Raw genomic sequence first — 71,208 nt, forward strand, 5'->3', positions numbered from 1 at the left:
TTTGTAATCTGTTTTAAAAAAAATTCAAACCTAAAGAAATTTTTCAAGACTGTTCCAATAAATTCTCTTATTATCTATTGTCTTCACGCATTAGAATTTTCTTACATTTGTTTATCTGTGTGTCTTTCCTATTAGCTTAACCATTTGAGAACAAATTGTAAATGTCATGACCTAGTATTTCTGATACTAGGTCATCTCCTAGGAATAAGGACATTCTCTTGCCCGTCCACTATACATACTGGTGGAGAAATAGATACATAGATCGATGGAATGGAACAGAGAACCCCCAAAATGACACACAAATAAGTTTTTTTTACAAAACTGTAAAAGCAAATTCAATGCAGGATGGATAAATTTTTCAACAAATGGTGCTGTACCACATGGATACTCATAGGCCAAAAAGAAAATAAAAAAGAACTTCAGCCTAAATACCATCGTTTATACAAAAATTAACTCTATACAGAGTATAGATTTAAATGTAAAGCATACAATTTGGTGGGTATAGTGGTGCATGCCTGTAATGCCAGCTACTTAGGAGTCTGAAGCAGAAGGACCACAAGTTCAAGGCCAGCCTCAGCAATTTAGCAAGATCTTGACCCAATATAAAATAAAAATGGCTAGGGATATAGCTCAACAGTGGTGCCCTCCTAGACAATGCCCAGTGCCAAAAAAACAGTAAAGCAAACTATTTACAACTTTTAGAGGAAAATAATAGGAAAAAATTAGTAGGACATAAGGCTAGGTGAAGAGTTCGTACACACGACACCAAAAGTATAATCTATAAAAGAAAAAAAATTAATAAATTGGACTTCATCAAAATTAAAAACATCCCTCTGTGGAAAAAAAATCAGAACAGTGAGGAAAACTATAGCTAGGAAGAAAATATCTGCAAACAAAATACCTGACAAAGTACTTGGATGTAGCATATATGAAGAATATCTAAACTCAAGAGGAGAAAAATAAATAATCCAATTAAAATATGGGCAAAGGATATGAACAAACATTTCATTGAAGATAATATACAACATGTTAAATAAACATGTTAAAACATATTCAACATCATTAGACATTAAAGAAATACAAATTAAAACTACAATGAGATATCAATATATGCCTATTTAAACAGCTATAATTAAAAAGCTCATAATTCCAAATGCTGGCAAAGGTATGGAAAAACTGGAACTCATACATTGCTGGAAGAACTGGTATAGCCAATCTAAAAAATAGTTTGGCAGTTTGTTATAAAACTACATATACATACCTACAATATAACTACTAAATTCAAGAAATTTTACAGTTTTGTCACACTATTATCTAATATCAATTGGCATTTGAATTTAACAGTTGTCTCAATTAATGTCCTTTTAAAGATAATCTTCCCCCATGAATTCATATGTTCTTAGCCAGTTAGAAACAAGTTGTTTTTATCATGTACACAGGGTTAATTTTAAATTGTATTTTGTTTTAGATACCTTAGTAATTTAATAATACAAAGATGACTAATAAGTAAGGTTTTTTTACAAAAGCTGAAAGAAGTAATGAGACCTGGCTTTCTGATTTTCAAGGGGAAAAGAAATAAAAGTAGATTGGAAATGACTGAAAGAGTGCTTGTTACATATTCATATTGTCTTAATTTATGAGGAAGGACATATCTATCTTCATTTTTTTTTTTTTTTGGTACCAAGTATTGAACCTAGGGCCACTTAACCACTGAGCCACATCCCCAGTCCTTTTTTTATTTTGAGACAGGATCTTGCTAAATTGCTTAGGACTTGACTAAGTTGCTGAGGCTGACTTTGAACTTGCAATCCTCTACCTCAGCCTCTGGAGCTGCTGGGATTATAGGAATGTGCCATCATTCCTGGCTCTATCTTCATTTTGTAAATAAAGAAATCTGGACTGTATTATAGAGATTAAATGACTTAGCCAAACCAACAGTAAATGGTGGAAGCTGGTTTCAAACCCAAGATCAAATGATTTAGAGCTTATGTTCAACTATTCTGCCTTTCAAAAATTCCATGAACTTACATTTTATGTTACTTTTGGAGGAACCTGAATCCCTTCAGTTAAGTTTTTTTTTTTTTTTTTTTTTTTTTCTGTTTAGAATGCTTTTCTAGCAGGCTTGGTTGTTTGCTTTCCAGATTAGTGGCTAGGTAGATAATAAGAGCAAGATCAATATAGAACCATTACAGACACATAATTCAAGAATTGAAAGCAATCAAAATGTGTAGTTAGACCAGTAGTACATCCATACATTGGAATGTATGAAACTAGCTGGGCATGGTGGTGCACACCTGCAATTCCAGCTACTGGTGAAACAGGCAGGAGAATCAAAAGTCCCAAGCCAGCCTGGGCAATTTAGCAGGTTCCTATCTCAAAATAAAATTTTAAAAGGGTGGGGGGTGTAGTTCAGTGGTAAAATTCCCCTTGGTTCAATCCCTAATACCACCACCACCAATAAATAAATAAATTAATTAATTAATTAAAGAATGCATAAAAAACTTAAAAGTATCACTGCCCATATACTGTGGGAAGTGGTGCATGCCTGTAATCCCAACTACTTAGGAGGCTGAGGCAGAAGGATCCCAAATTCAAGGCTAACCTGGACAACTTAGTGAGACTGTCTCAAAATAAAATAAAATAAAGGAGTAGAGGAAAATGGCGAACTAGAGGAACCCACTTGATAGGAGCAGTTCTCTGAAACTGAATCAAAACAACAGTCCCGGTGTTACATTGAAGTAGAAAGGCTGTGGGAAAGCACCTGGAGGCAAACAACCAGATGAAAAACAGAAATATTGATTTTTAGGGGCTGGGGATGTAGCTCAGTGATAAGGCGCTTGCCCAGCTTGCATGAGACCATGGGATCAATCCCCAGTAACACACACACACACACACACACACACACACACACACACAAATGTTGGTTCTTGGAATAGAAAAAACACTGAGATTGTTGGGACTGGCCCCAAATGGCAGTTAGACTCCCTCTCCGAAGCCTCTGTGTTATGTTTTATGTGTGTGACCAAGGCCATGAATCAGATGTTATGGTAGTGTGTAGTCAAGGTCAGAAACACTCTGATTCAGTGCATATACTCAAGGTCATTAACATTTGCTTGTGGGGATGCATCTGCTCATGTAACCTATTGGCAGTGGGCCTTCTTTGTTTGGCCTGCATGTAAAGAAGGCCTATATAAATGGCTTGGGGGGCTGGCTAGGGGCTTTTGACACCTCCAAATAAAGGATGACTAATATTCCCACCATGCCTCACATCTTCTTTCAACTGCTAGATATTGTTTCTAGGGGCTGGGATGTAGCTCAGTGAAGTAGACCTGCTTCTCGGGTCTGACAGATACTATCAAGAGAGCCAGCACATGAGAGTCAGCACTCCTCTGCAGTGTTAATTTAAGAGGGGAAGCAGGACCAATTCAAAAAGACTCTGGTTGGACTTTCTAGTTGAGATTAGAAATCCTTTCAATTTTCCATTTTTCTGTCCCTGTTTCTTATTCCTTTTTTTTTTTTTTTATCTTGTTCGTGGTATTTGTTCTTTTTGATGCAGGATCCAACAGCCACTTGTGCTTTGCTTTTCACTGGATAGGTACGTGCCCAAGCCATAATTCCATCTGGACACAGAAGTGAAACTATGGCATGGACTTAGGGGAAGTTCTGGGGAGCAACAGGGGAAATGGCTGTCAGTCTTCAGAATGGAGAATGAAGGATACTTTCATTTCAATCTGACAGTCTGAACTCTAATGATAAAGGAGTGAGGCTGACAGGCTGTAGAACTGGGATGGATCAAGGTCAGGTGAAAAGAAGTGACCTGCTATATCTTAATATGGACCCCACCACTTCCTCTTATGCCCAGAAGGATCTAGAGGATCTGCTGATGCAACCTGAACACTCTCCACCCACCTCCCCCAAGCATATGGATAGAGATTCAGAATGAGGGGTATGGTACAATTGAGATTGGCCCACAGACTGGTGCAATCCAAATTGCTTCACAGGCTTTCTAGGTGACGAGGATGGCTAGAAGTGCCCACCAGAGCTGCACTCCCATCTCTGGTTGAAATAATAGCCATTTGAAAGCAAATTCTTCTCTGAAACAGTCTACATTCCCCCAATACTTGCTGCCAAGCAAAGAGGGGATGGAGGTAAGGATATGGACTTTCTTAAATTTGATGGGTTTGGGTCAGAGCTGTACCAATAGTACAAAAATTGTGTCACACCTCATCCCATAGCTGAAGGATTCTAAAATCAAAACCTCTAGAAAGGGTTAGGGTTGTGGCTCAGTGGAAAAGTGATCACCTAGCAAGTGTCTCACACTGGATTCAATCCTCAATACCAGATAAAATTAAATAAAGGTATTGTGTTCCATCTACAACTAAAAAAATGTATTTTTAAAAAAACCCCCTAGAAAGATGTCAACCTTTTTATGATCGTTGTTGTATTAGCTGCTTTATGTAAAGTGATTTCAAGTGGCTTCTGGTTATTTTTGTTTTTTTCAGACTTCTACCTAATTTTATCTACTTGGTCTATTAAATGGTTCCTTTTCAATACCTCTTTTCTTCTTTCTCATCTTCTTTCCTTTCTCCTTTTTCTTTTCTTATTTTATCTTGTCTCCCTTCTCTTCACTACCCTTTATCCCTCCCTCTATTTTTTTCCATTCTTCCAGTACAATTTAGTATCAATAAGTATATTACTATATTTAATGCTTAACTTTTCAGTCTATTCTATATTATTTATCATTCAATTTTCTCATTGGTTAATAGATTGTAGAAGACATTAGTAGAAAGTTTATAAATATATATTGATATATGGTTTAATAGTAAGTTACCACTGTTACTGGCAATTACTCTGTCCTTAAAAGTGGTACTAGTGGTTGAATTAAGCACCTTGATTATAACTACTGGATGTTTTGAAGCTCAGATATATCCCCCAGCTCAGGAAAGATTTAAAAACTGCTCACTAAAAGACCCTCACATAATAGAAGAGGAATCCAACACAACAGATGCTCAAACAATGTGGAATTACTGAAAATATGAAGAAACAAGCCAACAAAATGTCTCCAAATGTTGAAAACAACCAATATCTGAATCCACAGATATAAAAATGAATGAAATCCCAACAAATTCAAAAACTTGACTGTGAAAATGATTAATGAATTTAAAGAAGGTCTAAGGAATGAACTAAAGAAGAAATACAAGATATGAAAGAACATCTCAATAAAGAGAGAGATTCAGAAAAACAAACAGCTTAGAAATGAAAGACTTAACAAATCAAATAAAAATTCAGTTGAAAAATCTCTCCAATAGTTTGTATCAAGTAGAAGACAGACTATCAGAGATAGATGACAAGGTAGCTGAAGGCTCACCTTGAACATTCAGATAGTATTAAAAAAAAAAAAGAAAGAAAAATAATGATTATTGGCATATGCAATATATTCTGGGACATTAAGGGACCAAAATTAAGACTCACAGGGATTCAGGAAGGAGCAGAAATACAAGTTAATGCATTGATAATCTATGCAGTGAAATAATAACATAGAATTTTTCAAACCTTGGGAATGAGTTGGACATTCAAATGCTGATGAGCCAAAAATAGGTAGGAGAAGAAAAGAACCTCTCCATGACACAAGCACAAAATGAAGATCAAACAAAGAATTTTCAAGGCTACAAGAGATGGCAGGTCACATTTAGAGGAAAGCCAATCATAATAACATCAAATTTCCAAATAGAAACTCTGAAGTCTAGGACTTGGAACAATGTATTACAATCCCTGAAAGAAACTAACTGCCGACCATGATTGGTATATTCAGCAAACCAATCCTTCAGAATTGAAGAAATTAACCTCTACTAAAGGAATTCATTGACTAATCAGAATTGCAGAAGATATTCAAGGGAAGCTCCCGCCGCGCGCCAAGCCATCCGGAACTAGGAAGGCTCCCACTGCGCGCCAAACCAGACCGGAGGAGGAAGTCTGGCCCTGCCCTGTGTGCTGGTGTAGAGGAAGCCCATCAACCCTTAAAGCCCATCAAAGGGGGTGTGGCTTCCAACACCGTTCTGCGGATGATCCAGGTACCCGGTTTCCAACTCCCCCACCCTTAGCTGCGATAACTCAAAATATTTCCCACAAGCTTTTGGGGGTTGTAGCTATCAACGCAAAACAACAGCTGTACAGGCACCTGGTTTCTACCTCAGAGACTAGAGTAGGGAAGATACAGGTGGAAGCTCATGTCCTTTCACACTGGCTATACCCACCACCCGGAATACAGAGGCTCAAGCTAGGAATAGACAACGTCATCTACTGGAAGCAAGGAAAACAGAGTTCTGAGAGACTTTCTTTTTTCTTTTTTTTTTCATCTTTCTTTCTCTCTTTTCTTCTCTCTCTTCCACAACTTCAACATATGTGAAACCAAGAACTGTGCATGAACAACCGAATTACGAAGTAATATAATATAGAGGAAATTCATATACCCCACCTTCCCCCCGTTTTTTTTCTTTATTTCTATCTTACTTTCCTTTTCCTTCTCTTATTTCTCTTTTCTTCCTTGTTATTTTTTTTTCTCGTCTCTTTCGTATTCTCTCTATCCCACTTTCAATCTCCTAACTTTTGCTATCTATACGTAGGGTAACTATCTAAATACAGATAGGAGGTTGAATCTATAAATTCTTCCATAAATTACCAGCCTATTGGTTAGAATGCTCCAAAGATGCTAAGTTAGTTTAACCTCATACCCTCACTCCTTTCCCTCTAAGTATAACATCCTTCATCTGAAATTAAGTTTTCTATATGCCACCAGATATGGTACGCCTTTTATGAAACTAATGAATATATACTTAAGTAATAATTAAAACCAATATCTATAGACTTAGAATCTAACTATAAATGTATTAAGAATGAAAATTTGTGCTTAGATAATGTGCTGTTGATATTGGGAACTGTTAATATTGTCTTTCTCCGCAAAAGAGGGATTTTGGAGCTATACAAGAACAATACAAATATATAAGGGGAAAAACATTAACACAACAGTTTCACAAAACTAGAAAGAATCATGAGCAGTATGAAAAGACAAGGAAAGAAAGGACCACAAACAATACAGGTCAATTCAACAATAGACGAGGTAATATTTGCAGCAGATGGAATGTCAGACAAAGAGTTCAGAAAATACATGCTTCAGATGATCTGGAATTTCAAGGAAGACATTATACAGCAAATTCAGACAATGAAAAATCACTTTGACAATGAACTACATAAACAAATCCAAGAAGCAAAAGATCAACTCTATAGGGAGATAGAGGATATAAAAAACAAACAAACAGAAATCCTGGAAATGCAGGAAACAATAAACCAAATTAAAAACTCAAACGAGAGTATTACCAGCAGAGTAGAACACTTACAAGATAGAACTTCAGACAACGAAGACAAAGTTTTTCAACTTGAAAAGAACATAGACAGCTCAGCGAGAATGTTAAGAAATCATGAGCAGAACATCCAAGAATTATGGGATAACATCAAGAAACCAAACCTAAGAGTTATTGGGATACAAGAGGGTATAGAGGTCCAAACCAAGGGAATGAGCAATCTATTCAATGAAATAATACTAGAAAACTTTCCAGACTTAAAGAATGAAAAAGAAATCCAAATACCAGAAGCCTACAGGACAACGAATGTACAAAATCATAAGAGATCCACACCAAGACATATAATAATGAAGATGCCCAACATACAGAATAAGGAGAGAATCTTAAAAGCCACAAGAGAGAGGAAGCAGATTACATTTGGGGGTAAACCAATCAGGATAACTACTGATCTTTCAACACAAACTCTGAAAGCTAGAAGATCCTGGAACAACATATTTCAAACGCTGAAAGAAAATGGGTTCCAACCAAGAATCATGTATCCAGCGAAATTAAGCTTCAGGATTGAAGATGAAATAAAAATCTTCCACGATAAACAAAAGTTAAAAGAATTTGCAGCTAGAAAACCAGCTCTTCAAAACATCCTTGGCAAAACATTACAGGAAGAGGAAATGAAAAATAACAAACAAAACCAACAGCGGGAGGTAGTACAGTAAAGGAAAAACTTAGCATAGAGGAAAAACAAATCATGTTAAACAACTTACATAATCAAATATGGCTGGAAATACAAACCATATCTCAATAGTAACCCTAAATGTTAATGGCTTAAATGCACCAATCAAAAGACATAGGCTAGTAGAATGGATTAAAAAAAAAAAAGATCCAACAATATGCTGCCTACAGGAGACTCATCTGATAGGAAAAGACATACACAGACTGAAGGTGAAAGGTTGGGAAAAATCATATCACGCATACGGACCATGGAAGCAGGCAGGGGTGTCCATACTTGTATCAAATAAAATAGACTTCAAGCCAAAGTTAACCAAAAGGGATGAACAAGGACACTACATACTGCTCAAGGGAACCATACACCAACAAGACTTGACGATCATTAATATATATGCCCCAAACAATAGTGCAGCTACGTTCATCAAACTCTTCTCAAGTTCAAGAGTCAAATAGACCACAACACAATAATCATGGGAGATTGTAACACACCTCTCTCACCACTGGACAGATCTTCTAAACAAAAGTTGAATAAAGAAACCATAGAGCTCAATAATACAATTAATAATTTAGACTTCATTGATATATACAGAATATACCACCCAACATCAAGTGGATATACTTTCTTCTCAGCAGCACATGGATCCTTCTCAAAAATAGACCATATATTATGTCACAGGGCAAATCTTAGCAACTACAAAGGAGTTGAGATACTACCATGCACTTTATCTGATCATAATGGAATGAAATTGGAAATCAATAATAAAATGAAAAAGGACAAATCCTACATCACATGGAGATTAAACAATATGCTACTAAATGAACAAAGGGTTACAGAAGACATAAAGGAGGAGATAAAAAAATTCTTAGAGGTAAATGAAAACTCAGACACAACATATCGAAATCTCTGGGACACTATGAAAACAGTACTAAGAAGAAAATTCATTTCATGGAGTTCATTCCTTAAAAGAAGGAAAAGACAACAAATAAATGACCTCACACTACACCTCAAAGCCTTAAAAAAAGAACAAATAAGCAGCAAATACAGTAGAAGGCAAGAAATAATTAAAATTAGAGCTGAAATCAATGAAATCGAAACAAAAGAAACAATCGAAAAAATTGACAAAACTAAAAGCTGGTTCTTTGAAAAAATAAATAAGATTGATAGACCACTAGCCATGCTAACAAAGAGAAGAAGAGAGAGAACCCAAATTACTAGCTTACGGGATGAAAAAGGCAACATCACAACAGACAATTCAGAAATACAGAAGATAATTAGAAATTATTTTGAAACCCTATACTCTAATAAAATAGAAGATAGTGAAGGCATCGATAAATTCATTAAGACATATGAACTACCCAGATTGAGTCAGGAAGATATAAACAACCTAAATAGACCAATATCAAATGAGGAAATAGAAGAAGCCATCAAAACACTACCAACCAAGAAAAGCCCAGGACCTGATGGATATACAGCAGAGTTTTACAAGAACTTTAAAGAAGAACTAATACCAATACTCCACAATCTATTTCGGGAGATAGAAAAAGAGGGAGAACTTCCAAATTCATTCTATGAGGCCAATATCACCCTGATTCTCAAACCAGATAAAGACAACTCAAAGAAAGAAAACTACAGACCAATATCCCTAATGAATTTAGATGCAAAAATCCTCAATAAAATTCTGGCAAATCAGATATAAAAATATATCAAAAAGATCGTGCACCATGGTCAAGTAGGATTCATCCCTGGGATGCAAGGATGGTTCAATATACGGAAATCAATAAACGTTATTCACCACATCAATAGACTTAAAGATAAGAATCATATGATCATCTCGATAGACGCAGAAAAAGCATTCGACAAAGTACAGCATCCCTTTATGTTCAAAACACTAGAAAAACTAGGGATAACAGGAACTTACCTCAACATTGTAAAAGCTATATATGCTAAGCCTCAGCCTAGCATCATTCTAAATGGAGAAAAACTGAAGGCATTCCCTCTAAAATCTGGAACAAGACAGGGATGCCCTCTCTCACCACTTCTATTCAATATAGTTCTCAAAATACTGGCCAGAGCAATTAGACAGACAAAAGAAATTAAAGGCATAAAAATAGGAAAAGAAGAACTTAAATTATCACTATTTGCTGATGACATGATTCTATACCTAGCAGACCCAAAAGGCTCTACAAAGAAACTATTAGAGCTAATAAATGAATTCAGCAAAGTGGCAGGATATAAAATCAACACGCATAAATCAAAGGCATTCCTGTATATCAGCGACAAATCTTCTGAACTGGAAATGAGGAAAACCACCCATTCACAATATCCAAAAAAATAAATAAATAAAATACTTGGGAATCAACCTAACAAAAGAGGTGAAAGATTTATACAATGAAAACTACAGAACCCTAAAGAGAGAAATAGAAGAAGATCTTAGAAGATGGAAAAATATACCCTGTTCATGGATAGGCAGAACTAACATCATCAAAATGGCGATATTACCAAAAGTTCTCTATAGGTTTAATGCAATGCCAATCAAAATCCCAACGGCATTTCTTGTAGAAATAGAGAAAGCAATCATGAAATTCATATGGAAGAATAAAAGACCTAGAATAGCAAAAGCAATTATAAGCAGGAAGTGGGATTCAGGAGGTATAGCGATACCAGATTTCAAACTGTACTACAAAGCAATAGTAACAAAAACAGCATGGTACTGGTACCAAAATAGGCAGGTGGACCAATGGTATAGAATAGAGGACACAGAAACCAATCCACAAAATTACAACTATCTTATATTCGATAAAGGGGCTAAAAGCATGCAATGAAGGAAGGATAGCATCTTCAACAAATGGTGCTGGGAAAACTGGAAATCCATATGCAACAAAATGAAACTGAGTCCCTTTCTCTCACCATGCACAAAAGTTAACTCAAAATGGATCAAGGAGCTTGATATCAAATCAGAGACTCTGCGTCAGATAGAAGAAAAAGTTGGCTCCGATCTACATATTGTGGGGTCGGGCTCCAAATTCCTTAATAGGACGCCCATAGCACAAGAGTTAAAAACAAGAATCAACAAATGGGACTTACTCAAACTAAAAAGTTTTTTCTCAGCAAGAGAAACAATAAGAGAGATAAATAGGGAGCCGACATCCTGGGAACAAATCTTTACTCCTCACACTTCAGATAGAGCCCTAATATCCAGAGTACACAAAGAACTCAAAAATTAAGCAATAAGAAAACAAATAACCCAATCAACAAATGGGCCAAGGACCTGAACAGACACTTCTCAGAGGAGGATATACAATCAATCAACAAGTACATGAAAAAATGCTCACCATCTCTAGCAGTCAGAGAAATGCAAATCAAAACCACCCTAAGATACCATCTCACTCCAGTAAGATTGGCAGCCATTATGAAGTCAAACAACAACAAATGCTGGCCAGGATGTGGGGAAAAGGGTACACTTGTACATTGCTGGTGGGACTGCAAATTGGTGCGGCCAATTTGGAAAGCAGTATGGAGATTCCTTGGAAAGCTGGGAATGGAACCACCATTTAACCCAGCTATTGCCCTTCTCGGACTATTCCCTGAAGTCCTTAAAAGAGCGTACTATAGGGATACTGCTACATCGATGTTCATAGCAGCACAATTCACAATAGCTAGACTGTGGAACCAACTTAGATGCCCTTCAATAGATGAATGGATTAAAAAATGTGGCATTTATACACAATGGAGTATTACTCAGCACTAAAAAACGACAAAATCATGGAATTTGCAGGGAAATGGATGGCATTAGAGCAGATTATGCTAAGTGAAGCTAGCCAATCCCTAAAAAACAAATGCCAAATGTCTTCTTTGATATAAGGAGAGCAACTAAAAACAGAGCAGGGAGGAAGAGCATGAGAAAAAGACTAACATTAAACAGGGATGAGAGGTGGGAGGGAAAGGGAGAGAGAAGGGAAATTGCATGGAAATGGAAGGTGACCCTCATTGTTATACAAAATTACATATAAGAGGATGTGAGGGGAAAGGGGAAAAAATATCAAGGGAGAGAAATGAATTACAGTAGAAGGGGTAGAGATAGAAGATGGGAGGGGAGGGGAGGGGGGATAGTAGAGAATAGGAAAGATAGCAGAATACAACAGTCACTAGTATGGCAAGATGTAAAAACGTGGATGTGTAACCGATGTGATTCTGCAATCTGTATACGGGGTAAAAATGGGAGTTCATAACCCACTTGAATCAAATGTATGAAATATGATATGTCAAGAGCTTTGTAATGTTTTGAACAACCAATAAATATATATATAAAAAAAGAACATATTCAAGGAACTCATACACACAGAAATAGAAGATAACAGCAACGAGAGAGGCTGGGAAAGAAAGGAATAAAGTTCATTAAGAGTAAACAAGCAAATAAGAATCAGGATCAAATTAAACATTAGAATAAATCAAAATGGCAGGAAACAATAAAAACCTCTATAATAACACTGAATATAAATGGTCTCAATTCTCCAATTAAAATACAGACTGACAGATTGGATTAAAAAATAAAGCTCAACTATATCTTGCCTACAAGAAACACACTTCACAGAAAAGACATCCACAGACTGAAGTATCAGGATGGAAATTTATATTCCATGCAAATGAAACCTGAAAGCAAGCATCAGTAGTTACTCTCATATCTAATAAAGCACACTAGAATTAGAACCAGAATTAGTCTGAAGAGACCATAAAGGCCACTACATTCTGGTAAAGGGAATAGTCCATCAAGATTTCAATCCTAATTATATAAAATAAAGATTTCAAGAAAATGATCCTTCTTATATAAAACAAACACAACTCCACTTAAGGCTCAGATGGATCCTAATACAATAACACTAAGTGACTTCCATACACCTCTCTCACAAATATAGGACATCTAGACATAAAATCAGCAAAGATGTTTTAGACTTAAAACATGCTATAAATCAAAACAGACTTAACAGACAACTACAGAATATTTCATCTGACAGGTGAATACACTTTCTTCTCAACTGCTACATGAAACTTTTTTCCAAAATAGTTCATGGTTTAGTCCACAAAGTAAACAAAATATTTTAAAAATGTAATTCCTTGCATCTTACCACGTTCTAATGAAATAAAATTAGAAATCAAAAGCATCAAAAACTAGAAAATAATTTAAACACATGGAATTAAACAATATATTTTTTAAGGTGTCACTGAAATAATCAGGAAAGAAACTTAAAGATTCTTAGAATTAAATGAGAATAGAGATGCCAAGATAACAATCTCTGGAACACCTACAAAAGCGGTTTTGAAAGGAAAGTTTATAGCTTTGAGTGCCTACATAAGAAAATGAGTCTTAAGCAACTTACTGAGACCCTGTCTCAAAATAAAATATTAAAAAAGGGCTGGGGATATTGGCTCAGTGGTTGAGCAGCCCCTTGGGTCAATCCCTGGTACAAAAAAAAGAAGAAAGAGAAAGAAAGAAAATCAGAAAACAAAATAAACAACCTAAATTGAGTTGGAAAAATAACAGTAAACCAATTCCAAAACTAATAGAAGAAAGGAAATAATAAAGATCAGAGCCAAAATTAATGAAATAAAGAATAAAAATTATAAAGATCAATTGAACAAAGATTTGGTTCTTTTAAACACTAAACAAGATTGATACACCCTTAACCAAACTCACCGAGAGAGAGAAAAGAAAAATCAATAAAAATAGAGATAAAACAAAGATATCACAACAGACATCACTGAAATCCAGTTGAGCACGAGGGACTATTTTGAAAATGTGTATCTCAATAAATTAGAAAATCTAGAAGAAATGAACAAATTTCTAGACACGTATAAACCTTCTAAAATCAGCCCAAGAAGATATAGAAAACTCAGGCCAATAATAATAATATTGAAGGAATAATAAAAAGCTTCCCAACAAAGAAAAGCCTAGGACCTGATGGGTTTTCAGCTGAAATCTACCAGACCTAATGCCAATGTTTCTCAAAATATTCCATAAAACATAAAGAAAGGGAACACTTCCAAATTTTCTTTCCATGAAGCTAATATCACACTGATATCGAAACCAGAGGCTATGTCAAAGAAAGAAAACTAGACAAATATCCCGGATGAACACAGATGTAAAAATCCTTAATAAAGTATTAGCAAATAGAATATAATACCACATTACTATGATCAAGAGTTTCATTTAAGGAATGCAAGAATAGTTCAATATACACAAATTAATAAATATAATATATCACATAATATAACCAAGGACAAAATCACGTCATCTCAATATATGCAGCACCCATTCACGATAAAAACATTGAAGAAACTATATAAAAAGAACTTATCTCAACATCGCAAAGGCCATATACAACAAACACAAAGCCAAGGCGATACTGATTAGGGAAAAACTAAAAGCATTTCCTCTAAAATCAGGAACAAGATAATGATGTCCACCCTCAGCACTCCTTCCCAATATAGTACTTGAAACTTCAGCCACAGCAACTAGACAAAAGAATATTAAAGGGATACAAATAAAAAAGAAGTAAAATTATCACTGTTTGCATATGACATGATCCTATACTTAGAAGATCCTAAAAGCTCTACCAGTAGACTTCTAAAGCTCATAAGCAAATGCAGCAAAGTAGCAGGATACAAAAATCAAAAGCTTTTCTATACAACAATAATGAAATCATTGAGAAACAAATCAGTAAAACAATCCCATTCACAATAGCCTTTAAAACAAACAAAACTTAGGAATAAATCTAATCAAAGGTGAAAGACCTCTACAATGAAAATTACAGAACACTAAAAAGAGAGGAAGACACTAGAAGATGAAAACTACTTTCATGTTCACGGCTAAGCAGAATTAATATTGTTAAAATGGCCATATTACCAAAAGCCCTATACAGATTCAATGCAATCCCCATTAAAATATCAATGACATTCTTCAAAAAACTACAAAAAAAAAAAAAGTGCTACCAGGTGTAGTAATGCATGCCTGTAATTCCACTGGCTAGGGAGGTTGAGGCAGGAGGATCTCGAGTTCAATCCTCAGCAACTTAGTGAGGTCCTAAGCAACTTGGCAAGACCCTGTCTTTAAATACAAAAAAAAAAAAAAAAAAAAAACGGCTAAGGATTGTGGCTCAGTGGCTAAGCGCCCCTGAGTTCAATCCTTGTTACAAAAAAAAAAAAGGTACTAAAATTCATTTAGAAGAAAAAATGACCCAGAATAGTCAAAGCAATTCTGAGAAAGAGACATTATAATACCAGATTTCAAACTATGCTACAAATGATTATACAAAATTATATTAAAATAGCATGGTACCAGCATAAATAGCCACACAGACCAATAGAATAGAAGACACAAAGACAAACCCATGCAGATACAGTCAACTGATTCTTGACAAAAATACCAAATAAATACACTGAAGAAAAGAAGGGCTTTTTAAAACAAATGGTACTGGGAAAAGTAGATATCCATATATAGAAGAATGAAACTAGATCCTTTTACCCTGCACAAAAGTCAATTCAAAATGGTGAGAGCGCTTCTAAGTATAGGATCATGTCATATGCAAACAGTGATAATTTTACTTCTTCTTTTCTATTGGTGAGAGTGCTAGAAATTAAAGCAGAAACTTTACAACTGCTAGAAGAAAACATAGAATCACCTTTCAGCATATAGGTTATATAGGTGCAGGCAACGATTTCTTCAATAGGACCCTAAAGCTCAGGAAATAATACTAACAATTAATAAATGACATAGCATTAAATTTAAAAGCTTCTGCACAACAAAGTAATCAATAGTGTAGACAGCCTACAGAAGGGGAGAAACTCTCTGCCAGATACTCTTTCAACAGAGGATTAATATCCAAAATATACAAAGAACTAAAAAAAAAAAAACTTCCCACCAAAAATAATAACCCAATCAATAAATTGTCAAAATGAACTAAATTGACATTAAAAGAAATGCAACATAAATGAAAAAATATTCAACATCTTTAGCAATTATGGAAATGTAAATCAAAACTACCCTGAGATTTCATCTCATTCCAGAGAAAATGCCAACCATCGAGAATTTAAGCAACAATCAATTCTGGCGAGAATACAGGCAAAAATAAACTGTTATACACTATTGATGGGAAAGTAAATTAGTATAATCACTGTGGAAATTAGTATGGAGTTTCCTCAAAAGACTAGGAATGAAACCACCATACCAGCTATACCTTATACTGTATCAGTTGTTGGTATTATCCAACGATTTAAAGTCAGCATCAGCATATTATAAGGGATACATGCATATCCACATGTATAGCAACTCAACTCACAATAACCAAGTTGTGGAATAGCATGAAACCAGCATAAATAGCCACACAGATGAACAGAAGACACAGAGACCAGCCTAGGTATCCATAGAAAATATACACACACATCATGGAGTTCTATTCAGCTACAAAGAATGAAATGTCATTTGCAAGAAAATGAATGGAATGAGAGATCATCATGTTAAGCAAAATAAGCTAGACTCTCAAGGGTTGGGCTGAGGATGTAGCTCAGTGGTAGAGTGCTTGCCTAGCACGTGTGAGGCTCTGGGTTCGATCCTCAGCACCACATAAAAATAAAAAAACATATTGTGCCCAACTACAACTAAAATAAATATTTTAAAAATAAAGTCAATGGTTGTTATGTTTTCTCATATGTGGGAACTAGAGAGAAAAAAAGGGGGGAACTGAGGAAGATCTCATGGAAGGAAAACCAGTAGAGCAGGGGAAGGGACTCAGGGGAGAGAGGGAGGGAGGGAGGGTAAGGGGAGGGACTGGGGAATAAAATGTCAAATTATCTGCACATACAAATATAGCACAATGAACCTATTTTGAGTAACTTATGCACTAATAAAAAATTGCACTGCTGAATGGATCAAGTCAGAGGCATCAAATTTACTATCAGTCTTCACCAACAAGTATAAAAGCATCTACACTTAAAAATGCCCTTGATGAAACAATGATGTCTTTATATCAAAATCTGACCCTTAAGTAGGTAAATATCCCATGACAAAATGGGATGTACAACAAAGCATGTTTCCTGCTCTGCGAGATGTCTATCTCAAGGAAGTGTACTTATTCAACTGTTTTGAGTTGTGAGCTCAACCACCTTTTTTCATGGCATGGTCATTTTTACTTAAGAGTTTGACAATCATGTTTATTTAGATTTGGGATTTAAAAGCAATGAGTCTGCTGTGCAAGGAAACAACCTTTTTTTTTTTTTTTTTTAACCAATGATAACATTCGAAATTAAGGAAAAATCAGAATTTTAGTTTTCAACTACTCAGTTTTTAAAAACTGATAAGATCAGTGGTGATACGATATAGTATAAAAAGTGTTAACATTTGGGAGATGCACATAACTCGGTGCATTATTTTCTGAGGGGCCATTACAGAGTTATAAAATCATGCATAGGTAAAAGATTCACAGCATGTGTGTTAAATTCCAGGCTCTGAAAAAAGAAAAAGATTAGAAAAATTAAAATTAAAACACCAATGGTAATGCAAGGAGCTATTTTAAATCAACAAATATTTTCATCTTCTTAATTTCAAATACAACAAGTATACCCACAAAAATAAAACCTCTATGAAGTTCTCAATGATTTCTAAGTGTAAAGGGTTCCTGAGACCAAGAAATTCTAGTTCTAAGTGAACATAAAACTACTTCAAAAACATTTTAAAAAATGACTGTGGTGTAATATATCAATTCTATCTGGAAACAGAAAAATGCAGTTGGTATAAAGTAGCAGGCTCTTTGTACATTACTCAACCCTCAGAAAACATAAATGGCGAGAAAGTTGTCCAAAACCACACAAATATCCACAAGTTGAATCAGCAAAACCAGCCTGGCCCAAGAAATTAGGCTCTGTGTTCTAATCGCCCAACAAAGCTCTTTTCGTTCTTTTCTACTGCAGTCCCTTTAGTTTTTACTTGCTTTGGCTTCTATTCCTAAAAAATTTAGTCCTTATACACTTAAAATCACATTCCACTGGGTAGAACACATGCCTAGATTGTACCAAGGGTCTGCATTCAAACTCCAGCACTGCAAATGAATAAATCCTATCCCTAAAAAAATGCCTTCATAACATATAAAAACAGCTTATGGAAAAGGTCAGGTTAGAGCAGTGTAAGGTCATTTGGTTAATAAGACTCTCCGCTTGCCTTTCCTGAAATTATAAGGGGAAGATCAGTTTTCAATTTTTACCTACTTTGGCAACCCCAGAGTCAACAAGATGAACTATTATTGGATAGAATACAATTTTCACAAACATTGAAACCTAACTTCAGAAAAACCGTTTTTCTATTCTGGACAGTTACTGCAGGTAGCTGTAAGGAAGGAAAAAACTGAGAAAAATCTCAAAAAACAATCTTGAGCAAAAAGTAGCTAGATTAAAAATACTTTGTACTTCTATTTATAGAAAGCATAAAAGGAGGAAAAACCATCTGAGCTATTACAGATTGTGTACTGACAGTGGAAGTTGTGACCAGAAATAGGAAGGGGACTCAAGGGATTCCAGTAGTGATTTTCCTTAATGAGTGATTACTCAGGTTACTGTTCACTTTACTACACTTCCAGTATCCCTCACATCCTGTGTTTTTCCTCTCCATATCCTCTGGTGAATGGCTATCTCATCTATCAGTGTCCCATACTCCATACTCACTCCCTTGCCCTGATCATATTAAATCCTGCACAATAGGACCTCTCATTATCAGACTCTTAAAAACTCCTGTTATAAAGTGGGCACGAGGGCACACACCTGTAATCCTGCAACTCTGAAGGCTGATGGAGGAGTATCACAAGTTCAAAGCCATCCCTAAGCAACTTAGCAAGATACTGTCTCAAAAATTATAAAAGGCTGGGGATGTAGCTCAACAGTAAAACTCCTCCAGGGTTCAATCCCTGGTACCAAAAAAAAAAATCCTGTTCAAGCTAGGCAGAGTGGTACACACCTGAAATCCCAGCAGTTTGGGAGGCTGAGGCAAGAGAATCACAAGTTCAAGACCAACCTATTCAACTTAGCAAGAACCTGTCTTAAAATAAAGGGCTAAGAGGGTAGCTTGGTGTAGAGTACCCCTGGGACCAAACCCCAGGACCAGGGTGGTGGGGAGAATTTCTGTTATATAGGGGTTAGGGATGCAGTTCTGTGATGAGTACATGCTTAGTATGCAGAAAGCCCAGCATCAAAGAAGAAAAAAACATTATCAAGAAAGCTGCATAATCTAATGCAAGTTAATAAGTACACAATAAAATACAGCCATTTAAAAAAAAAATACTGCCATTTATCTTTCTCATTTCACCAGTGGGACAGAGTGTAATGTCTATCTTCTCTGTTCCCTAAGATTTAACTTGGTGTTGGGGTAAGATCATGTGGCATGTGTGCTGCAACATGGTTTCCCCATTCCCTGTAATCCCCCTTTAATCACATAATTTTCTAATATAACTTCCTCATATGCTTCATTTTCTGCAACTGTGTTGCAGAATTAAAAAAAATATATATATTGTACACTAGGTGGCATGGAGTGCATGCTTTATTTCTATCATGAATTTCACACACGTTTTCTGGGTCATACCATTTCTACACAGACTAAAATAGCACCCCATTCTAAAAAGGATTTAGTAGTAGACTTAAGGGGTTTCCATAGAAGTTATAGTTTACTAAAGGTAGTACTTACCAAGCAGCCCAATAGGCATATGACATTGTACCTGCAATAGATTCTTATAGCCCTGGTATCTTGAGAGTAATTACTCCAAATAAAGGTATTTAATTAACCAATTAACTAGCTTTCTGCCTATCAGGGCTTAAAAAATCTTGCTAGATGACCTAGACACTTCATAAAATAGCGTTATAATGTGTTTATTAACATTTAAAATAGATGAAAGGTTTATAAAGTTAAATTCAACAGTATGAGCATGTGATAACTTTTGCCTACTCACTTTTTTAAAACGTACAAAATGGGTTATCATCTATGTGTCTTTCAGGGTGAGTTACGAGAGTTAGATGTTATATTTGCCTCTGGATAAAATTTTCATTAGACACACAGTAGGAGAAAACCACTTTTAATTGAAAAATAAAGCAATACATCTCAAATAAGACTCTGTTTAAACGAACAACATAAACTGTAATTTGTTTAAAGAAAAGGCTTTCCTAAGTGGTATTGTGAAATTTAGGTATCAGTATTAATAGCTTCCCTCCTTTACCCTGACAAATTATTTAAAATAAGAACCTTTTCCCATGAACTTAATTTCCATGAATTAAATGTGTACAGGTTTATCCCTACTTCCAACCCAGTGACAAATGGAGGGGCTATTTTAAACAATTATTTCTATACTTGAACTCCCAGAGAAAAGCAAATACCAAAGTCAATATTTTCCTTATGAAAAAGCTTATATGTAAAACACACAAGACTATTAATATTTAACTCATTCACAAAACTTCAAAATACAATTTCATCAAGATGATCTCTACCAACAATTTTCCTTTAAAGAAGTTTGCAAATTTCAGAATGGTTTAAGTTGACATACACCGGACCCGTTAAACTTTGAAAGAAACTACTAAATTATTGCTTTAAACTGGAAAAAAACTATGGTCGAAAGTATCTTTAAAAAGAACTCATCCTGCTGTTCCTAAAATTACACTCATGTTAGCTGCAGAAAAAAATGTTAAAGCATACAGTAAACATTACTCTTAGAATAACAGAACAAAGGCATTAAGATGTATGGCTTTCTGTGTGATTGTTATTACTATCTATAAATAAAGTCATTGCTGTTTGACTGAAAAAGGTTTTTACAAAACTTCACTTCTAAAATTAACATTTTTATTAAATCAAGTTTAAAAAAATGTTCACTGTAGAAAAGTCAACAAGGGTTTTAAGAAAACCAAAATATACCTTTTTATACAATATATGTATATATTAGCAGCAAACTACTTCTGAGATTTTGATCTTTTAGTAATTTTAAAGAAAGCATAAACATTGTGTATTAGTATGGAATGTCAGTGAATTCACTTTATCCTTTTTTTCTGTGATTTGGCCCTTCTACAAAATACTTTATGATTCCCAATATTAAGAAAAAAACTTAGTTTTGACTTTGAAGTAGTGAAACTGTGGCTGGTAAAATCTATTTTCACTACCCTCATAGTCACGCATTATTTTTGAGAATAACAAATGAGCACCATATAAATAGGTAATTGTGTGTAAACTCATTTTTTAAGGTGTAATAGCAACCAATTTATATCACTTAGCATTTGTTACTTTTTTAAAAAATTTGGTGATATACAAAATTTTAATCAAATCAGATAATTCAATCCTATATTGCTTGTTCATTTTTAAATCCTTAATAAAAGTTCTGTATAACCTGACAAACTGCATGCAAAGATATATATGTATATGTATGTTATGTATATACATACAAAAGTATATGTACATATATATCTTTAGCTTTGAATTTCTTTAAATTTCTCATTTAAGTATATCTGTAGAATATATCACCAACTGAAAGTTTCTAGTAAGTTTCATCTCAGCTAATGAGAAACACTGGCTATTGAAAATTCTGTGGCAAAACAATTGTTATTCAGCTTGGTATTTCAGCTTACAAATTGGTCAAACAAACAAGATTGAATTACCAATTGCTCCAAAGAAATAAATTTTTTTCTTGATATTTCCTTCTAATAGCAAAAAGGAAATGTCTTTGCAATGAACTTTTACTTTTAAAGAGTTAAAATTATTAAAGAAATCTCACTAGTTTTCAAAAATACTAAATGTTATATAAATACAATTTTCTTATAGTTGAATACTTCAGCTATAATCTGTGTTTAAAAAATTTCCTTTGGATTCTTCCATTTAGCACTTCAAGTTTTCATTCTGCAACTCTGACAACTGGCTCAGATTTGTTACGTTTATATCAATCACGTCTTTCAGAATTTGCTACTGTGTGAACCTGTGTACAATAAATAGGAAAAACTGCACCAAATTTCAAAAGCAACATAATAATAATGAAAAATTCAAAAATATGTAATATAAAAAAAGATGAGTACAACAGGGATTCCCTTTTCACTACATTACTGAGATATAATCCTTTTTATGCTTTTAAAGTAATGTTAACTTTCATTTTTTAACTTGTCAAGAAGATGAAGTTTTTAGGTGGCCCAACCTTTATTTTTCAATTAAAAAATTTAAAACAATAGACTGAATTACTTTTATTAATATACACATCAAGTTACTGAAACGGTGACTTCGTGTAGTTTTCCCCTTAAAGATGGCACTTGCAGGTACAAAGATGTAGAGATGTCTACAGGCTTCAGATGTTTACTTGAAAAGATTCTTCAACAGCAGTTTGATATTGGGTTTCCTCATCTAGCTGAAGATTCTAGAACACACACATACACATACACACACACACACACAAAAAAAAAAAAAAAACCAAAACATTAAGTAGTCAATAAGAAAATATTCAACTATTCCACATTTATCCAGTATATTACTGATCTTGATGTACATTACATTCAGGACAATTTATGTACAACACATAGTATACTTTAAAATATAAGATTAAGATGGATTTAATGGCACCTATCTGTAATCTCAGCAACTCAGGAGGCTGAGGTGGGGAGATCACAAGCTTGAAGCTAGCCTGGGCAACTTAGTGAGATACTATCTCAAAATAAAAGCAAAATATAAAAAGGGCTGTGCATGTAGCTCAGTGGTAGAGCACCCCCAAGTTCAAATTCCAGTGTGAAAAAAATAAATAGATAAAAGATTAAAAGATCTAAATACTTAAGCTTTAATTAAAATTAAGTTCAACTGTAAATTATTTAGGACTAATAAGATCAACAGAGAATGAAATATATATTTCCAATCATTAATCAAAACTATGCTTAATTGTAACCTACAATCATAATCGATAAATTTGCCCAAAGAAATAACAGCATCGAATAATTAAAATCATAGTTTTCAATAGCAAGGTAAAACAATACAACAATTAGACCAAAAGTAGCTCACTAAACAGATTTTCATTTTTCCAAATAGTCTTCCAGACATAGTAACCTTTCCTAGGATGAGAATAATAATCTACAAGTACTTCATAAAATTGCTAATGAAACAGTGATTTTTATGTATATCTGAATTGTTTTGAAAGGGCCACCAAAAATGCCAGTTCCTCAAAACACAACAAAAAACCCATTTATCAAGAATGCAATTTCAGCTGGATGCAGTGGCTCACACCTAGAGACTCAGCAGTCTGAAGCAGGAGGATCACATTTTCAATATCAGCCTGAGCAACTTAGCAGAACCCTCTCAAATTAAAAATGAAGAGGGAATGGAGCTCATTAGTACAGCACCCTTGGTTTCAATCTCTAATACTGAAGATATGGGGGCAGCAGGGCTGGGGGTGGGGGATGAGGGAGGGGTTATATAATTTCAAAACTGGAGAGAAAAGAAAAATGTAAATTTTGTTCACACCCCCTGTGAGAACGGTACATGTCTGGTTTTATTACCTACACTAGAAAATAGTCATTTTTTTGTCAGGATTAATGCTGAATTAAATAACGTCTCAATTACACTGGAGATGAATAAAATGTAATGTCACATTTAACACAGAAGTCATTAACTAATTTTAAAAAACTATGACACATTCAGAAAAGAGAAATTAACCCCACAGTTTTGCTTTAAGGAGCCATTTTTAAATTATGTAACTTCATTGCTCACTTTCCTAAGTAATCAACCTGGCTTTGCCTAATACTTAAGCTCCTCCATTAAAAAAAAAAGTTTCATGTGCTAGATGTGAAGAAATCTCTAATAGTAGGTTTAACAACAACTTATAGTATATGATAAATATATCCTTTCATATGTTGTACCAATTGTACCTCAAGTAGTATATCTATAATCTAAAAGTTTGCCAATGTTATCAGCAAAAATAAAAGAACTTGCTATATATCTAACCAATATGGTATAACAGCTTGACTCAAATTCAAGTCTAGCCAGGCATGGAGATGCATGTTTAAAATTCCAGCAACACAGGCGGAATTCAAGTTTGAGACCAGCCTTGGCAACTTTTAGTGAGACCATCTCAAAACAAAAACTAAAAAGGGCTGGAAATGTAGTTCAGTGGTAGAATGTCTTGTGTTCAATCCCTAGTACAAAACAAACAAAGAAAACCCCAAGTCTAGATTGAAAAAATAATTTAACTTGAATATTTAAATAGTACTTTATTAAAAGAATTTACTTACCACAAATTCTCCATAATCAAACTGATGTCTTTGATTTAGATGACTAACGAAATTTCTAGTAATCTGGCTAGGATCTCCCCAAGGAAGAGACACACAAATAGGACATGTCTATGAAAAACAGATTGTTTTATATAAAAAAATTATGAAAACAATCAAACTTTATATAATGGAAGGTTTAAGCAACTTTTATTGGCACCATTTTTCCAAAAGTTCAAATAATATCTGCTTACACTTTTTTTGCAAAAAAAGATTTTTAAACTAAGCTATGCACATTGTTTTTTATTTTGACACAGTAAACACATAATAATAAGCTTTTATATACAATGGAAAATCAAATATTTTGTGTGACTTGTTTTATTGCAATATTTGCTGTACTTCAGTGCTCTAAAAAAAAAAACAAAACAAAACTGAAATATCTGAAAAGTATTTCCTTTTATTTTAATGATGCTGGTATCCAACCTAGGGCTTCAAGCCTGCTAGGGAAGCCTTCAACCACCAAGCTACACTTCTAGCCCTTGAAGAAAAACATTTCTAAAGGCCAGATTTCATAACTAGATTATTTCCCAAAGTACCTTAAAAAATGCACTAATACAATAAGAGACCTTTTATATTCTATTACTTAATTTCCAATTACACAATTATTTCAATAGAAACAGAGTCTATAAAAACACCAACAGTAATGATAGTTATCATTAATTGCCTATGTAGTAAATAATCTCATTCGATCTACATAATACCATGATATTATTAGCTTCATTTACATGTAAAATGAAAATTATGTGAATTATGAAATTTAAATTGCATTCTTAAAATTTTAATGAAGTACATCTTTAAAAGCAAATGGATGACATACTAAATAATATAAAAAGGAACTTTTGTAACTGGACTCTAGTCAAAGCTTACAATAGAGTGACTATTAAGCAGAAATGAATAAAAATTGCTAATTCAATATAAAACTAAGTGTAATTTCTTATATATGAGATTTCCTGAAGACTTCTTGGCATTATTATTTAACAGAAACTGACCCCCTTCTAAAAAAGCAAAGTAGGTATGCAAGAGTTGGAAGGAATTCGATAGTTACTGGGGCATGCTTTTTTCACAAATTTTTCTAGTAATCCACTAAGCTTAAAAATATCTACAAGTTTTTACTGATAAATTTTCCTCCTATTCTTATTTCTGAAGAGAATGTTTACGTATCAAAATGCTTATGGGCAGGGATATATATATAGTTCAGTTAGCAGAGTGCTTGCCTCGCATGCACAAAGCCCTGGGTTTAATCCCCAGGACCACACACACACACACACAAAAAGCTTAGCTAAAAAAGAAATATCTCTTCCAGTTCTGTTCATTCTATTCCATTAGCCACAGTTAAAATCACTTATTAACTGTGTTCAAAATAAGCTGTTCTGAGACCATTAACACAATGTTGGAATCCTGCACACTGCTACTCTTTTATTTTCTTCATTCACTGAAAAGGTCTCATCACTTTCTAACTCACCCTCAAAATGACATCAAAATGATTTGTATGCATCAAAAAGAAAGTATGGTTCTTTTCCTTCCTTGCTTTATGCATTCATGTATCAGATTCTGCAAAGGTTTAGAATTTAAAATACCTGCTGGGGGGCTGAGGTTGTAGCTTAGCAGTAGAGCGCTCGCCTAGCACATGCGAGGCCCTGGGTTCGATCCTCAGCACCACATAAAAAAAATAAATAAAGATATTGAGTTCAACTACAATTAAAAAATAAATATTTTTTTAAAAATACCTGTTGGGTTTATTCTTTCAACAAATCCACCTGATTGGACCCTGTCATCTACATCCTATAGAGAAAAAAACTGAAAGGACCCAACAGATTTAGGTTCTGTCACTGTTTAACAATGAATTTCCTGTTCACCTCATTCATCACTTTACTCTTCTCCAGGCTGTCCTATCCTATCTCATAATAAGCATATCCCTTGGATTTCTAAACATTTCATTTTGGCTCAAATAAAATTTGATTTATCAATCATTTATTGACAAAAATCTACCTTACTGATAATGCTCTATATCCCAATTTATATCAATGGCCTTCCCTTTTGCATATATAAAGTAAAATAAATGGAGCAGCATACTTTAAGCAGAAGACTATCTTAAACATGTACTTACCACAGGAACTATCTGAAATAGGTGGTTACTGTTACAGTGATCAAGTAAACGCTGTCTAGTAAAATTTGACTCTTGACACAAGGGACACTTAAAGGTGGGATTCCCAGAACTACAAAACAATTGTAAATGAAGCATATTTAATTCAATACCGTAACAAAAAAATTAGCTCTACTATATTTTGACTAATGTGAGCTTATTTTTTTAAAGTTATAATCATTAGACTATTGAAGGATTCTCACATTTTCAAAATGTTTTAAATAAATGATCTAGAACAGAACTTCTCAAACTCAGTTAACAGAAATAGTATTAAATTTTTTTCATGGAGTCTGCCTAGATCAAAACAATAACAACAAAAAGACTTAGCTTTTTTTAAGTAGTTAAGTCCAAATTTTTAGAATCAAGCATTAATATGAAGCTAATAGATGTCACTCTTGTGTTCCTTGAAAATTTTTTTAGGGCCTCACTAAGCTGCAGAGGTTGGCTTTGAACTTGTGATCCTCCTCAGCCTCCTGAGTCACTGGGATTATAGGCATGCACCAGTGTCTGATGCTAAAATTTAAAACTTCTAAGATTTCTACCAAAATTATACCTTTAGCCAGGCACAAAGGCCCATGCCTGTAATCACATTAACTCAGAAGGTTGAAGCAGTAGAATCTCATCTTTGAGACCAGCCATGAGCAACTTAGAAAAAACCCTGTTTTCAAAATAAAAAATAAAAAGTGGGCTAGGGCTCAGTGGTAAAGCATGCCAGGGTTAAATCCTCAGTAGAAATAATAATAATAAATTATATCTTTAATATAATCCAGGTCCTAGGAATTAAACATACAAAATTTACAGATAAAGCAAAAAGACACATTGATCACTAGAATAAAGCACTTCAAAACAATCTGAGGATCAAGCATTATTAGGTTTTGATACCTCTCAAAGTCATCAAGGAACAATTCAACATTGAAAACTATATGAATCATGCTTGGAAGAAATTTAACCACAGTCAAAGAGAATAGCTAAACTTTCTAAATTTAATGAAATTATTAAAAACAAAAATTATACTGTTTATTTCTTAAACTAACAACTTCTAGTTGTTAAGTTGATTTAAGTAAATAAAAATTTATTTTACAAATTTATTATTTAATAAATAATAGATATTACCTGCTAAATTAGCAAAATTTTTAAAAAGCTTACCTTGTATTCTCTTGGTAAGTTTCTGTGTTATCAGATGTGGATGTTTCACTCCTATTACTTAATAAGCACAGGGGGAAAATGGTTAAAACCTCAAGTAATAAAACCATCAGTGATTTGTTAACTTGAACTGTTAATAAATTTCAAATGTTCTGAACATACAATAATTATGGTAATTACTTTTCAAACAAATTAAGACAGAACTGCTTATTAGGTTCTTATTCATGTCTTTTAATATTAGTATGCAGTCACAAAAATACAGATTAGACAATTTTGCAATTACCTTAAATCCTACTCCTCTACCTCTACCAGTAAGATTTTAAACATGGATAGACTTCAAAAATTCATCAACTTTTTGACATGTGGTAGGATACTGTTTAAGGTTGTGGCCTCCAAAACGGAGTAGGCTTAAGAAAATACTTATTTACTACACTTATATTTGACTCCCAAACTTCACTAATATTTAACATATACAACATCTTGATATCTTCTCTTCACTTGTCAGTCATGTGTCGTATAAAATATTAGAGAAGTCGTAAAGGAAGAATGGACATGCCATATGGGAATTGCCACTTATGTGAGAGAGAATTTCACCCATTTGGTCAATTTTATAAAAGCAAGGTCCTTCAAACTTAGAAATCTTAATAGTAAAGAGATAGGTAGCAAGATAGGACAAGAGGTTTGCTCTATATCTCAACCCTAAACTTAAGGGTTGTTGAACTTAAACAAACAAACAAAAAAACCTTACTATTCAATTTTCTTTTATAAAAAGACAAACAATAGTGTATCACCTACCTAACAGATGGTCTTTTTTAAATTTTTCAAAATAAAGTTGCATTTAACAATATATACTCAATGAAAAGGCACCCTCTGTGAAGATAACCACCTCTCCACACGCAGTTGAATTACATACCCAAATAGAAGACTTTTTTAAAAAATATATTTATTTTTTAGTTGTAGTTGGACACAATACCTGTATTTTGTTTATTTATTTTTATGTGATGCTGAGGATCAAATCCAGGTCTTGCAAGCACCCTACTGTTGCTCCACAACCCCAGCCCAATAAAAAACTTTTAAAAGAGTATTTTGCATATATTTGACAGATATTAATCTGTCTGTTCCAGTAAAGGTGGCATTTTAACAACAAAAACACTAAAAAAAATTGCTCTTTAAAATAAACTCAAACTATGAAGAATACAATTATTAAGGAAACATTGTATGATTTTTGTGACCAAAATCAGTATGTGACACCTATTTTTTAAAAATCTCAAGTGGGGCACACTTGTAGTTCTAGTTACTCAGGAGGCTGAAGCAGAAGAACTGCTTGGACCCAAGAGCTGGAAGCCAGTGTGGGCAATACAGGGAGACTCTACCTCTGTATTGTTTAAAAAACACTCAAACTCAACTTGGTAACAGGTCTTTCTAATCAGTTAAAAAATCTCCTACATAAATAAAATCAATGAATTTTGAATGTTCCCCTTGAAAATATAACAATTTCTGGTTGATTTTTAACAGTTTTTATCAGGGAAGATGAAAATGTCAATAAAAGCCCTTTTGATATTTAGTGAACAGAACTAAAAATTTTAGTAATTTGAACTTATATGACATAGCTCCATTTGAAATCTACATTTTTTATAGGAAGGTATCTTTTCCAGTCACAATAATCATCAAAACAAAGTGAACCTGCATCTAAGCTTTGAATACTGTATCAGTAGCATTTAAAAAAAAAAAAGTTTTTAATTTTAAAGTATTGCTTCTAGCGCGATTTTGGAGGTTGAGGCAGTAGGACTCAAGTTTGATACCAGTCCCAGCAATTTATTAAGACCCTGTCTCAAAATAAAAAACTGGTATATAGCTCAGTGGTAGAGTGCCCCTGAGTTCAATCCCCAGTTCAAAATTAAAAAAAAAAAAAAAAAAAAAAAAACACCAAAATTTAAATATTTTATATCACTAAAATAAAACTTACTTTTCAAATAACTTTTTCATTTTTATCAAAAATTTTGAAGGAAAATGTTTTAATAGTATATTTTACTTTAAAAATACAAATGATAAAAAAAAAATCCTAGTTCCCCAAACAATTCCCATTTCAATTATAAAAATTATACTTTTAACAACAAAGGTTGCTTACCTATTCCCTACTGAATCTTGAGATATCTGAAAGTTTGGAATAATAGAAGAAACACCATATTCATCCTGATACTTCTTACAAGATTTATAATGATGTCTCATACGATAGAATTTAATCTGTAAATAGATTAAAATGTTTTTAGTTAAAAAAAAAACACAACATTTGATACTCTCAACGAGAAAAAAGATTAAAATAAATGATGAAATTAAACAAGATTAAATTCATTTAAATAAAGAGTATATGAAAACATATTTTTAAAAAATATTATTTAATTCTTAAGCAAGAATTGAAAATAGGTAATACCTTTCTATTAGGTGCTGACCTTACTTCTATAAAGACACAGCAAAAAATATCAACAAATAATTTTATACTTGAGATGATGATACTACTAATATTAAAAAAGTCAAAAGTACTAAGAAGTTGTCTCATTCTATTAGGCATTTCTTTATTTAACTACTTATAGCACAAATAGAAAGCATTTTTTAAAAAAATTAAGTTCCCAGGTCAATATATGAAACATTTTTCAGTTTCTCACTGAGGAGTAAAGCCAGAATCTCTCAAGTATGTTTTCCAGCTTCACTCCATTGCTCTATCACCTTCTTTAAAGTCATAGAAAAACAGATCTGATTTATGTGCATGCATGAAATGGTAACAGTTTTGTTTACTGACTATTAGTTTTCAGAAAAAAATCCATAGACACATAAATCTACTCAAAGTCTAGCTACTCCACATCATTTTACACCTTCTCTGAATAATAGAACAATACATTACAGATAAGAAAATAAATGCCGGGGCTGGGGATGTGGCTCAAGCGGTATCGCTCTTGCCTGGCATGCATGCGGCCCGGGTTCGATCCTCAGCACCACATACAAAAAAAGATGTAGTGTCTGCCGAAAGCTAAAAAATAAATATTAAAATTCTCTCTCTCTCTCTGTTAAAAAAAAAAGAAAAGAAATGCCAGTTATTTGCCAACACCTGATTTTTCTACCTGTTACTTAAAAATTAACCAAAGTCTTCTGCCAAATACTTTGTGATTTCTTAGATAAATACATAAATAAAGCAGGACCCTAGAGAATTTGTTGACTTCAATTTGGCCGAATGATTAACATTTCTATGTACAAAGCTGCAATACTGATGCTATTGTCAGAAAAACTATTTAAACATTAAATCCACCACAATGGGTATAAATGAACTAAGTGCTCAATTAATTTTGCAAGTAATTAATGAGCTATTTGCAAGAAATACCATGCTAAAAAGTATGACAATTCAGAGATTTTATCTTTCAATCTCTGTTCTCAATAAGCTTATAATCTAGTAAAATCTACAGCCACAACTTTTTTTGGTCTTTTCTACTCAATTCCAAAACTAAATAATATCTTTCTCTTTAAAACAGTGTAAGCACCCACCAAGAGCACTCAAATGAAAACTTCAGAGTAGAATTTTTAACTTTCAAAGAGCATTTACTCTACCTGTTTTGCACAGCATCTACAGCTACCAGAAAACTTCCTCATGATATTTTCAAGATCTAAGGCCCGTTCTGGACACGCTCTTTCTCTTCTAGTCACATTTCCACGACACAGGGGACAATGTATTCCACTTTCTCTCATTGCAGTCAGGAAACATTTTCTACAGAAACTAAATCAAACATTTGTGACATGTTAATTACAGAAAAAAAGTACTCTTTTTATTTCTATGATTAAATAAGTGACTCTGGACAAATATTTATGCTAAGTACATTAAGCTATTCATATGTACATCTCAGGATTTTAAGAACTATATGTTATTTCTCAGAGAATAAGACTAATAACTAGATTAGATGAGAACATAAAAGCAGCTACAGATCTACTTTACAATTGTTTAATAGAGTATATGAAAACATAAATATTACTATGTAACATTATCACAGGAAGCATGGTACAAAGGAAGAACTGAGTCTTATCCTGGCGCTGCCATTTAGCAGGTGTATGAAACACACCTATACTGGATCTCCATTTTCTCCCCTTACAAACTGAAAGGATGGACCATATCATCTTTTGCCTCAAACTGATATAATATCAAGATGTTCCCACAAAATATGATTAGGTCTATTAAACAAGACTGCATAGGGTTAGAAGTAGAAAGTACAGTGATAGAACACTTGCCTAGCATGAGTGAGGCAGTGAGTTTGATCCCCAGCACCACCAAAATAAGAATACATAGATTAATTAGCAAAGCTGGAAGAACAGACTGTTTCCTCTGCTAAGGAAAAACATAATGGTTGCCCAAACTTATGTGGTCAGGAAATATAAAAATTTCCCACAATGATATACAAAGGAATACAATTTAAGAAATATTTAAGAACACTTCTAGCATTAACATCCACAGCCAACATTCTAAGTGGAACCAAACTAACTAAATAAAATTTTAATTTATTCTCCTCTGATCACACTAATTACCACATTTGATCATTTTGCTTTTAAGAGAGCCAGATAAATCACAGGCTCTTATCCTGGCTCTGCCATATAGGTGTCTATATTTGGGATCAAATGTATCAACATTACTAATTTATACCAATAAAAGTGAGGGAACAATGAAATAAAAAATGAGAATCTGAGTTCCCTAACTATGTAGTACTGAACAATCATTTTTCCCCTCTAAAATCAGTTTCCTAATCCATAAAATAGTAAAAATATTTACAATTGAGTTATTCACATGATTTCAATACTATGAGTCAGGAAAGTGCAAACAGTAGAACAGTAGCTAATATCATTAAAGACATTAGAAGTGATTATCAATTAAGACCATAAATTAAAACACTAATAATATTCACCAGAACAAGGAATCAAAATAATGCAAAGCAAATAAGACCAAGACATCAGTTTTCACTTGTTAAACTAGAAACTAGTCTTAAAAATTATAAAAATAAGCATCTAATTATAGCCCATAATTATGCATAATTATAAAATGTCAATAAATTAACCAATATAACTGAGTGTGTTAAGTCAACTTTTTGTCACTGTGACCTCAACTCACAACAACTTAGAGGAAGAAAAGTTTATTTTGGGCTCAGTTTCAGAGATTTGGTCCATGGTTAGCAGGCTCCAAGACAAAACACCATAGTGGAGGGGCATGATGGAGGAAAGCTGTTCAATTCATAGCAGCCAGGAAGCAGAGAGGAATGGGCCAAGGAAAGACATAGTCCCCAAGACTGCACCCCCAAGTGGCTACCTCCTCCAGGCAAACTCCACCTACCCAGTTACCAACAACACATTCAAAATATTATACATCAAGTAGATTTAAGTCAGAACTCCATAATCCACTCTTTCCAACTTAGAACACTGCTGCATTGTCCAACCAATGAGCTTTTAGGGATATATCCCAGATAAAAACTGTAACAGTGAAGATATTGGAAAATGACTATTCAACATTTCAGATCACGATATATCAATACTTACCAAAGTTCCTAGGGTACCCCAGAAGTCTTAAGTGCCATTTGAGCTTTGATAACTCCAGAAGCATAAATGCTCAAATTATAAAATAATGTTACAAATTTGTTTAAACTAAAAATTTTAAATTTATTATCTGTATGATTTATAATTTTTAAATAAGTTTTTTATTTAAATACTTTGTTTGCTCAGTATTTGTATTCTTCAACTTGAGGGACTATAAAGAAAAAAAGAGGGGCTGGGGTTGTGGCTCAGTGGTAGAGCGCTTGCCTAGTGTGTGTGAAGCTTTGGGTTCGATCCTCAGCACTTCATAAATAAAATAAATATAAAAATAAATAAATAAAATAAAGATATTGTGTCAAACTACAACTAAAAAATAAATATTAAAAAAAAAGAAAAAAAAGAGGGAAGGAAGCATCAGATAGCTCCCTCACTTAAATAAGCAATAATTAGAAACAACAGTCTAAACTACAATAAGGTCTTCACTAAAACAGGTTTTAAAAGGGAGGAACACAAATAGCTCTGTTTTAGAGAAACACTTCTTTTTTTTTTTTTTTTACTAGCTCTTTTACCTAACTATAGGACTCATTTTGACATAATTATAAAAGCATTGAAATAATTTGGTCTAATTCAGTTCCCAGTACTTCCCTGCCCTCCTCCCTCCCCCGTTCCTTTCCCTCTATACTCTATTGATATTTCTGCTATTTATTTTTTTAATTAGTGTATGATAGATGTACATGATGGTGAAATTCACTGTGATATATTCATAAAGTTAGGTTAGATTCATTCCACTGTCTTTCCCTATCCCAAGCCTCCTTTCCCTTCATTCCCCCCTTTGTCTATCCCACTATCTTAATGTTTTTGCCTGCATTTGGATAGAGCTTCCTGTTTAAAAAAAAAAAAAAAAGCCAGGCACTGAGGTGCATGCCTGTAATCCCAGGGTTTCTGGAGGCTGAGATAAGAGGATCACAAGTTCAAGGACAGTCTCAGAAACTCTGTGTGACCCTATCTCAAAAGAAAAAAAAGTAAAAAGGTCTGCAAATGTAGCTCAGTGGCCCCTGGGTTCAATTCCAGGTACAAAAAAAAAAAAAAAAAAATTATAATTAGTTGTAGGAGAGAAAGGTAGGATTTCTAACTTGGAAGACTGAGGAAAAGGTGACTCTATTCATCAAGTTAATAAATATTGGAAGAATTATCTGGCATAGAAAGTATAAGTGTTAATTTCAAAGTACCACAAAAATAATCTCAATGCACAATATCCAGTAAACAATTAGAAATATGATCTTGAAATTGGAGGGAATATGAAGAGCAGACAAGGTGGAAGAGTACTAAAGAAATAATTTAAACATATACAATTCAAAGGAGTTTAAGAGTAAGAGAAAAGGAACCAAGACTTAAGTACTGTTATGGAAGCTACGTCTACCAAAGCTATAAAAGAGAGATAATATTTAGAGATGAAGGTAAAACTATCACTAAACTAAACCTTCCTCTTTAAATTCAGAATCGAAGCTGTTAACAAACTCCATATCAGCAAAACTCACTGCTAAGAGAGAATTGTGCATAAAAAAGATGGAATCAAATGCAAGAAATAAAGTGAAATAGCAATTAAAAATAGTTAATTAGTAAGCTGGATAACTTAATACTTCCATAAATAGAATATTTAAAAATTTTAATATGTACAAATAAAAGTTATTATTTAGGAAGAGGAAAGATATCAAAATTTCAAAATCCACTTATTCAACAAGACTAAAAAAGAAATAACTTCACTAAAAATGAAAAGGGAGGTGTAAACCAACATTTATTTGATGGTAGAGAGTGTAAACTGATACAACCATTTGAGAAACCAGTTGGCAGTATCTACTACAGCCCAGAAATTCTACTCCAAAATACATACCAAATAGCATTGTATATGTAATAAAAAAAAAAATTCCCAGAATGTTTGCAGCCCACTATATGCAATAGCTTAAAACTAAAAATTATATAAATGTTATCAATAGAAGAATAAATTGTGGCTTATTTACAAAATGAATTACAGTTCCTATAATGAGAATGAAAATATAAAAAGCAGGTAGGGCCCAGTGGCACACACCTTGTGGTACTGAGGATTGAACTCAGGGTCCTGTGCTGGGCAAGTGTTTTGCTTGTTTGTTTGTTTGTTTGTTTTAAGCATTTTTTAAAGCCCAATCAGAAGATAAACTTAATTTTTCTATTTTATAACAATTAAATATAATTCTTAATTAAGATGTAAAGGATACCTCTAATTAAGACCTTAAGTGTAATACGCATATGAAAAAGGGCCCCTATTATAAATGTCCAGCTCAACGAATTTTGGGGAGGCTGAGGCAGGAAGATCACAAGTTCAAAGCCAGCCTCAGCAACTTATTGAGGCCATAAACAACTCAGCAAGACCCTGTCTCTAAATAAAATACAAAAAAAGGCGCCTCCCCTACCCCCACACTGGGGATGTGCAGAGGTACTGGGTTCAATTCTCAGCATCACCTATAAATAAATAAAATAAAGGAACACTGACAACTAAAAAAAATATTTTCAAAGTCATCATTGGGGTATCTTGGAGAATGTGAGATTTTCCTTGGAGAAAGATACACTGGGAAATTTTCAGTGTGCTCTCAATGTTCTTTTGTTTGATGACTATACAGATATACTCAGTTTGGAAAAAATTCATTGAGCTAGACATTTACAATAGGGACCTTTTTTCATATGTGCATTACACTTACGTTAAGGTCTTAATTAGGTCTTAATTATTAAGAGTTATATTAAATTGTTAAAAAACAGAAAAATTAAAATTATCTTCTAATTGGGTTTAAAAACAAACAAACAAACAAAAAAAACACTTGCCTAGCACAGAGCCCTAAATTCAATCCCCAGTACCACAAAAAAAATTTAAAAAAAAAATAAATAAATAAAGCTAGAAAGAAAATAAATTTCTTTAGAAATAAACCATAAGATTCCCTAATTCTGTAGCCCAACAACCACCAAACAGAAGACAGACAATGGAAAATTATTTTGAAAAAAAAAAAGGGGGGGGGGGGCGCTGGGGATGTGGCTCAAGCGGTAGCGCGCTCGCCTGGCATGCGTGCGGCCCGGGTTCAATCCTCAGCACCACATACAAAGATGTTATGTCCGCCGAAAACTAAAAAATAAATATTAAAATTCTCTCTCTTAAAAAAAAAAAAAAAAGAATGTCAGAGTCCAGCAGTAAGCAAACATGTCTGCAGAATAAGAGACAACTGGGAGCTGTGGTTGTGGCTTCACGGTAGAGCATTCACCTAGCATGTGTGAGGCCCTGGGTTCAATCTTTAGCACCACATAAAAATAAATAAATAAAATAAAGGCATTGAGTCCAACTACTACTAAAAAATAAATATTTTTTTTAAATAAAAAAAGAATAAGAGACAAGTGAATAACCTGTACAATGAATTTTAAAAGACTCATACCTACACAGATCACTGGAAACTTTTAAATAATCTTTTTTCAACTTCCAATAGCTTTCCAAGAGGGAGTAAAAGATAGACCATTTACCAAGGAATGAAAATTAGATCAGCATCATACTTCATGAGCAATTACAGATGACAAAAGAATGGAATGATGCTCAAAGTTCTGACAGAAAATGATCAACAACCTAGAATCCCAAATTAAAATCATTTGCTGTACATACTTTAGACATTTCTGATATTACACAACATATGAAATACTGAAAATATTTGCATTCTGTATAGCTCCACACTAAAGCTTTATAAAGTACTACATTCCTAATAAACACTTTACCCTGAACTTTAAAAAGGGGCAGAGGAATAAATAGTTAGAGCTAATAAATTATGAAAGCAGAGTAAAATGCACAAAGGAAAGGCAAAAATGCAATAGGTATTCCAAGAACTCAAGACCAACTGAACCAAGAAGATAGTTGTTGCGCATTCTGTGTGGCTTGTTACATTCAATTACTTTTAGTATACTTTGCTTCCAATGCCTTTTGATGATGGGATGAAACATTAATGTTGAGTGGGGGGAAAAAAAAAACATGTAAAAACCTACCTGATACAATCTGTTGTACTTGAACAGACCACATCACTATTCTATCATTTGTCTTTAACATTGTCTGTGATCCTCTGATATAAAAAATTTTTAAATGTTAATATAGTCTAAATTCATCACTCTTCCCTAAAATTTCAGTTCGTGATTTAGCTTTCTTAAGGACTTTGCTATTTCAAGATAAGACATTCCCCGCATTTCTTACTAAAAAGTTAAAGCTTTGCCCTTCATTTTTTAATCCATCTGAAAAACATGTATGCAGTGGTTTCATGCAAAGCTGCCCCCAAACTATCTTAATTAGTCTTTTTTTTTTCATTAATTTGTGATCCTATGCCTATCAAAAAATAAAAGTTCCCAGGCACCCCTCTTGTCATTCACTACCCTCAGTGGCCTTGGAACTATCTCCACCAGCAAGAAGACCCTCATAATATGCAGCCCTGCCATCTTGTGCTAAGAGCCATAGCCAAGTAGTAATGATGCATGGCATTTTTGGTTGAAAGGTGACGCCAACAAGCCATTGAGATGATATGATTATGTTAAGATCTGCATTCAAATGGATATTAGACCCCTGCTGTCCACCTCTGCCTGCTACGGGACTCCTGGAGAGTTCCCATTGGTTGGGGAAGTGCGGTAGGAGGGAATTCCAGGGGAGTTTCAAAAATAAAATTTGTTCCTGTTTGAGTGGCTCGTGATTTTTGTGCCCAGCCAGACTGCGGCAATCTTGGACCTCACAATCTCCAGAATGAGATTTATACTTCATATTGACAGAACTGTAAAAATCATCAGTTTCACCAATATAACAGAATTCACTCTTTTGGAATTAATTAACCATTAGGAATGATCCTAGGATGACATGTTTCAATTTTAAGAAAACAAACTGCTGGTCGTGGTGGTGCACACCTATGATCCCAGAAGCTTGGGAGGCTGAGGCAGAGGATCTCAAATTCAAAGCCGGCCTCAGCAACGGCGAGGCACAAGGCAACTCAGTTAAGACCCTGTCTCTAAATAAAAATACAAAAAAGGGTTGGGGATGTGGATGTGGCCAGTGGTCAAGTGCCCCTGAGTTCAATCCCTGGTACCAAAAAAAAAAGAGACAAGACTGTGCAGTTTGCACATGCCCCTGCCACTGACTTCAGTTTGACTAAAGAGTGAATATAAAGTTCATGGTTGTTTTTTTATCCACATGAAAATACCTCTCATAAGGTTACTTTAACTAAATGTCTATACCAACTTTCTTTTGAATGACACAGAAATGTAGATTCGTAGACTTGGAAAAGTGAATACATACAGACTCTGAAAGATCTATTACAAGATTTATTGTAACACAATTCTATTATCACCCAACGTATGTATTCCTAAAAACCACCACACCAATGCAAAATCAGATAACCACAGACCTATAGAAAAAGTGGAATTGAGGCAGCCTCCAAATATCACATACCCAAAACAATAGCTTATATTGGTTATAAACACATTCATGTTAAAAAGTTTAAGCTAGGGCTGGAGATGTGGCTCAAGTGGTAGCGCGCTCACCTGGCATGCACGGGGTACTAGGTTCTATCCTCAGCCCACATAAAAATAAAATAAAGATGTTGTGTCCCCTGAAAACTAAAAAATATTAAAAAATTACCTCTCTCTCTCTCAAAAAAAAAAAAAAAAAGTTTAAGCTAGGCACTTGCACTCTCCCTTGCCCCCCAAAATTTCCAGGCTATGAGGTAAACTATTCCCCCAAGCCTTTGTGCCTTTCTGCCATGATATGCAGGCTTACCACAGGCCCATTATCAATGGACTGAAATCATGAACCTAATTAAATCTTTCCTCCTTTAAAAACAACAAAATTTAAAATGTTTAAGCTGGGTAAGCCAGACACAGTGGCACAAGCCTATCATGCCAGTTACTTAGGAGGCTGAAGCAGGAGAATCACAAGTTTGAGGTCAGCCTGGACAACTTAGCAAGACCCTGTTTCAAAATTAAAAATTAAAAAAGGGCTGGGGGATGTAGATCAGTGATAAAGTGCCTCTGGGTTCAGTTTCCAGTATTAAAAGTGAAAAAAAAAATTCTGATTTAATCCCACAAAATTATGTAATAAATTAGTTGAACAATTTATAATATAACACTTCAAATATTAATCGCATTACTAAAAACTGGAAATTTCACCCAAAACACAATGAAAACATTCATATAAGAAATAAAGCAGGTGTCAACATACTTCATATACAACCAGAGATATGAAAAACTGTGCTGTATACGTGTAATAAGAAATGTAATGCATTCTGCTGTCATTTTTTTTTTAATCAAAAAAAAAAAAAAAGAAAGAAAGCAATAGGTTTAAAATTAACTTAGGACTAATTAAAAATATAAAGACATAAAGGAAAAAATATCAACATTTCCAATTGAAATAAACTATATAATAAAATAATTAATGCAAAACTAATTTAAAAGTCTCTAAAAATGGTCCTGGGCTCAATCCCTAGCACCACCAAAAACAAAAGGTCCCTAAAAAGCAGCTGCTCTGTAAGTCTCTATAAAGTAGATACTCTAACTTTCAAAGAAGATTCTAGAGGCTGGCAAAAATATATCTTAGTTGCAAAACTGATTAACAAAGAAGTAAAAGCAGTTCAATGAAAGACACTTTTCATAAATAATGCTGGAACAACCAGACATCATAGGCAAAAAAATGAACCTCAATCTGTTTCCAACCTTAAACAAAACTAACTCAAGGGCTGGTGATGCAGTTTAATGGCAGAGCACTTGCCTAGCACACTGGAGGGCCTGAATTTGATCCCCAGCACTGCAAACAAAACAAAAACCTCAAAACAGATCACAGATAGTATTAAAGTCAATAATAGCCATCCGAAGATACATGCGCTTTCTAACTCGCCAGAAAAGGCAATGTTATGGTTAAGAGATTTGATTCAACTGAGAACTTTGAGATGAGGTAATTAGCCAGGTTTATCCAAATGAGCCCTAACTGCTATCCTAAATATATTTATAAATGAGAAGCAAAGGGAGATGTGACATAGACACACAGAACTCATGCGAACGTGAAAACAGAGATCTGGAGTGTTACCAGAGCCTCCAGAAGGGAAGAGGGCCCTACTACCACCTTGATTTTGGCACACTGAGGTTGATTTGAGATTTTTAGCTTCTTAGACTTTTTAAACTTTTGTTCTATGAACAAAACCATAATCTGAGAAAATATATTTGTAAATCCATTTATCTGATGAAGGACTAATATCTAGAACATATAAAGAAGTTTCAAAGCAACAGTTAAAAACCAAACAATCCAACTAAAACAAGAACAAAAGACATGAAGACATTTTTACCTAAGGTAAAGAGATGGCAAATAAGCATATCAAATAATGTTTGACATCATTTGTCATTACAGAAATACAAATTAAAACCAGAAGATATCATTAAAACCTATCAAAATGGCCAAAATTTAAAATAACACCAAAAAATGTTGGTGAGGCTGCAGAGGAAATTGTAATATAGGTGCAGACACTATGGAAAACAACTTAGCATTTTCTTGAAAAACTAAACATGCAAATACCATATAACCAACAATTATACTATTGGGCATTTACTCCAAAGAAACAAAGGTTTATGCTCACATAAAAACCTATACACAAATATTTACAGCAGAATTTACTTATAAATAGTAAAAAACTGGCCATTTCAGACTTACTCAATGGGTAAATAGCTTAGCAAACTGTGTTACATCCAAACCATGTAATATTACTCAGCAATAAAAGCAAATAACTACTGATACACACAAGAAACAACGTGAATCTCTACAGAACTATGTTCAGTGAAAAAATAAATTCTAAGATTTGTTTAACTCAATTTATAACATTAATATAATATAGTTAGCAGTAATAACATTCTATTTTCTAACAGCTAGACTGAGATACAATTTGTATCATCATAAAATTTCTGTATAATTAAATGGGGACTGGGGTCGTGGGCTCAGTGGTAGTGTGCTTGCCTAGCATGTGTGAGGCACTGGGTTCGATTCTCAGCACCACAAATAAATAAAATAAAGGTCCATCAACTAAAAAATATTTTTTAAAAAATAATTAAATGGGTTGTATTACATTTACACAGAGGAGTAATATATAAGATTTTGTTCCTGTTGCAATGGTGGAGAGATCAAACTCAGAAACTATGTTGAGCTACACCCCAGCTATTTAAGCTTTTTTTTTTTGAGAGACAGAGAATTTTTTTAATATTTATTTATTTTTTTAGTTTTCGGCGGACAGAACATCTTTGTTTGTATGCGGTGCTGAGGATCGAACCCGTGCCGCACGCATGCCAGGCGAGCGCACTACTGCTTGAGCCATATCCCCAGCCCCCATTTAAGATTCTTAAAATGACAAAATTACAGAATCATAACAAAAAGAACATTAATGTTTGCCAAGGGTTAAGAAGGAAGTTACAGGTACAGGAAGGAGGGAAGCTGGGGATGGCTACTAACAGGCAAGGTTATTTATCTTTTTGGTGGGGTGGGGGCTCTGGATTGAACCTGGGGCACTTAACAACGAAACTACATCTGCAGCCCCCTTTATTTTTGAGACAGGGCCTCCCTAAGTTGCTGAGGCTAGCTGTGAACTTGTCATCCTCCTGTCTCAGCCTCCCAAGTCACTGGGAATACAGTCATGTACCTCTGTGCCCACCAATGTGAAATATCTTTATGATGGAAATGTTTTGTATCTTTATCAATTTAATATTCTGGTTCTGATATTTACAAGATATTATCAGTGGAGAAAACTGGTTCAGAATACAGAGATTCTCTGTATTATTTCTTAAAATTGCACAGGAGCCAGGAACAGTATCATCCTCCTATAATCAGCTGCACATGTAATCCCAGCTACTGAAGAGGCTAAGGCGGGAAGATTCCATTTTGGGGACAGCCTTGGGCAATTTAGGGAGCCCCTGTCTTCAAAGGAAAAAAAAAAAAAAAAAGCTGGGGATGTAGGTCAGTGGTAGAGTAAATGACTACCATACAAGCATGCAAGAGGCACTGGGTTCAATCCAAGTACCACAGAACAACACACATACTAATAAAAATAAAAATAAAGTTGCACACACACACAAAATCTGCAGATCTAAAAAGATCCCAAAACATTTAATTTTTAAAAGATTATACAAAAAAAGGCAAAATTATGAGCTTAACTCACCAGATTTTTTAAAAAATTATGTCCATATACTGTAATGCACGTTCATTTGAAAAATATGTGTTCAGTACTTACTACATAACAGATAGTAGGTAAACAACTGACAACAAAAGTGACAAAAATTCCTGCAAACTGGATGTGCAAGCACACCAATGTACAAATTTGTGTGTATATTATTAAGTCATATTAAACTGTGCTAAAACAGTAAAATCACCAAGTGAGATTCAAGAATCCCTAAAGAATCAAGTTTTTTAATAATTCAAATATACTAAAAAGATACATAAAACAATGGCAAAGGAATCCCCTCTAATAAACATGAGATTAACTGAATAAGAATGACAAATTATCTAAAATTCAAATGGAAATGTAGTATAATTCAATTGCAGATGGTCCAAAAACAAGATCATTTTTTAAAATATTTAACAAACAGAATTAAACAGCACAATAACTTACTTCATCTAAATACTCAATCATCTCAAATCTGATCATAGGAAATGTAATAATATACAAAAGGGAAGTAAATGAATAGAAAAATAACCTAAGTTCAAAAAACAAGCTATCACAATAATCATCACTTCAGACATATCTTAGAGGTATCTATGATTTGAATGGAAAAATAATTATGTAACAATTTAATAAGAAATATTGGACAAAGCTTTGCTAGCAAGTAAAGAAATAGATTTTAAAATGATTTCTAGTCCAGCTTGGTGGTGGTGCACGCCTGTAATCTGGCAGCTCAGGGGGCTGGGGGAGGAAGATCACAAGTTCAAAACCAACCTTAGCAAACTTAAAGAGGCCCTAAGGACTTAGTGAGACCCTATCTCAAAATAAAAAAAAAAATTTTAAAAGGGTTGTGGCTCAAGTGCTCTGGGTTCAATCACTGGTACCAAAAAAAAAAAAAAAAAAAAGATTTCTAGGCACCATTATCAACTTTATTAAACTAAACAAAAATGATTTGTCAAAGACAATGGAATGTGGATATCTTCCATAAAAATACCAGTTACCATTTACTGAGTGCTTCATGTGTACCACGCAGGGTCCCAAAAACTTTACATAAGTTCAAGTCTTAAAAATAAGAAAATATTTTTCAAAAATTCCTTTAGTCATGGCACGGGTCTACAATCCCAACTACACAAGAAGCTAAGGCAGGAGGATCTTAAATTCAAGGACAGCCTGGGCAACTCAGCAAGACCCCACCTGAAAGTAAAAATTTTAAAAGTGATGAGGATATAGCACAATAGTGGAGTACTTTTTAGCATAAGGAAGGCCCTGGGTTCAATTTCCAGTTATCTTAAAAATAAAAAATAAATCCTTTGTTTTATAATGAGGAAACTAAGGCTTAAAAACAAAAAATTAAGAAGCCTATAAAAGGTTTCTATAAAAGCCTAGAAGATACTTCTATCATTAAAATACAAAGTCCTGCATATTCCTTTCTACCTCAGGGTTTATGCCCAGAATGCTTCCCCTTCACAGAACGTTCTATACACAAAGCACTCCACAAATTAACACCCACACATCACTTAGATTTGAACAACAATATCATTTCTCCAAGAAAGGGACTTTGACTGTCCACTCATTAACACACCAACCCACACTAGGTCTGTTCCCCATCTTATACTTTTGCTCTTTCTCTCCCTCCTACCATGGATGCATTTGTAATTACACCCTGAGTGCTTACTTTAATCAAAATGTATCTCACCAACACCCAGCTCCAAGAGGGAAGGGATCATACCTATTTTTTCACCACAGCACTATAATAGTACCAAGTACCTAACAGACATTTGTTAATATTTGCTAAAGCAATAAATGTCAATTTATCTTATTCTAATCCAAAACTTATTAAATCCTTTAACCCAAAGATACATAATCCACAGTCCTCAAATCAAAACTATAAGCATTTTTCATATAATACACTTCACTAGAGCTATTATCATATATGACAAAGCTGACAAATTCCTTTGTATTTATCCTTTTTGACCCAGCAACTGAACCTATCAGGATTTACCTTACAATAAAAATTCTCTATAGAGTAAAATGATATATATATATATAGTATTCCCCACCACCACCTTATCCATGGTTGCAGGTTCTGCCATTTCAATTACTCATAGTCAACTGCAGTACAAAAATATTAAATGCAAAGTTCCAGAAATAAACAAATCTTAAATTTTAAATTTTGCATTGTTTATTCTGCAGCGAGATCCAACCATACACACAAACTGTCTACCACTAAGCCACATCCCCAGCCTGATCACAATGTTCTGAACAGTATGATGCAATCTCATCCTAGCCCACCCAGTATAATACTATATACACTATTAGTTACTTTACAGCCACCTTGGTTATGAGATCAGTTATTGAATATGGTAGTGTTTGTGTTCAAATAACATTATTTTACTTAATAACAGCCCCAAAACACAAAATAGTGATGCTGGCAATTTACATATGCCAAAGAGAAGCCATAAAGTGCTTCTATTAAGTGAAAAGATAAAGTTCTCAACCTAATAAGAAAAAAAAAAGTATGTTAATGCTGAAGATCTAAGAAACTTCTATCCCTAAAACTGTGATGGAAAAGAAATTGGTGCTAATTTTGCTATTACATCTCAAATTGTAAAAATTATGGCCTCAATACATTACTTAGTTAAGATGAAAAATACATTAAATTTATGGATGGAAGACATACACAGAAAAGATGTTCCAACTAATGGCAATGTGTCACAACAGGAAGTACAGGGCTCAAGCCTGGTAAGGTGTTGAACACCTGTGATCCCAGCTACTGGGAGGCTAAGGCAGAAGGATCCCAAGTTTGAGGCCAGCCTAGGCAACTTAGCAAGACTGAAAATAAAATTTTAAAAGGGGCTAGCTAGTGGCACAGTTCAGCGGTGGGAGTGCTTACTAGCATATTCAAAGCCCTGGGTTCAATCCCTGGTACTGGAGGGGTGGTGGGGGGGGAGAAAGTACTGGGCTCAATATTATCTACTGTTTCAGGTAATGACTAGAGATTTTGAAAGGCATCCCCCTCAGATGTGGGGGACTATTGTACAATTTTACTTGTTGCAGCATTTCTTTTAGAAACAACCTAATGTTCATAATAAGATTGAATAAATAAGCAATGATGATGTATCAAGCAATGAGATATTAGAAGACTAAATAAATATATTCCATAAGGTACTTTCATCTGGTTTGTCGATCACTATATAGTGTTGGTAAATTGAATGAATATTACATACCCACAAAAAAAAAAAAAAAATGTGAGACCTTCTTTTCTGTTGTTGGTATTAGGGATTTAACATAGGGACGCTCTACGACTGGGCTACATCCCTCAGCCCTTTTATTTTTATTTTGAGACAGGGTCTCACTAAGTTGCCAAGCCTAGCCTTAGACTTACAATTCTCCTGCCTCAGCCCCCAAGTCCTTTTATTATTACAGGCATGTGCCCCCATGCCTGGCAAAGGTAGCCCCTTTTATGTATTAATAGGAATAATCTCTAGGATAGTATATGAAAATATTAAGGCACAGAGAATATATACAGATTGCTGTCCTTTGTATGAAAAACCGGAAAATAAAACATCTACAATCTTGTTTATGTACATATCTCTGGAAAATATGTAAGGTTAACGGTGATTATTGAAAAGTCGTATTTCCCCTAATCCTTTAAAACCATCAATTCTCTATTCATGATTCACTTTGGCTTTAAATATCCAAGTCAAAAAACAAAAGATTTCTTTTGATTTTCAAAAGCAACCTAACTTTTGGTATTAGATGTTACAGTTTTTAAATAGTAATTTATTTGTTTTGAAAAATATAAAACACAGGGGCTGGGGTTGTGACTCAGCGGTAGAGCGCTTGCCTAGCACATGCGAGACCCTGGGTTCCATCCTCAGCGCCACATAAAAATAAATAAATATCTCCCATCTATGTATGTTATATCAAAGTATATAAGTGTATTCTACTGTCATGTATAACTAATTAAACAAATAGAAAATTTAAAAATAAACAAAGTATTGTATCCAACTACAACTAAAAAATAAATATTTAAAAATAAAGAAAAATATAAAACACAAATATAAGATTAGTATAAATAAACATTACCTCATTTTGTCTGTGCAAAAACCCAGTGAAAACAGGTGATTTCTAATCTTTTATATGCAAGAAAAGCTGAATGGGGTTAACTGACTTAGCCAACTGATACAGCTATAGTTAAACTGTGTTGTGTCCCAACACAAACCAATTCATTCCTTTACCCAATAAATACTGAAATGTATTTATACTGAAATTTTTTAAAAGTATGCCACTCTATATGTCAAGAGAATTTAGATAGTCTTAAAAATCTTAAGAAAAAAGGATAGATTAAAGCAACAACTTATTAAATCAATAAGAACCTATATAAGCTTGACTTTCAAAATTTTAACATATCTATAGGAAAGAATAAATTTTAAAAGTACCTATTTAGAGCATAACTATTCCAATAAGATACCAATAAAGCCGCTCAAATTTTTAAAAAATATAAACTGAAAATTCAGGGACTGGATAACCTAAGCAGGTCAATGTAGGGAATCATACAACTTTGTGCTGAATGAGAAGTGGAAGCTAATTTATATTAACTTATTTTAAAAGATGCTCCTTACAGAAATGCCCCAAAGCAAACACTAATTAGATTTCCATTTCACTAGGTCCAATGGCACCTGTAATCCCAGTCCCTCTGGAGAATCAAGCGGGTGGACCAGAAGTTCAAGGCTAGAAGATCCTGTCTCAAAATAAAAGTAAAATAGACTAGGAATGGAAAGCTCCTGGGTTTAACCCCCCGTACGTACTGCAAAAAGAGAAAAGTTTTGCAAGAAATCAAAATTTCTTGTTAAATGTAATTTTCTTGGGATTGCATTTTACTTCTAAATGGTGTATGAGAGGTACTTCCTTGACTATTCAGAACAGTGTAAATAGAGGTTCAAAAAACCTTTAGTTTTAATGATGCTTTAATGGAAAACATCAAGAGATAAACATCTTACCACTTCAACATTGTGAACCTTCATCTGAAGCCTTATTTTGAATATCTGTTTGATGTTAATATTCTTAATTTGTCTTTACATGTTTTTCAAAATATTTTATCTGACCATTCTAAGGCACCTGATGCTGCTGGTTTCTTAAAAGTATTTATATCTCAGTCTCCACTGTCACATTCAATCCTAGTTTTCTTCCTATGATTCTGTCCATTCCTTCTCAGAATGTACTTTTCTCTACTTGACATTTAAGTATTCTCTAACACTTTGTTTTTATCTATCCAGGCCTCCTTCTTTCAATTCATATTCCTCCCTCAGTGACTACATCCACACCCATAACTTTAGTTCCATTTATTCCAGATCTATACACAGTATATACATATAGTACTGAACATCAGACTTTATATAAAGACCTTAAAATATCAGGAGTCTCTTCTTTACATTTCCATTATCACTGCCTTAGTTCCTGTTCTAATCACTTCTCTCCCTCACACGCCAAAGTGTCATCAACATCTTCATGGGTCACCATTGCCAAGCTGAACCCTGACACTAATATAAACTTTCTAAAATGGAATTGTAATCATGCTGCTCCCCTGCCAAAAATTATTTAATAGGTCTCTCTGGTTTTCAGGAAAACATTCAAATTAGCTTACAAAGGAAGTTCCTGCCAAAATCTCTAAGCTCAATCTCTATTACACTCATTCTCTGGCTCCAAACTATGAAGTCAGGATACAGAGTCATCCTCTGTAGACCTAATCAGGGTATTTCCCAAGAAAATTGTCCTTATATTAACAAGTTTATTTAGCTATGTGCTCTCTATGCTCACATAAAAATTTCCACTGAAATCTCTTCCATACCATAGTCATTTAACAGTCTTCTCCATTAGACTATTAACAGTCTCCAGGGAAAGAGTATTTAGTATTTCTTGAACAAGGCAAATAAAAACATTAACAATGTTTGTTTGAAGGAACAAGTGGAGATTAAATACTTTAGTAAAATTATTCTCAATAGTATCCCTTTTTCTCTACATATACATACACACATATAGATAGGTGTGTGTATGTATATATATTTTCAATACTGGGGACTGAACCCAGGCCCTTGAAGCATGCTAGGCAAATGTTCTACCACTAAGCTGTATATCTCCAGCCCTTAGTAAAATTATTCTAATAGAAATGAATTTGCTTCTTTGACTAGAAAACTCAATGGAAAAATCCTTTCCTCTCACTGGCAATGAAAATTTGTTTTTATTTTCTAACAGACCCAGACTGACCCAAAGTTCTTTTTTTTTTTAATTGTCTCTAATTTATTTTCTAGTTTTTGGCGGACACAATATCTTTGTATGTGGTGCTGAGGATCGAACCCGGGCCGCACGCATGCCAGGCGAGCGCGCTACCGCTTAAGCCACATCCCCAGCCCCAAACCCAAAGTTCTTATCTCATCCCTTTCTAGCTCTGAATCAAAATCTGATTTGGGGGGCTGGGATTATAGCTCAGTGGTAGAGTGCTTGCCTAGCATATGTGAGTCACTGGGTGTGATCTTCAGCACCACATAAAAATAAATGAATAAAATAAAAAAATAAAAGCATGTGTCCATCTACAACTAAAAATATTTTTTTAAAAAACCCTGATGGGAGGCTGGGGATGTGGCTCAAGCTGTAGCGCGCTCGCCTGCCATGCGTGCGGCCCGGGTTCGATCCTCAGCACCACATACAAACAAAAATGTTGTGTCCACCTAAAACTAAAAAAAATAAATATTAAAATTCTCTCTCTCTCTCTCTCTCTTTAAAAAAAAAAAACCCTGATTGGAGGGGGTTGTGGCTCAGCAGTAGAGCACTTGCCTAGCACGTGCAAGGTACTGGGTTCAATCCTCAGCACCACATAAAAAATAAATAAATAAAAGTATTATGTCTAACTACAACTAAAAAAAAAAAAAACCAAACACCTGATTCGAGGAGCTGGGAATGTTCACGCATGAGGCCTGGGGTTCTATCCCCAGAACAACAACAAAAAAAAAACTGAATTTGTAGCAAAATATAAATTTGATTAAAGGCACAGCTCTGTCCTTTGGGTGAAAAAAGGGAAATGACACAGTAAACTTATTACTTAAAAATAATTCTAGGACTGGCAATGTAGCTCAGCAGTAGAATGGTTGCTGGGCATATGCAATGGCCTGAATTTAATATCCAATAACTCTCCCCCCAATCTTATTTCCCAGAAAATTCCTTCCAGCCAATCAAGACCCTGGTTCCACAAATACCACCCCTGCCAAATAAAACTTTGGCTCACTCTGTCTATTTTTAATTAATTGTTCAGTCAGAACTATAAAGCAACTGTGGGGGACAGTAGAGATAAGGAGCTACTTTGATCACACTGAAGCCTCAAAGTCCAATGAATTGATTTGAGAATGGTCTTGAATTTAAAAACATCCACTCTTTTCTATAGCTTTGAGGTCAAAGTCAAATTAGAGTTCTTGATTTCAAATGCACCATAAAGGAAATAGACTAGAATGATCTACATGGAATTTTGAGGGAAGCTAAAAATTACAATGAGTTCTGTGAGGACAATGATCCAAAGAATAGTTGAAATGATTCTGTCCATGATATCTACCATGCATATATAAACTTAGCAATTATTATAACTCCTCATCTTGCCTGCTCTCCTCCTTTTATTTCCCCTTTGTCATCACAGAACTACTTTTTCTTAAATATAGGAAAGGTTCAAGTTATAATAATGAATAATGACCATTAAAGACAGAAAGTATATTCTGTGTCCTAGACATCTTAAAATACTTTTTCAACAACTTGCATTTGTTGCAACAAATGATGAGAGAATTTAAGACACAAAAATCATAACTGATGTTTCAATCCTGAAAAACTACATGGTCGTTTCACACAACTAGCACAATCAAGGGATAAAATAGTAGAGTTAATAAGGTAGAGGAACAGGGAAGATTACCAAAAGTTATCTGTAGTAACATTTGTGATTAGGGACCCAAAATTCTACCAATTATTCACAAAATTATAGAACCCCGACTCTCAAAAAAAAAAAAAAAAAGTGAATGGAGAAATATGTCCAGAAACTTGTTCAATTCTGTGTCTGCAAGCTCGGAACTTAAGCCCGATTCAATTTTTTTAAATATAAAAATACTTCCAGGTCCCACCTGCCAGAAATTCTTTTGCAAGTTTGGAATGGAGCCTGGGAATTGGTATGTTTACTTAACTCCCCAGGCACTCTGGTCATCAGCCAGGTTGGTCAGTGCACTGTATACCTTTTCAAGAAGGTCTCCTTTCAATCCTTGCCGACAGTCTGGTAGTCTACAAAATGATGGAGGTTGTTCCTATAAATAAGCCTAGTTAAACAGCACCATGTGACCTCACCTAATCCCTTTGTGTTCTCCCTCACCCCTAGAGTTAGTACCTCATCTTCAGTCCATTCCTCATAACAGAACTCTTCTTTTCTTACCTCCACTCTTGTAGTAACCGAGTAATAATGAACAGAAGATAACACAAAGGGAAACTACCACTTCAATATCCGGAAATCCTGTCAGTTCTAACATAAGAGAAGAAAATTCATTTTAGACCATCCTAGTAGATTCTTGGAATTTTAAATGAAACAAAACCAATCCAAAAGTGGTCTGTGAAGCAGGGCTGAAGTTAGATTAAAAGCTCTTGGATCAAGGAGGACCAGGCCAAGGTTCTGAAAGAGGAAGAAAAAAAACTTGAAAGCGAAGCAGGAGGCCGGCGGGCGGCCCGTGCCGGCACTAGCGGGTTTGACACTCGACACCCCCGCCTGCACTCGGGTTGCTAGGAAACAAAAAGGCTCCACGTTCCCTGCAATTCCTCCCGGGCCTGCCAGGAGGACAGGGGCCTCTCGGCCTATGGAAGCCACCGGAGGGCCCGACCCCTGCCCCGGGGCGCTAAGCCCAGGAAAACCGGGGCGGGGAGCTCCGGCGGAGGGGCGCGGCGAGCGGGCCCTGGTCTCAGGCGGAGGGCTGCCCCGGGCTCTGACGCGCCGGGACCAGGCCCCCGAGGCGGGCGGCGCTCCGGCAGGCCTCGGGGGCTCGACTCCCTCCAGGCCTCAGTCGCAGGTCCGGGTCCAGACGAGGAACCCAAACGACCACCCGGCTCCGCGCGGGGGAGGGGGCGTCTACTCACACGTGCTGACAGGCCGCGGTCCGCACGGGCGTTTTGAGCACCTCCTGACAGACCGGGCAGTAGAAATCATCTTCTGTGTAGGCCGTGGCCGCGGACAGCTCCTCGGCCATGACGGGGGCAGAGGAACAAGGCGATGGCGGCAGCAGCGGTCGAGGTGGCGGTGGCGGTCCGGAGCCCGACTCCCTGCGCGGACCCGGGGGGAGGGGAATAGCGTCAGGAAGAAGCTCGCGCCAGGAAGGGGGCGGGGACCTAGGCAGGACTCCGAGCAGGGTGGGGCGGGACTCCGAGCGGGGTGGGGCGGGGCCGAACACAGCGGCGCTCCGGCCGCACGCGCCGGGCGAGGGGCCGCCCCCTTCGCCCCCGGAACTCGGAGGCGGTGCTCCTCAGGAGGCCGGGCGCAGGAAACGGCGATTGGTTTCGCAGGCACCCTGGGCTGGGCGCAAGTCTAAGGCCAGCCCCATTCAGTGGCCACGGCACTACGTCCCGCCCCCAAGCCGTCCTCCCACTGGAGGCCACCGCCTACGGAGCTTGGGGCCCGGCCGCGGTTCTGCCTAGTCCCTCGTTCGCCGTTCGTGGCCTCGCTCTTCCCAGCTGTCCGCCAGCTCCCCACGCCCGCCCCTCGCTTCTTTAACCTCTCCGGCCGCAACCCACCCTTTTGCACTGCTCTTCCTGCTCCCAGCCTCGCTCCACCGCATCCCTGCCCCGCCTTCGCGGGCGAAGACCCTTACTTCCGAGCCCCGGAGCGGCACTGTAGGCTGAACTGCTTCTTTGTCGCGGGTTCGTAGAAAGGTGACCTTTCGTCGCCGTCGGGCTTCTGGTCCCACCGCTGCTGCCCTCGCAACCGAGGCCCCACGGCAAAAGGAGAACGGAGTGCGCAGTGCTCATCGGCCCAAGAAAGGGCGGGACCCGAGGCTCATGGTGCACCGGGATCCCATCGCCCCCGCCAGCAGCTCTCCCGTGGCATAGCGCTGCCTGCAGCCTGCCCAGCCGGTCACCGAACACAGTAGGGTTTCGCGTTGCTGGCCCAGAGCGGAGGGGCGGGGTGACGAGAGCAGCCTCCATAGCAACTGGCGCTTGGCGCCTTCGGCAGGTTGTGACGTCAACGGCTGGGTGCGGCCTACGTACCTGCACACACCCCCAGCATCTTGGTAGGGGGACCCCGTTTTATCGCCTTTATTAAATTCTTAGGTTTCCCAGGAATTTTTCCTTAAAATATATTTCTAACGTTGAAGATTTAATCTTAATTGTTTGCCGTTGCTAGACTGTTTTGACCTTGCAAAAATGTGTCATGAAACAATATTATGTGGTTTTAATCCTGGGGTTAGTTAAAAATAAGATTCCTTGCGCTGTACAGAGATTCAATTTTTTGGCTTAAATGCAATGTGATTGATTCTTAAATGGTGACCGTTCATGTTCACAGTCTTACAACCAACACCATAAGAGTTTGTTGGGGGGAGGAGGTTGGTTTTTGATATCTTGGAAGAAAAGGAGGTAGGAGCCCCTACCTCTAATCTCACTACGTTTGTTTTTATTTTTGTGCTCACTTAGGCAGCATTTATACAAAAATATTTTTATTTTTTAAATGAGCCCTTAATTTGCAGATAAATCTCACAAGTGGTAAGTCTTTGAGAATGTAACAGAACTATGTGAAAAAGAAGTAAGGGAAATCTTCAGATAGCTTCAGGGAAAAAAAGATTTCATTACCATCCTTTGTTAAAGTCCTTAATTTGGGCTGGGGTTCTGGCTCAGTGGTAGAGCACTTGCCTATCATGCATGAGGCACTGAGCTCAATTCTGAGTACCACATAAAAATAAATAAAATAAAGGTCTATCAACAACAACAACAACAAATTTTTTTTTTAAAATGCTGTTTACCACCTACATTGTCCTTGGCATGGTTAACTAAAATGTATAGGAGCTGGGCATAGTGGCACACACCTGTAAGAAAAGCAGTTTGGGATCACAAGTTAAAAGCCAGCCTCAACAACTTAGCAAGGCCCTAAGCAATTTAAGGAGACACTGTCTCTAAAGGCTGAGGATGTGGCTCAGTAGTTAAATGCCCCTGTGTTCCATCCCCAGTACCCCCCCCCCCAAAAAAAAAAGTAAAGGAGATGGTTTGGACTGAGCGCATTCACTAGGTCCATGAGAGGAGCCCAAAATGGAGTCACTCATGCCAAGTTCCCCACCACTGTGCTGAAACCAAGGTGTTTATTTGAATTTGGAAGAAATAAGAAGAGACATAATTGCCAGATTTCTGAACAATCTAATTCTAGCCTATATAATAAGGAAAGCTCTGCTTTAATCTTTAGGAGAAAAGGCCAATCCCCTTTTCTGTTTCAGTTTTCCACTGTCTTTTTCTGTCTATGAAACCTAATTCCTCTGCTAAATTCTTTGGAATACTCCTATTTTATGGAACAAGGTGTTGCCCAATTATCAAATAGCAAGTAAAAGCTATTTAAGATTTTAAAATTTGCTATAGTTTTTACCGCTCTTGGTTAGGCATTATAGAGATATGAGTTTTGCAGTCAACTAATTTACATTTTAAATATATATCAAAATGTGAGAACAAAAAGATGGTATTTGCCAAAGTGCTAAATTTTCTCTTAACAGTGACTATAATGAGGATAGAAAACCAGATGTTTGAAATTCTGTTGGATTTAGAGAATCCACATGATTCTGGAGGAGATGGATTTTAATATGCATCTTAAAACAAGAGTTTCCACAATAACAATTATTTGTCTGATGAATAGCTAGTTACACTGCCAGACTACAAGATTTTGCAGCAAGCACGGTGGAAGCTGGTCAGGGAAGCTAATTTTAGCTTCAGATTTCCTAGGAGGAGGAAGAACACATTGTGTGGGAGGGGCAACTGATCTTGGTATTCCAGGTGCTTTTCAAATTCCCTTTATAAAATGGTTCTCAGATTCCAAATTTCACCATTTTGATAATATTTCAATTCATATTTCACTCATTCTGACTATTTTAGTAAATAAAGTGTATTTTTTGTGTGATAATCTTTCCCTTTATTCACTGGGAATTCCTATCCACAACATTAACGTTGTGACTTTTACTTTGTTTGCTTTATTGTTTGTAACATTAGCTTCACTCATGCCTAATCCAAACATTTGTATTACTTCTTCATATATTCTAAGTCATTTGGTGTACCTATAAGCATGGTAATATGTGAAAATCCATCAGCAATTTGAGTGTAAGGGAAATTTAGTTATCCTCTGAGAATTAAGCTTAAAAAACAAAATCATAATTACCAAATGACACAATTTTCTGTCTTGGCAGCATTTCATATGAAAAAGTACTTGATATTCTACTAGGAATGTGACAGATTTACTCAGAATACAGTCAGCTGTGAAAATAAAATGTCAGCCTCTAGGCAGTAGAGGGGGATGTCCTAAATGTGTGACCAATTTGATAAACTGTTGCAATTATTTATTTGTTAATTTGTTTTTGCAGTATAGAGATTGAACCCAAGGGCACATTACCACTAAGCTACATTCCCAGCCCTTTTTTGTTTGTAGTGGGGATTTTTTGTTTGTTTTGTTTTGTTTTATTGTACTGGGGGATTGAACCCAGGAGCTTTTAACCACTGAGCCACATCCTTTTTTTAAATTTATTTATTTATTTATTTATTTTTGAGAGGGCCTCACCAAGTTGCTAAGGGCCTTGCTAAATTGCTGAGGCTGACCTTGAACTTACAGTTCTCCTTCCTCAGCCTCCTGAGTTTCTGGAATCACAGGCATGTGCCATGTTGCAAAAATTAAAGCCTTTAAATTTAGGTTAAAGCACCCAAACCCTTTCAGCCTTCTTCCCTCAAAATGGCATCTGAGGGACAGAAGGGTGAGAGATGGCTGACATGAACTTGAGACACTGATGGGTCTTCTGGGTCCTGAAATCTGTATGTTTTCTTTTGGATTCTTGCTAGATTTTTCTTTCAAGATGGCCAATTTTGACTGCTCCTTAAAGTACAATGAGTGCTCCTTAAAGTGCATACCTGTAATCCCAGCAAATCAGGAGGCTGAAGCAGGAGGATTGAATATTCAAGACCAGCTTTGACAACTTAATGATACTCTATCTCAAAAAATGAAAAGGGTTGAGGATGTTACTCAGTGCCTCTGGGTTCAATTCCTAGCACCAAAAAATAAATGAGAGAGAGAAAGAAAGATATAATGAGTCTTGGGCATTCCATTGCTGGCACTTGCTAGTGAAGACGGCTCCAACCTGTCTCAGCTGCATCTGGGGCCATGGTCCTATTGTCTGACCTAGTTGATTCAACTTCACCAACACTGTGAAACCTCCTGAATCTCTGCCCCAATTATCTCAGAGTTCCTTAACTGTCGACACAGCAGGCCCTTTAGCAGACCTTCTGGCTCTTGGGATATCTCTACACAGGACAAGTGGGGTTCTGGGCATATGTTACAGAAAAGATTTCAGCATGTGTCAGAGACAGACAAAACTTTATTTAGGAAAGCAAAGATACATTTAAGGGAGAATATGGGCTATCTCAAGAGTGAGAAGTTTTTGGAATAAAGCAAGGAATACACATTCAAGGGGGAAGGCAGGCCATCTCCAGATAAACAGACAGAAATCTATTGGTGTGGGGTGTTAATTTTTATAGAGAGATGGTTGCTAGGGGCTGGACTAAAGGTGGAGCCAGAGCAGCGTTACATAAGTTGGTACCAGTTTTCTCAGCACTTGTGCATTGCTCTCCTGTTGCCTTTTGCCGGAAAGGTCACTGGCTGAGAACAAGGGCTGGGGTGCTCATCAATGCTTGTTTTGCCTTTCAATAGTTTGTGGATGTTTTCTGCATGTTAGTGGTTCATGAGTGCTTCTTTTGAGATTCAGTCTAACTTTAATTTTCTGCATCCCCAAATTCTTAAGCACAGCTCTATATAGTCCATGACATCTCTTAGTACTTTCCCTCTAATACTGTGGAGGGAGATTTATCCTGCACCATTGAATTTACATGAAGTGTTTACTCCTAGGTTGGGTCTGAACAGCCCATAATGCCATGTGCTTCCAGTTCTGCCCTCAGCATACCCTTAAACCTATCACATCTTGTCCTTCCAAATTGAAGTCCCTATTTTGTCTGTTCTACCATCTCAGGGAATAAATAGAATGAATAGACTTTTCCTCTTGACCTGTATCACTGATTGGGCACTCTCCTATGTAAAACTCTTCATTAAAGTTTACTAAGTTAAGTAATTAATATACTAAAGAGGGAAATTAAAAAATTTAGAAAATTAATTTCTTTCTTGACAAAATCTGGCTTTGTCCTATTTAAAAGCCTGGTGAGTTTGCTTTTGAGGAATTATACTGGGAAGCTGAAGGGTAAAATGGAAGGGAAACTCCAGTTTCACTGTCTACTCTTCAGTATCTTTTTAAACTCGTACCATGTGCAATGTGACATTCAACTAGTTTGTACCAGTACAGATGTACTAGTTCTTTTCAGCCTGTTCATTCTGATTGGCTAATAGTACCTAAGTGATGAGTGTCTGTAATATTTTAGTATTACTCATGACTATGCATAACTAACTAATGAAGCCATGTGGTTTGATTGTTTAAGTGTGTTTTGGAAATATTCCTTTTTAAAAATATATAGCAATATTCTTTTCATTTCTATTGAATTAATCCTAATTTCTTCCCTTTTTTCACCTCACCTCAGTGCACACAGAGGAGAGCAATGCTGCAGGCCGAGTAAGAAGGAGGTCAAGTGGCTAAGAATGTGAAAGAGAAACTGTAACATACCATCTTCCTATCAAGAATTTGTAACCCCATTCCTATCTCCCACTCTAACAAATCATGATTTTTTCAATTACTTCTTTTTCCCAGTCACATGCTTCAGGAGGCAATGACCATTCTCAGCTCAAGGGGGGAAACCATGATTGATATGAACCCACCTGAATGGGGCCCTGTCTTCTTTCTGGGGTTTAGTCATGAGCAGGTGACTCATATGTGACCAAGGGAGCATGGAGGGGAATTATTCTGGGGGACTTTGGCAAGTGCTTTTCTTTGTGGAACAGAAAACAGATAAATAACTGAGCATGATGGCATAAACCTGTAATCCCAGTGACTCAGGAGGCTGAGGCAGGAGGACCATAACTTTAAGGCCAGACTCAGCAACTTAGCAAGATCCTGTCTCAAAAATATAAGAAATACTAGAAATGTAACAGTCCTGGGTTCAATCCCTAGTACCAAAAACAAATATAGATAAATAGGGCTGGGGATATGGCTCAGTGGTAGTGCATTTACCTAGCATGTGCAAGGTCTTGGGTTCAAACTTCAACTCTGAAAAAAAAAAAAAAAACTGAGAATAAAAACAATCGCACAACCATATCCATATGTTTCTGTATCTATATGTGCTGCCTGAAATTGCTGCAAGCATCATGAAAATACAGGAAGAATGAGCCAATGTACACAAGATGGCAGAGCTAAGGGATAGAAAAATGTAGTTGAGCCATTCCATTAATCTAATCAGGAACTGGCCTACCTCCTTTCTGTTAAACAAAATAATAAACATTCTCTCATTTAAGCCATTCTCAGTTGGTTCTACTTTCGTTTGTTGCCGAACATATCTGAGTTAGGCATTTGTTCAGTAACAATCAGATACATGTTCCTACCCTTTTCCTTGTTCTGCTCTGTGTTGCTGGAACTGACCCTGTTTCCCAGTTTCCCTTGTGAACTGACCTCTGGCTACATTGAGCCAATGGGAAGCACTGATGAGAGATCTGAAGGAAGGAAGACCAATGAATGTATTTCTCCCTCTCCCTTTGCTTCTGGCCGTGGCTCCATTTCTTCTGTAGTTTTGGCTTCCCAAGATGGTGCTTTCCTTGATGGTCCCACTTCCTGCTAGGCAGTCCCTGATTGTTCTCAGTAACTTGGTGTTTACCTTACTGTCACTCTTAGACTTTTAGCTCTTGTAGGTTCTTTTTAATTAGTTTTAATTAAACGTTCTTTACTGAACTATCAGTTGTGAACTCCACTTCCTGATTGGACCCTGTTCCCTCTGCCTAACTGAATCAATACTTAAGAAGGGCCGGGGATGTGGCTCAAGCGGTAGCACGCTCGCCTGGCATGTGTGCGGCCTGGGTTCGATCCTCAGCACCACATACAAACAAAGATGTTGTGTCCTCCGAAAACTAAAAAATAAATATTAAAATTCTCTCTCTCTAAAAAAAAAAAAAAAAAAAAAACTTAAGAAGGAGACAGGAGGCAAGTGAGAAATGCTGCAAAAGTGGTTCCTGTTCCCCAGAGAGAAGTAACTGAGTCACTTTCCAATGCAAGTTTAAATTCTCTTCTCATACTTCTGTGAATTAGCATAAATGGAAATTCAAAAGTGAGATTAAATTATAGAAAATAAAAGAATCTACCCTTCTTTATCACACTCTAGTTTGGGACAGTTAAATTTCAATTAATTCATAAATATCATTACTGATATGCATTTTCATGCCATTTAACTTTCTCTACTGGAAATTGATCCCTGGAGTACTATACCACTGACCTAAACTCCAAGATGCTGGCCATTCAATTTCATATCAGCAGTATTTTTACATACTGTTGTACAGCTGCCATTTTTAATAATATTCATATTAGTAGCTCCAGTGGCCCTGTTTATGGTACAGTTAACTAGAATACATCTGTATATAGTCTCAACCCATGCCAACCCCACTCTCTCTCCAAGAAAGTGGAACTGAGATTCCAATATTCAATTCAGTTTTTATTAACTGCCTTAACTTCTAAGGTAGATTAAACCAGGAGCTGTGAGACAAAGCAGCCACCTTCTGCCTTGCCCAAACACAGAGATCAATCACTAGAAAGACAGCAAACCAGCAATAAAACAGACATTCTTAATACTGCCCTCGGAAGCAAAACTCTAAAGACCAATGATGGCAGACATTTCAACAAGTTAATTCATGTTTTATCTCTAGCCCTTTTTTTATATTTTATTTAGAGACAGGGTCTCACTAAATTGTTGAGGGCCTTGCTAAATTGCTAAGGCTGGCTTGGAACTCCCAATCCTCCTGCCTCAGTCTCCTGAATCACTGGTATAGCAGGCATGCACCATGGCGCCCAGCTTTTTTTAATTTTTGAGAGAAAGAATGTAAAGTTGAAGCTAAAAGATCTGTCTCTCCCCCCTCCTCTGTTTCTCTCCTCTCTTCTCCCACTCTAATCTTTTTCCTTTTTATCTTTCCCTTGCTTCAAACATTTATTGATTTTTTTTTTTTTTTTAACATCCTCGGGCATTGTTCTGTGCTGTCCTCATATCCATGACAGAGGCAAAGATAACAAGATTAGTTCTGGTGTAACAGTGGAAGCAAAGCCTAACACTAGTTTCATTGCTGCTGTTTTGTTAGGCTGGGGATAGAATCCAGAGGTGCTTTACCACTGAATTACATGCCCAGTCCTCTTTACTTTTTGTTTTGAGACAGGGCCTCACTAAGTTGCTGATGATGCCCTCAATGTTGTGATCCTCCTGCCTCAGCCTCCTGAGACTGGAATTATAGGCATGTGCTACTGCAACCAGCCTACACCAGTTTTAAAAATCAAAATCTTAAGTTTTAAAGAAACCAGAAAAACCCTTCTTCAGTAACATAAGTAACTCTCTTTCTGTACATAAAGTTTAATTATTTCAGCCTTCACACTCACTAAATAGGCATGTACTATCTTTGCAAAAGGAAATAATCCAAAGTCCCTTCCAACCATTTTTCAAGAGACAATGTCATAAGACCACTATTTTCCCAGTCCAGTATTTCCAAATATTTCCTTTACTTGAGTCTTAATCTGATCCAGTTTTGACATTTCATGATCTTGCAATCTTAGACTAATTCATAAATGTAATCCCTGTTAACCACCTCTGGTACCACAATGAAGAACAAATACAACTACAATGGAATTTTCCATTTAGAACATGGGGAAATGGGAAGAAACCGCAGGACATGTACCATATGTGGTTGGACAGTTAACAAAGCAAAACAGAGAACTGCCTAGTCTTGTGGACTTCATTGGGAAGATGGCAGTAGTGAGAATTCTGCTGTCAACTGGATCCTCCAATATTGCCAGCTGGTATCATTTCTATTGGCAGGAAAACATCTAAAAAGACATTAGAAGTTCTGAGGGTATGGCTCACTAGTAGAGAGGTAACATGCTCAAAGCCCTGGGTTCAATTCCCAGAACCACAAAAAATTAATTAATTAACTAAGAAAGAAAGAAAAGGACATTACGTGAACTATTTTATTTGGGGAGAGGCAATGATGGTAGTAAGCTTTCTGTTCCTTTAACAATATATCTTAGGTAATCAACTTAAAAAGAGGAAAGGCTCACAGTTTTAAAGGTTCCAGTTCATGCAGTTGACCCTATTGCTTTTGGGCCAATCAGTCTTGGTGAAACAGCACATCACAGAGAGGGCACATGGTAGAACAAGCCACTCACCTTGTTACAGCTGGGAAGCAGAAGAGAGAAAAAGAAAGGGGCATGGTTCCACCACTTGCTTCAAGGTCAGGTCCCCAAAGATCAGAAGATTTCCCAATAGACCCCACTTTTAAAAGATTCCTCCCAATAGTGCCAAATTGAGGACTAAGCATTTAATACATGGTTTTGGGGGAACATTTTAGATTTAAATTTAAATTGTAGCAGGAGGGGTATATTTCATATGTAACCCTTTTCTTTCTTTCTTTTTTTTTTTTTTTTTGTGTGTGTGTGTGGCTGAGGATCCAAGCCCAAGGCCTTGCACACACTAGGCATATGCTCTCTCTCCCATTTAAGTTATACCCCTAGCCCTGCATTTCCATTTCCTTTTTTTTTTTTTTAAGGTATCAGAGTTTGGAAATGAGGACCTGAGGTACTCTAAGGAACATTAGTTTTTATGAATCACAGCCCTATTATAAATAAAACTATCAGTTTCATTTTAGTGGAACTTCCCAAAAACAAATACCAAAAACTTTGTGAGGCCTGAAGGACTACTAAACTAAATATTGAAGGCTAACCAACACCAAGGGGATTTCTGTGTTTTAGCAATTATTCTGGGGAAGCACAGGGTACTCTGCTGGACAAAGTTTATCTCAGGAAATGAAGATGTGGATGAAGAAAGCTGATGGGCTGGCAGAGAGCTCTTCTTTGCTAAACTCTAAAGGATCACCATTGCCCTCAAACTGGATTCCAGTCCAATGTACTTTAAAATGGCAGTGATGTATCCTTTGTCAGGAAGAAAGCCAATATGAGTCACTCTGGAATGGCTCAGAGAATTGGGATTCCCCAAGCCCTCTGTTGCACTAGTTCTTTCCTCTTGCAGATGCCAGCCAGGCTCTTACACTTTCCTAGTCAGCATTTCTAACTTACGAAACAGAAACGGAAGTAAGTAAATCAAAAAAACTGACTTCTGTCCTTCAGTCCAACAAATAATTACCTTCTTGACCTGAACCTCAGCATTCTCTATGCACTTCCAAGAAAATCTCAGTAGGAGAGTATAAAGTTCTTATTGCATTTTATTTAAGGTAATTGGGAAAAAGCAACACAAATTGATTTATCAGTCTGGTGTAATCATGAGAGACAGTCCATGGAATAATTTGAACAGAGAAAATACAAAGAATTTTAGCCAGGAGCAATGCTATGCATCTAATCTGGGCTATTCAGGAGGGTGAGGCAGGAGGATTGCTGGAGCTCAGGAGTTCAAGGTTGGTCTGGGCAACATAGCAAGACCCTGTCTCAAAATAAAATAAAATTAAGAAAAAATAATAATTTTAAAATAGGGCTGGGAATGTAATTCAGTGGTGTAAAGAATGGTGGAAAAGCTCTGTAAACTCAACAAGCCAAAACAACCGTTTACCTGTCTGAGATTTTATTAGCAGGACTGTAGCGGCCAGTCGCAGAAGCGAAGGGGGGGAGAGAGAGAAGAGAGAGGGGGAGAGAGAGAGGAGAAGGGGAAGAGAGAGAGAGGAGGGGGAGAGAGAGAGAGGAGGGGGGAGAGAGAGGGGAGAGTAAGATAGAGGGAGAGCAAGAGAGTGAACATGAACAGGGTGTTGATATTTATGGGCTTAACTCAGGATGAGGAGGAGCAAGGAGAGTGGGCTGCTACTTCTTCATTAGCTGAGAGTTGGCGCCACTTCAGGGATCGGAGGTGCGCCATTCAAAGTTCGTGCCATTCACAGGGATTGGAGGTGATGGTTCGCGCGCCATTCAGTGCATCATGGACCTAAGCTCCCGGTAGAGAAGCGCTCTGGGCGCCATCTTTACCAACATGTGGTTCAGTGCTTACTTAGCACATGTAAGGCCCCAGGTTTGATTCCCACCACCACAAAAAAAAAAAAAAAAAAATCAATAAATATATACAAATTTTAACTATAATAGAAATTGTAGGCTGTATAGTGCCTGCACCTGTCAATTCACATGGCAAAACCCTAACTCCCAGGACCTTAGAATCTGACTCTATCGGTGAAAGGGCCCGAAAGATGTACTTAAGTTAAATTGGAGGTGACACTACCCTGACTGGCAGCTCAAACCAGTAAATACCCAAAGACAGCACAACCCCTTAAAATGGGAGAGGGAAGAAAGCAAACAAGGCTGTGTATTTTGAGCTTTATCAGAAAGTCTTAAGGGAGGGAAAGGGGGAATGCTATTGGCCAAGTTAAATTGTTATATTGTGTGCATGTCTGAGTATGTAACAATGAATCTCATCATTATGTATATTTATAATACTCCAATTTCAAAAAGAGAAAAAAAAAATCAGCCTATGGTTAAAAAGAAAAAAAGTCTGAAGAGAACAGTGGGTGAAAAACTAGAAACAGGGAGTAGTGTTCCTCAGTTTCTATATTTAAGTCTTTATTTTTAAAACCTCAAGATCTTTGCCAGTAAGATGACATTTATTCTTTCCTAAATTTCACTGACAATTATAATTTCCAAAACTGGGTATCACTGAAATGTACATATATACCAAGGTATTTGGCCTAAGATATTTTTTATTTGTAGTTTTTTTTTTTAATTGTGGTTAAAAAGCCACATAATATGAAATTTACCATTTTGGTCATTTTTAAGTGCACAGCACAGTAGCATTATTGTAAGGATGGCCTTAGGCCTGAGCCTAAGCAACTCCATTTTAACAACTCCAGTTTGAAACCTGCAGTCTTACCAGGCACACCTAAGGGGCCCTCCAGTATGGCCCTCAGGCACAAACAAATCACTTCTCCCCACCCTGATAAACTTCAGACCAGATGTTTTAACCCCAGGGTAAATGATGTCACTGAGAAATCTGGTGGCATTGAAAGGGGGGTCAAAAGCCCCAAAATTTGGTATAAATAATAGAGCAAAAGAACAGACATTCAGCCAGCGATATTGGTGCTCTCACGCTGAGAACCTGATGAGGACCTGGACTGACATCCCAACACTGTTCATCATTTGCTGATCCTCTGCATCTACCTCATCACTCTCAAACTCTACAGCCACATCTTGACCTTAGTGACAGCCGCAATTTTTCCCTATGACCCTCTCCTCCACCAGCCATCACCTCCACCCCAGGAGAAGCCTGCCTTGGTTCCTTATCTGATCACCATGGTCTGAATGAATGTGCATCTGCTGGACTTAAAGCTTAAGGCTCGAGACTTTTGATCTGACACTTGAACTTAGCATGCAGAGGGAATGTCTGTCACTAGCCTGTCATGATTAAGTGTGCTCAAAGTGCTTAGAATTAATTAATCTAGAATTGTTTGTTGTGAATTGATTATATCAATTACAGTGCCTAGCATTAAGGATTGTTGTTTGCTTGATTAAGAACCTATAGAGTGAAATTATATTGAGGGATTTGAGTGAATAAAGCATTGAGTAGGGCAGAAGCGTGTGGACATTCTTTATTTCTCTCCCTGGACTCTATAAGTCGCACCTTTTGCCCAACATGGCAATTATTTACATTCACCTTGTGGTACAACAAGCTCTAGAACCTTCTCATGTTACTGAACTGAAACTCTATACCTATTAGACAACAATCTGCTTTCCTTCCTTGTAGCAGCTCTGGCAACCACAATTCAACCTTCTGTTTCTAAGAATTTGATAACTTTGTTGTTTTTTTTAATTAGAAAGTAATTTTTTTTCTTTTTAATGTAGTTAAAAAACAGCATGCTGCAAGACCAAATTTTCTGGAAAACCTACCTTTGAAATATTCTCAAAAGGCACTATAACTCTGCATATAAGACTTTAATCTGGGGCTGGGCTTGTAGCTCAGTGGTAGATCGCTTGCCTAGCACATGTGAGGCACTGGGGTTTGATCCAAAAAAAACCCAAAACTTTAACCTTCTTGCATACATTATTAAGAATGTTTTGACAGAAACAGTGGAACATGCAGCAAATTGGGAGACTAAAGCAGGAGTATCACAAATTTGATTCCTGCCTCAGCACATAGCCTGACCCCTAGCATTTAAACTCTCTCAAAATAAAAAAATTACCACTTGATTCAGTGGTAATATACCCCTGGGTTCAATCTTCAGTATCCCCCCAAAAATATATATATGTATGTATAGTATATATTATATTTTTGTAATATATGTTTCAAAGGGATAAGAGTTAAATATGCTTAGAAGTATATCCAAACATACTGGATATAAGAATTAAACAATTTCTTCATTTTACCTGGTTACCTGGTTTAGCCAATTTTATTTGGTTATCTAGGATGACTCTGTGGCAGAATATATTATATAATCTAGAGCAAATTAATACAGAAATTATAATGTACATTGTCATTTGAAATTAGCACCATATCTCCAATATTGAAGCCAAGGGGAAAATCTGAATAAATCCTCCACTTTCATTTACTTTCAGTTACTTGCTTTTACCACCAATCTTAAGGGGTCACATACCCATAGTTTTACTATAGATAACACCTCTGAAATATGGGTAATGAAGGTAACAATCACCTGATACATTTTTCAGGACCTTGAAGGCTGCAAAAGTCTATCTCAACCCAAATGAAACCACTGACCCTTTGTTTGGGTCTGTGCAGGTAAATATATGATGGGTGATCTCTTTACATTAGAGGGCTGAAAACTCCACCATGCTAACACCACCATTCTCTGAACAAGATTCCTATGAATAGCCACGAAGTTTGATTATGCATGCACAGACCACCGATTTCTTTGCTTCCTGTGTTAGTCAGCTTTTTGTCACTGTGACTAAAATATCTGACAAGGACAATTTAAAGGAAGAAAAGTTTATTTTGGGTTTATGATTTTAGAGGTTTTAGAGGGGGAGGAGGGGGAAGAGGGGGAGGAGGGGAGGAGGAAGAAGAGGAGGAGGAGGGGAAGGAGGGGGAGGAGGAGGAAGAGGGGGAGGAGGGGAAGAGGGGGAGGAGGAGGAAAAGGGGGAGGAGGGGAAGAGGGGGAGGAGGGGGAGGAGGAGGAAAAGGGGGAGGAGGGGGAAGAGGGGGAGGAGGGGAGGAGGAAGAAGAGGAGGAGGAGGGGAAGGAGGGGGAGAAGGAGGAAGAGGGGGAGGAGGGGAAGAGGGGAGGAGGAGAAAAGGGGGAGGAGGGGGAAGAGGGGGAGGAGGGGAAGGAGGGGGAGGAGGGGAAGGAGGGGGAGGAGGAGGAAAAGGAGGAAAAGGGGGAGGAGGGGGAAGAGGGGGAGGAGGGGAGGAGGAAGAAGAGGAGGAGGAGAGGAAGGAGGGGGAGAAGGAGGAAGAGGGGGAGGAGGGGAAGAGGGGGAGGAGGAGGAAGAGGGGGAGGAGGGGAAGAGGGGGAGGAGGAGGAAGAAGGGAAGGAGGGGGAAGAGGGAGAGGAGGGGGAAGAGGGGAAGGAGGGGGAAGAGGGGGAGGAGGAGGAAGAGGGGAAGGAGGGGGAAGAGGGGGAGGAGGAGGAAGAGGGGAAGAGGAGGAGGAGGAAGAGGAGGAGGAGGAAGAGGGGGAGGAGGAGGAAGAAGGGGAGGAGGATGAGGAAGAGGGTTCAATGACTGGTTTTAAAAAAAAAAAAAAAAAAACAGTCCCCACACACAACACACAAAGCAAATTTAACAAAGAAGCCCTAACCCACAATGTAATGGTACTGGAGATTGAGGCTTTGGGTGGGTTATCTTAGGTCGGTGGTGGCAACTTGGTGGTGACTTGGTGGTGACTTAGAACAAAGCATCCCTCATGGTAAAAGAACACCAATCAGATGCCACAGAATCGCCTGTCAATCAGCAAGATCTCCTGACTAACGCCTGTCAATCAGCAGGACCCCCTGGCCAATCCTGGAGTTCAGCCAACTCCCCTGACCAACTCCAAGGGGACAAGGGACCCTAAAAACACCTTTTCCTGTCCCAAGCCCTTCCCTTCCTGCTGTAAGCCCCATAAAAGTCCAGTACGGTTGAGCTTCCACGCGGTTTCTCCTCAGACCCTTCTCCTGTCCACTCTGTAGGTCTGATGGGGGAGTTCCATCCGGGAGTGATATCTCAGTAAAGCCTTGTTCAGCGGCCCTTTTAAATCTGCCTCCCTTGGTCGCTGCCCGCCTCGCCTGATCTGACAGGTTAGATGAATTTATGAGAGTGGGGCCTTCATGATGGGATTTGTGCTCCTATATGAATAGATCCCACACAGCTTCTCTCTTCCTTTTTCTCTCTATCCCTCTCTCCCCACTGTAAGATGACACAATGAGAAGTTGGACTCTTCAATTCTTTTTTTTTTTTAAACACACTCTTATATTTTATTTTTTTGGTACCAGCGATTGAACCCAGGGGCACTTAACCACATCCCTAATCCTTTTTTATATTTTATTTAGAGACAGGGTCTCGCTGAGTTGCTTAGGGCCTCACTGAATTGTTGAGGTTGGCTTTGAACTTGTGATCCCTCAGCCTCCCAAGCTGCTGGGATTATAAGCGTATGCTACTGCACTCAGCAAACACACTCTTATTTATTTATTTCACAGAATTGGGGATTGAATCCAAGGCTTCACACATGCTAGGCAAGCTCTCTACCACTGAGCTATGCTTCCATCCCTGATCCACAAGTCTTGAAAGAGAAAAACAGTATATCACACAGTGTGCAAGTTAATATCTGATTACTGGCAATTGGATATTTTATTTGTGTGGATTTGGCCAGCTGTTTCTCCATTGTTAACCATGTCTTTATATTCATTGCTTATTTATCCACTGAGGTATTTTTACCAACTTGTACTTCCACTTTGTTTCGTAAAGAAATTCAGCTACACCAGGTTTGGAGGCCCACACCTATAATTCCAGCTATTTGAGAGGTTGATACAGGTAGACCACAAATTTGAGCCAGCCTGGGCAATTTAGTGGGCCCCTATCTCAAATTAAAATAAAAAGGGGTAGGGACTTAGCTACCTTGTGAAGAATAAAAAGGAGGAGGAGGAGGATGGTGGGGAGAAGGGGCAGGGAATGGGGAAAAGAAGAGATTAAGCAGGAATACTGAGGTTTTAGAATTTTTAATAACTTATGACCTCTATATAATAAAATTACTATTATTATTATTATTATTATTATTATTATTATTATTATTATTTGGTGTTGTTAATGATGCTTTGTTTTTCTGCTACTGGAAATTAAAGCCAGATGTGTTTTAACACTAATCTACAACCCCAGCCCTTTTTATTTTACTTTGAGACAGCATCTCACTGAGTTGCTGAGACTGGCCTCAAACTTGTGATCCTCCCACCTTAGCCTCCCTAGTTACTGGGATCACAGGCATGTACCACTGCATCTGGTGCATTATGCTTTTTTTTTTTTTAATCACTTTTATTCATGATAGAGGAGGGAAGGTTGGGGAGACATTGATCAATCATTGGGGGCAAAGTTATGTTTTCATCATAAAGGAATGATAAATTTTTGAAGAGATAAATATTATTTTCTTTTTTGTATGGGGGACTGATGTGGCCTTTAACCACTGAGCCACATCAATAGCCCCCCCCCACCACCTTTTTTTTTTTTTTTCCGCCGAGAAAGGGTCTCACTGAGTTATTGAGGCCTTCGACTTGTGATCCTCCTGCCTGAGCTTTCTGAATTGCTGGAATTACAGGCATTTGCCACCATGCCCAGCTCTGGGGAGAGTTTTTTAAATAGAAGAAAAAGAAAGTGCCAAGACACAGGGTCTATCTCCTGGGTGTGTTTAATAAACCTAAAGTCCACAATGGCTGAACCATAGGGATTAGTGGGGAGAGCAGACTAAGATGAAGTTGGTGAGGTAGGCAAAAACCAGATCATGAAGCATTTCTGAAAGCCATGGAAAAGCCATTAGATTTTATTCTAGTAACAACAGGAAGCCCTGGGAACATTTTCAGCAGTGGAGAGGGGAATGCGACACAATCCAATTTATGCTTTTGAAGATTTGATTGCTGTATAAAAATGGACCATAATATCATAAAGTGAAGGCAGAGAGATGAACTAGATGACTGTAAGGATCCAGGCAAGAGAGAAGACAATGACTACGAATAGAATTGTAGAAATGACTGGGTGCAGTGGCACTCACCTATAATCCCAGCAACTTGGGAGGCTGAGGCAGGAGAATCATGAGTTCAAAGCCAGCCTCAGCAAATTAGTGAGGCCTTAGGCAACTCAGCAAGATCCTGTTTCTAAATACAATATTAAAAAGGGCTGGGGATGTGGCTCAGTGGTTAAACACCCCTGGGTTCAATTCCTAGTAAGCACCCCCATTGCCAAAAGAAAAAAAAAAAGAATTGTAGAAATGGTGGTCATGAGAAATGAAAAAAAAAAAATCAAATATTTTTTTGATGCCTTGTTGATGAATTCATCAGAACTTAAAAATTCTAATTCTGTACATCTGAGAATCCTTAAAATGAAACATTATTATAACAAGTACCCCAAGTAGTTCTGATGGAGATACACAAACAGTATAATGAGAAAATACATTTGTAAGATATAGGGAATACACTTGACATTACTTATTAATGAATACTAAAGTATGATTTGCAAAAAAGTTATTATCTGTTTGAGAAACTGATGGATCTATCATTTAGTAAAATGATCCCAAAGTTGGGAGAAAATTAATTTAAAAATTATCATGGCAAAAATGAATATCACTTCATGCCGCATTCGGTGGCACACGCCTGTGATCCCCATGGCTTGGGAGGCTGAGACAGGAGGATTTCGAATGCAAAGCCAGCCTTAGCAAAAGCAAGGTGCTAAGCAACTCAATGAGACCCTGTCTCTAAATAAAATTCAAAATAGAGCTGGGGATGTGGCTCAGTGGTCTCACCCTGAGTTCAATTCTGGGTACACCCCCCCAAAAATGAATATCACTTTGTGATAAAAATCTAGTTTTATTTTGACGTTTCACCCTCTCTTTTCCACACATACTTTTTAAAAGTATTTTTAGTTGTAGATGGACACAATACTTTTATTTATTTATGCTTATGTGGTGCTGAGGATCAAACCCAGTGCCACATATGTACGAGGCAAGCACTCCACCATCCACACATATTTTTAATATTTTTGCCATGCTGACCTCTGCATCTTCTCTAACAACTCTACTTGACCTGTATGTCCATGGCTGGCATTTCTATTATAACTCAACATCCAGTTCTCTTCTCCATGAGAAGATTGCATTTCCCCAAATGCCTTGACATTATTCATGGTCACGAGTCTCACTTTGGCAAGTGGGATGGGCAGAAATGACCTGTGTAACTGTGTTAGTCAACTTTTCATTGCTGTGACCAAAATATCCGACAAGGACAAACTTAGAGAAGTTTATATAGTCTCAGAGGTTCAGTCCTTTGTTCACCAACTCCAGAATTCTGGTGAGTAGCAGAAGGGCATGGCAGTGGGAAACCACTCCTTTCATGAAGGCCAGGAAGGGTAGAGGAATGAAATCTTCCAGGAAGCCCCCAGTGACCTACCTCCCTAAGCTACACACCCCTCTTACAGTTATCACTCAGCCCATTCTAGTGTGACTGATTCTCACAATCCAATCATTTTACCTCTGAATATTTCTGCATTATGATCGGAGCTTTGGGGGATGCCTCATATACAAACCTAATAATAACTCTCCAGTGTTCTGTAGTGAAAGGTGACTGAGGAAACACATTGTGATGTACCACTACCATGATACGAAAGCAGCCTGGAATTCTGAAGCGAGGGAAAGGCTGCCTTAGAGAAGGAATAGCCAGGATTCACAGTAGAATTTGGCAGAATGTGAGATTTGAAGGTTGTTGTGACTTGGATATGAGGTGTCCCCCAAAAGCTCCTGTAAATGTAGGAATGTTCAGAGGTGAAATGATTAGATCATGAGAGCTATATCCTAGTCAGTCCCTCTTAGTTTGTATGGATTAACTGTGGGGTAACTGCAGGCAGGTGGGGCAGGGCTGGAGGAGATCAATCACTGGGGACATGCCCTGGAAGGTGCATCTTCCCTGTGGTCCTTCCCCTCACTCTTGGCTTCCTTGCCACCATAAACAGAGTAGTACTCCTCTGCCACACCCTTCCACCATGATGTTCTGCTTCACCTTAGGAAATTATGAGCCAAAATAAACTTTTCTTCCTTTCAATTATTCTCTTTTGGGGGGTGAGGGGTACTGGGGATTGAACTCAGGGCACTTGACCACTGAGCCACAAACCTAGCCCTATTTTGTATTTTATTAGAGACAGGGTCTCACTGAGTTGGTTAGTGT

At 36.6% G+C, this 71,208-nt stretch overlaps 1 protein-coding gene across 3 annotated transcripts; it reads right to left on the reverse strand.

Annotated features, from left to right (window-relative positions):
• Positions 1 to 20,173: 20,173 nt before the first annotated feature.
• On the reverse strand, positions 20,174 to 52,418 carry Rnf138 (ring finger protein 138). 3 transcript variants are annotated; one of them, XM_027935727.2, is made up of 8 exons: positions 52,335 to 52,418; positions 51,607 to 51,789; positions 31,274 to 31,439; positions 29,805 to 29,920; positions 27,680 to 27,736; positions 26,498 to 26,606; positions 24,355 to 24,462; positions 20,174 to 22,496 (listed from the first exon to the last, which is right to left on the reverse strand). In XM_027935727.2, exons 2-8 carry the CDS (start codon positions 51,714 to 51,716, stop codon positions 22,428 to 22,430), a joined length of 735 nt encoding a protein of 244 aa, XP_027791528.1. In that variant the 5' UTR covers positions 51,717 to 51,789; positions 52,335 to 52,418; the 3' UTR covers positions 20,174 to 22,427. The 3 variants fall into 3 exon arrangements, with proteins under 3 accessions (XP_027791528.1, XP_071458923.1, XP_071458924.1); XM_071602822.1 differs by lacking the exon at positions 52,335 to 52,418 and adding an exon at positions 52,258 to 52,325; XM_071602823.1 differs by lacking the exons at positions 24,355 to 24,462; positions 52,335 to 52,418 and adding an exon at positions 52,258 to 52,325.
• Between the last annotated feature and the right edge of the window lie 18,790 nt (positions 52,419 to 71,208).

Source organism: Marmota flaviventris, chromosome 16 (genome assembly GCF_047511675.1).
Source record: "Marmota flaviventris isolate mMarFla1 chromosome 16, mMarFla1.hap1, whole genome shotgun sequence".
Taxonomy (NCBI): Eukaryota; Metazoa; Chordata; class Mammalia; order Rodentia; family Sciuridae; genus Marmota; species Marmota flaviventris.

Bases quoted from the DNA above. Each gene is read 5' to 3' on its own strand.
- Rnf138 (XM_071602822.1), bottom strand. From the start codon at position 52,301: ATGCGGTGGAGCGAGGCTGGGAGCAGGAAGAGCAGTGCAAAAGG. The intron at 27,737-29,804 runs GTAAGCAACCTT...GTGCTTATTAAG, and splicing joins CAAGATTCAGTAGGGAATAG to TAATAGGAGTGAAACATCCA. The intron at 24,463-26,497 runs GTAAGTACATGT...TGTTTTTCATAG, and splicing joins TATTTCAGATAGTTCCTGTG to ACATGTCCTATTTGTGTGTC.